This window comes from Magnolia sinica, chromosome 1 (genome assembly GCF_029962835.1).
Source record: "Magnolia sinica isolate HGM2019 chromosome 1, MsV1, whole genome shotgun sequence".
In the NCBI taxonomy this organism is placed as follows: Eukaryota; Viridiplantae; Streptophyta; class Magnoliopsida; order Magnoliales; family Magnoliaceae; genus Magnolia; species Magnolia sinica.
In genome coordinates this window covers 24,517,154-24,589,242 of record NC_080573.1, presented here as the reverse complement: position 1 = coordinate 24,589,242, position 72,089 = coordinate 24,517,154, and the positions used below count along the sequence as shown (strand labels likewise).

Below are 72,089 nucleotides of genomic sequence, written 5' to 3'. Positions count from 1 at the left end.
GTGCACGTGGGGGATAGACAACCACTTGGAAATGGTTGACAACTTCAAATGACAGGCTTTAAAAGAAAAATAGAATAAAATAAAATAAACGAAATTGTTACCTGGAGCAATGTACCCAATAGATCCCTTTACACCAACCGAGCTGCTTTGAGTAACTTGAGATAAGAACCTGGCTAACCCGAAGTCACCCACATGAGCAGTCATGTCATTGTCAAGAAGAATATTACTCGGTTTTAAATCACGGTGGACGATCGGTGTTTGGCACTGGTGATGTAGATAATCCAATGAAGAAGCCACATCGATAGCTATATTTAGCCTTTGAATAAAGTTTAAATTTCTTCTCAACCCGTGGTGCCCATCTCTATGCAAGTACTCGTCCAGATTTCCATTAGGCATATACTCGAAAACTAAAGCCTTGAACTCATCGCCCTTAAAATCAATGCTTGAGCAACAAGTAAAGATTTTAATAAGATTTCGATGCTTAATGTTTCTCAAGGCTTCACATTCGGCCATAAAACTCCTAAGAGCTCCTTGTTGCTGAAAGTTGAAGACTTTAACTGCGATAACAGTTCCATCTCGATCAAGAGTTCCTTTATATACAGAACCAAAATTTCCAGTGCCAATCAAATTTGCAGAAGAGAAGCCATCAGTAGCTCTAAAGAGCTCTATATAAGATATGTTCATGAAAGGATCTCCCACGGAAGGCATAGCAACAGGTTTCCTTGCTGACTTTCGAACCCAATAAAGAGTAATCAAGAAACATGATAATGAAATAAGACCCATGACAACACCAATTACTGTGATTTTTATTTTTGAGGCAAGAGACATCCCCTGTTTCTTAGAAGCTTGGCTGGAGCATGCTGGCAATTGAAATTGGCGAATACCCCCACAAAGCTTACTATTTCCAAGCACTGAAACTTCACTGGCATTTTGAAATATCCCGTTTTCTGGTAATTCACCCTCGAAATTATTGAAAGATAGATTTAGATACTGCAAGGCAGAAAGGTTCTCTACGAATTTTGGAATCTCTCCAGACAAGTTGTTGCGCGAAAGATCGAGGTATTGAAGGCCTCTTAGAGTACCAAATGTTGGAGGAATTGATCCTTGAAAGAAATTACCATCTAAGAAGAGATACTCTAGGCTTAGACAATTGCTTAGCGAGCTTGGAATTTCGCCTGACAATTTGTTATTAGAAACAATAAGTCTTCCAAGAACTTTCAAGTAACCATCTTCATGTGGCAGATAACCAGTAAAAAAGTTGTTTTGAGCTTTGAGTTCAATTAGAGATGGAATGCTGAAAAGTTGTTTGGGTAAGCTACCGCTAAAGCTATTGTTTTCGATGTATATGAATTGCAGGTTTATGCAATTACCAAGAGTTGAAGGTAAGCTCCCTGATAGCTTGTTTCCAAATAAATGGAGTTCGGATAAACTGGTGAGGTTGCCCAATGAAGATGGAATTTGCCCTGATAATTCATTTATACTCAAGTCCAGTTCCACCACCTTGTTAAGATTCCCAATACCGATGGGAATAGAACCCGTTAAAACGTTCTCCCTTATGTCCAATCTTGTTAACCCGACAAGATTCTCAATCCCAGATGGTATGATTCCCGATATCTTGTTCGCTGCGAAAGATAGCCATCTCAGTTGGGTGGAAAGATTAGATATGGAGTTCGGCAATGCACCACCGAGATGATTTCCGCCTAGGTCCATTTCTTGTAAGTTACTGCAATTAGTCAAGGAATCAAGAAAACTCAAGTCATGAGCTTTCCCAAATCCAAGTTCATTAGCACCCATATCTAAGATCGAGAGATCCTTCAGTCTTCCAAAATTCAGCGGCACAGATCCGCTAAAGTTATTGAGACCAAAATCAATAAGTACAAGTCCTGAAGCATTGGTTAATGAAACTGGTATGGGTCCTGTGAAATGGTTTATTGCAGCATAAAGCTGTTGGAGATTAGGAAGAGTGAAACCTAAGTTAGGAGGAAGATTTCCATTCAATCTGTTTGCTGCTACGTCCAAAGTTTCAATAGAGGAGAGATTATATAGCGAAGGCGGGATCGTACCTGACAGTTCATTTTCATCTAGGCTAAGATCCGTTAATCTCACCAATTTAGAAAGGTCATCTGGGATACTGCCCTCCAGATTATTTATCGAGAGATAAAGGATAGTGAGAGATGAAAGGTTTCCAAGTGAAGGTGGAATGCTTCCTGTAAGATTGTTGTGACCAATGCTTAAAATGGTGAGTTTTGATAGAGAGCCAAACTCAACTGGGATTTTCCCTACGAGCTGATTCCCGTAAAGATCGATGCCTGTGAGTTCTGAACAGCGAGTCAGATTTGCTGAAATTTCTCCAGTGAATATGTTGTTGACGAGATCGAGAACGCGCAGACGGGACAAACGGCCAATCTCTTCAGGAACTGTGCCATGGAAGCTGTTGTTTTCAAGATCGATTAACCTGAGGAAGGTGAGGTTTGATATGTAGGGAGATATGGGGCCCACCAAGTTGAGGGCTGTGAGTTCCAGGGCTGTGACCCTTTGAGGATGCCGGCGACCACCACATGTGACTCCTTGCCAGTGGCAGAAGTGGAGAGTATGGTTCCAAGAGCTCAAGGAATTGAGAGGATCGTCGGTTATTAGATGTTTGAAGTGTAGCAAAGCAAGGTGATCGGTTTCGTTGGAGAAGTTAGCGGCAGATCCCAACAACCATGGAACGTCCATGGAAGAGAGAAGGATTATGAGGAGGAAAAATGACCAAAATGGCCATGGGCTCGTAGGAGGAAGCTCCATCGTTCAGTTGGCGAATTTGAGAAAGCTAAGGTGAGGTTAGTGAAACAAGAAGCGGATCCTCCTATTTATAGAGAAAGGCCCACTCAACCGTTGATGACGTGGGGGAAGGCTGATGGCAATTTATCAGATTATTAAAAAAAATAAAAATTTTCTCTTCTTCTTCTTCTTTTATTTTATTTTATTTTATTTATTATTATTATTTTTTAAATCAGAACACCGTTACTATTAAAAATGCACACTTATTACGTATTGAAAACGTTGGCGTGACTCACGTGTACGGGCTAGGTGGAATTTAAGCGGGAATGACGGGGATTACCTGCTGAAGTGACGTCACCCCGTTACGTGGGCTCCACCATGAAGTATGTGTTGTATCCACCCCGTCCATACATTTGGAGAGATCATTTCAGGGAATGATGCAAATAATGAGGCAGATCCAATGCTCGAATAGACCCAGCACAGAAAAAGTGGGGATTAAACGCTTACCATTAAAAACGTACCTTTGGGCTATAGAAGTTTTCGATAAAGCTGATATTTGTGTTTTCTCTTATTCCATGTCTGTTTTAAATTATAAACAGGTTGGATCTCGAATACATATCATTGTGGGCCCAAGCAGGTTTCAATGGTGGCGTCACCGTTCCCACTGTTTTCTGTGGTGGTTCCACTTGAAGTTTGGATCTTACTCTTTTTATAGTACCCTAAAATGATCTCTCCAAATAGATGAATGGTGTGGATAAAACACATACATCATGGTCCCAAACAAGATGATGACGCCACTTCAGTGGCCAACTCGCTACTGTCAGGGCTCAGTAGCTCATCCGCGTCGGACTTTTCTGTGCCATGAAATTTAATTGAGCCAGGTCTTCTGTGCTGACATCAGCACATCAATTTATTAGAATGAATACTTTTTAATAAAATACTGTCTGATTTAACAAAGAATGTCACACTGATTACATTATTCAATGAGGCCTCTTAGGGCCCATTTGGCCGGTCGGATTGGAAGGGACTGGATGGAATTGGAAGGGATTGGAAGTTAAATCCGGGATTGGCCAGGCGTGCCAAACAGAGTCGGTGATCTGATCCCAATCCCATGGATCTTAAGACAATCCACTGACAACACCATAATTACCTTTAAATCTCATCCAATCCACCCTGATCCGTTCAAATTTGCCTGGACGTGTTTGGTCCGAGGGATTGGAAGGGTCGGGAAGGTTTAATCCCGGGATTGGCCGGGCGTGTCAAACAGACTGGATATAGCAATCCGGGGATATAGCAATCCCATGGATCTCAAGACAATCCACTGACAACACCATCATTACCTAGAAATCCATGCCATCCACCCTAATACCATTCAATCCCTTCCAATCCACCCGGCCAAATGGTCTCTTAGCTGCGGAAGCGGATTGGCGCACCACATACCAGCGATCTAGCTCCATTTTTTAGATCCAGTAATCAACCTGTAATTTAAATCCAGTTCAATTTTTTAGCCCATTTACTAAAATGAGCCGGAAAAATGAATATCTCTTTCATAATGGATTTCATCCAGCTAACTCCATTGTCATCACGGTGGCAATGACAATGAGTTCAAATCATCCACTTGCAATAAGCAGGTTTTTCTGCTTGCTGCAATGTGATTAGGTCATGTCATCATTAACTGCATTTAATTTAGTAGTGCTGACAACGCTGATAAAATGATGTTGACCAATCATATTGCAACAAGCAAGAAATCTCTGCTTGTGACAAAAAAGAGCAGCTGGATTCATAGTGTATAGATAGAAGCCCTATAGTCAGGTTAAATCTCTACCTGTGACAAAAAGAGGAACTGGATTCATACCGTATAGATAGAAGCCCTGCAGTTAGGTTCCACCCCACATTGCAGGATCCAGGGTTGCAATAACATCCTTTTCTTTCTTTCTTTCCTTTTTCATGGTATAGCGCATAACATCGGCCAAGTTATGTATTGTATGCTACTAAAAAATTCTTTATGGGCTCCACAACAATGTGCCAAGCATCGTATTCATTGCAATGAGGTGCCACCTTCCGCCACTCACATGCCAAAGCCTAATGGACTGTGAACCTAGTAATCTATGTTATGATTCTAATTTGGCAAAATCAAGCAATGATTCAACTAACTGGCACTGGGGTCCGATCGAATGTAACTTACAGGCTAACCTATGACTGAATATTTGATTTGATGTATTCTAGGATAGATCTTATTGGCTTGGACATCCAAACTAACTGGTGGGAGATCCGGGGAGTTCGGGTTCTACTGGCAATCTAATGTGGTTCATTTAGTAAGGGTATGAGGTTCGATTGAGCCACATGTTTTTAGGTTGAGTTTTGCCTTGCAATTCCTAGGTCCTCGATTATACACATGCTTAAGCACATGCGACTTCCTATCTTAATCGAAATTTCATCGGTAATTCTTGAGGACATCTAATATACAAGTATTAGAGGGTCAAAGTATTACACTTTATTAGGCTAATATAATGGAGTCTAGATGTCTTACCTCCCCTCATTTTAATGAGAACTTTTGACTTTTTGGTAATAAAGTATGTTTACTTTTTTTCATTTCATAATAAAGGCACTTTTATAAGAGTTGGGACATAATTAAGGAGGCGTGATTAGGGTTTGTTTAGCCTTAAGAGAATAGTAATCTCTATGGTTTCATTGTGACATCATCTTAATGCCATCATGATGATGCAAGTGTAAGGATTTTACATGGATATTAGCACATATATAGGTTGGATTATTCTTCACGCATTATCTTGGATTCGAGTGCGCGTATCCGCATGCAAAAGGTATCGTTGGATTTGTATCAGTGGGGCGGTTATCTTGATACAAGTTTTAAATCTTCCCGATGTTGTTTTTTCGAGACGAGCACATAAAGGTTTTTTTGACGTACATCAGGTGACTGTTAAAATGTTGTTTAAGTCGTAACCTAGTCAAGAAGGGGTACAGGTGTTACACAATATATATTAAATCTTAGTCACTAATGTGCCTCTGCATAAGATAGTGGATCAGTTGACCATAAGATCACTATTGTGCTTCATTGAAATCTAACAGAAACTCAAAGTATGATTTTTTAAATATCTCACTCTGAATATGACACTTGCCAAAATCATCCTTTAAGTCATTTAGAAACTAAATAGAGCATTTGAGCAACACTTTCATATTCCTATAATCTATTCAGGTACCAATCCTTCTCAACATTTTTGAATATGCAATGTATGGTAGAGAAAGTATTAACATATATATAAAATAAAAGAATTAATAGTTTTTTTAAAAAAAAGTAATTAAAATAATAAGGGGTCCTGGTTAGCATCCTAAATAGGCCGCGGTTATGATGTAAACGGGTTGTTATTGATAAGTAGTAAGGGTAGTGGTTGATAGGTACTAAGGGTCATACTTGACAAATAGTAAAGGTCATGGTTGATAGGTAGAAGAGTCGCAGTTGTCATCTAGTAAAGGTCGTGTTTGTATGTAGTAAGGGTCGTGATTGTTCAATAAGGGCATGTTGAGTCCCCGGGGTTAAATGGTATGGAATTGCATTAAATGGGATTAACACCGTTACTCCACAATGATAGCATGTTTGGAAATATCATGGTATTTTGACCATCGAATTCCCATGTTTGGAATCAAATTCTTCCTTAGGAAAAAAACACTGGATTAAGCAAAACCTATGTTTGGTGGACCATGGAATTGCAATCAACAGATTGGATTTACAATTGATTTCAGTAACTTACACACATATATAGCTCAGATTGGATTTACAATTGATTTCAGTAACTTACACACATATATAGCTCGAATGTCATCTTTAAAGGATGCATATGGATGGACCACATAAATAAAACACATGCATCAATGTGAGGCCCACAGATGTAGTGGATTTTAAAATCCACCAAAAATCCTTCATGGGACCAAATGCAATTCCATTCCACCTAATCTCATTATTTCCCGTCGTCTCCAAATGTAGAATATAATTTGCACATAACCAAGTGCAACTTCATCCCACTTAATCCTTCTTAAGCCCATGCACCAAATAGGACATAGGCGTTCAGCCAAAATAATACAATAAAAACCAAGAATTGTCTCATTGTGTTTAACATAACAACTCTAACCTTTTCTTATAACCTCAAACCCTTACAAGGATCCTTTCTCCCATAACAAAAATTAACAGATGTCTTCTAAAGTGATCCGGTCTCCCCATGCGCTAACCAAATGGTATCCTAAAAAATTTTATTAAAATATCTTTCTCTTAACATGTGATTGTCATCTCTATGAAGTGTAGTCGTTTGGATAACTAAAAAAAAATGGTGTTTGTTTTCCGTGCCAAAGCGAATGCTAGGTGGTCGTACTGTAGAATGGAATGTTGGAAAATGGAGTTGTCTGAAGAGTGGTGATGAGTACCATAGAGAAAGAAATGTCTCTGAAAAATTATAAAATTCAAAATGGGTCTTCTCAACTATCTTGGGCCCTATTAAACGGTCTTTAGATAACAACTGTAGGGCCTACCGTGAAGTGTGTCATATTCACTACCTTTATCGGATTTAAGATTTTAATTTAAGGGCATCACAAAAAAGGTGGACGACAACATGGGAAAGAATTGAGATTCAACGGCTATTATTATTGGTTGTTGTGGGCCACATAGAGCTTGCGTTAGGCTGGAATTAGTGTTTTCCATTCGTCCATGGCTATATGAAAAGAATGAACTAATCGGATCTCTTCTCGAGTGGGCCCAATCACCACTCTATAGACCGCCGCGTGGCTCAACGTAGGTGCAATTTCATTCTAAGAAAAAAAAAAAAGATGCCATTAGGCAAAAAACATAAAGATAGAAAAAGGCTAGCTAGTCGCACGTGCTGCAATCATACCTTATAGCTACTTTTGGTATAAAAAAAAATCCCCCATCACATGCCTGTCCAATCATCGTAAGAGGTTTTTAAGAGAGAATGACCACTGTAGACAAAACCTTTTACCCAGCGGTTTTTACGAAGGAATACAAACTTAAGTGACCAAGTTAGACTAGCACGTGCGGACAGCGACTTTGAAGACGAAACTACCCCTCCTTTTCACTGCGAAGACGAGCGCTGACGCTCCTCCAACTGAGAGTTCTACGAACGGCTTAAAAGAGAACAAAGTTACATGGCCCACAGCTATGTATTTATTATATCCACAACGTTCATCCATATTTCGAGATCATTTCGGAGCATTATCAACAAAAATAAAATCATATCCAAAGATCAACTGGGCACACCACACAGAGCAGCGGAAAATTGATTTTTATCGTTGAAACCTTTGTAGGGCCCACCATAACATTTATTTTCCATCCAATCTATTCATAAGGTCACAAAGACCTGGATGAAGAGGAAAAACAAATTTCATAACGATCCAAAACTTGTGTGGCCCCTAAAAGGGTTTCAACGGTAGACGTTCAAGCAGAATGGTAATGGTGTATGGACAGGGATACGGATATAGCTACGGTTATAATACGTAGCCATAACAGTAGCTCAGCGATCAATCGTAAATCCCGTGATTCCACCGCAAGTCGCTGTCCCTATCGGCGATTAATCCCAGAATCCGCGATTCCACCCCCGATCTATGGCTACGGATTATAACCGTAGCTATAACCGTATCCCTGTGCACTTTCTTTTTTCTTTTCTTTTCTTTTCTTTTCTTTTTTTCTTTTTTTTTTTTTACATGGAAAACTTTATTCTACCTACATTTTTTTCTAACACATATTTATATAAATATGTAAATATAAGCATATAAAAAAAATTTCTTTCTTTTTTTTTCATTTCTTACTTTATTCATATAAAAAAATATTTTCTAAACTAAATTTAGTTACTCGACGTACCATATATAATTTTAGGGTTGAAAGTTGGGCGGGCTCAACCCGACCAACCTGTGACCGACCCGATATTGGGTTGGGCTTGGTTAGGATGTATCGGGTTTGGTCTTGGGGTTGGGCCATACAAATAGCAACTCGATAAAAGTTGAGTTGGGCTTGGGTTGAGGCCTCGGGAATTGTCAGGAAATGCATGGAAATGACCGTGAAATGAAGAAAAATGATCGTGAAATGCATGGAAATGACCATGAAATGTATGAAAATGACCATGAAATGCATGGAAATGATCGTGAAATGAAATGGAATCGCCGGGATTGACCGTGAAATGCATGGAAATGACCGTGAAGTGAAAGGAAATGACCGTGAAATGAAACGGAATTGCCAGGATTGACCGTGAAATGCATGGAAATGACCGTGAAATGAAACGGAATCGCCGGGATTGCCCGTGAAATGCATGGAAATGACCGTGAAGTGAAGGGAATTGACCGTGAAATGCATGGAGATGACCATGAAATGAAATGGAATCACTGGGATTGATCGTGAAATGCATGGAAATGACCGTGAAGTGAAAGGAAATGACCGTGAAATGAAACGAAATCGCCAGGATTGACCGTGAAATGCATGGAAATGACCGTGAAGTGAAGCGAATTGATCATGAGCGAGGGAAGCTAGAAATTGAGCGAGGCAACGTACAAATTAAACGAGACAACTTAGGAAATGAGCGAGGAAACCCGGTTGACCCTGCAAATGGTATTCACACCCCAAACATTTGAGATCGTTTTTTGTTTCTCTAATAATTGAAACAAGGAGAAACAAGTTTTTAAAATAAAGGCAAAAACCAACTTTGGTGTATGTGAAATCTTTTCGTATTTCAATTTTTGACTCAAGGTTAAGGGCTATTGATAAACATAAACTAGAAATTGAGCGGGCCAAACCGGAAAATGAGCGAGACAAACTAGAATTTGAGCGGGCCAAACTGGAAATTTGAGCGGGCCAAATTGGAAATTGAGAGGGATAAACTGGAAATTGAGTGGGCCAAACTGAAAATTGAGCGGGACAAACTAGAAATTGAGCGGGCCAAACTGGAAAATGAGCGAGACAAACTGAAAATTGAGCGGGCCAAATTGGAAATTGAGCAGGATAAACTGGAAATTGAGCGGGACAAACAGGAAATTGAGCGGGCAAACATGGAAATGAGCGGGACAAACTAGAATTTCAGCGGGACAAACTGGAAATTGAGCGGGCAAACATGGAAATGAGTGGGACGAACTAGAATTTCAGCGGGCCAAACTGGAAATTGAGCGGGAAAAACTAAAATTTCAGCGGGCCAAGCTGGAAATTGAGCGGGCAAACATGGAAATGAGTGGAAAAAACTAGAATTTCAGCAGGCCAAACAGGAAATTAAGCGGGCAAACATGGAAATGAGCAGGACAAATTGAAAATTGAGCTGGACAAACTAGAAATTGAGTGGGCCAAACTGAAAATTGAGTGGGACAAACTAGAAAATGAGTGGGCCATCCACCTCTAGAGCCATGAACAGACCTGAACAAGGAGAGAAGGGCTAGCTTTGTCAACTTCAACTACTCTTGGGTGTAGTTAATAAACTCTAAAAGATTGAAAATCCATTGTCCTTACACAAATGTGCAAGTCCTGAAACATGGCAAATATCAGACTGGTCATAGCATTTTTTTAGGTACGTTAGAATTGTGCTTTGACATAATGAATACCCTGGGAAATAAGCCACTTTCAAAATACCCACCATTATAGCTTCTCCAATTTTACCAATTATAAAGGTAAATCTTTAGAATTTTAAGAAACAAAACTATGTGAGATTACTTCAGGATCATTTGAATTGGGGGCATCTAGATGCATTGGATATTTCAATTACCAGGCATTGCAATGCCTGGATGGCATAACTGCTGGCAATTGAACATAAAACAATGAAAAGCTGAAAAGCTGCAAACATAACATAAAAACAATGACTCTTCGATATAAACCCATAAAACTTGTAGTAGAAGACAGAACATTGTGGGGATGTTCTATGCACAATGAAGCCAAAATGTGAACTATTTAGACCACCTAAGGAGGATCCCACATTTATAGGGCTAGGGTATATCCAAGATTCTTCATCAGTTATAGGGGATGCGCCTAATATAAGTTTCCAACAACCTAGGGTATATCTACCAGATTACTCAATTTTTATGAAAATGTTCCTCAAACGAACATCCTAGCTTATCCTCTTGAGGCTGCATGCCTCTAGAATGCCAAGAATATCACCTGATTGCTGAGAAACCAGTTCTGAATGGTCTCTCAATTTGGTGCTGGATGTCTTGGAGGGACCAAACATACAGCCTTTTCTGATTCAAATCCTTTTGGATGAAAAATTAGAATAATATTGGGATACTCCATTATGAACCAACCCTATTGGTTCATCGATAAATCTGTGACCACTTCTTTGTTAATTATGTAGTGAATTGGTTGTAGCATCACCCGTGGAGGATTATGTTATATACATTGACGATCTCCCATGTCCTAATAAGACTCCTCAGCTCATTTGCCAGTGTTGTTTCCGCCCTTTTCTTAGGATTATACATCATATGTTGTAGGAAGAATTTCAATCTTTCTATGAATAAATTTCATCCTTATTGGGAGTATTTGAAACTTTATTAGGGTGAGAGGTTAGGGTTCTCCATCTTTGAATTGGTTGTGTGAATAATAGTAGAATACCTTGTTTGCTTTTAGTGCTTGTATATAACGATTATGGGTTATCTACAAATGTGATGTGAAGAGTTGATACAAATTACTTGTCTTCCTTTTTTAGCAACTAGCCAAGGAAAACGTACCTAAATAAGACTTTAATTTCACTACTAAACTATGGAGGTGTCCCAAAAGAATACTTTATGGATCTTCTGAGGAATGCTTTGAATGATGCTCAATTTCCAGTTTGTCCCACTCAAATTTTTAATTTCCAGTTTGGCTCGCTCAATTTTCAGTTTGTCCCACTCAACTTCCCTGCCACCAGCCAATGGTGGATGATCGATGGTCTGTGGGCCCCACCATGATGTATTCTTTTCATCCATGCTGTCCATATATTTTTCCACATCATTTTATGATATGAGACCAAAAATAAGGTATATCCAAGTCTCAAGTGTACCACATTACAGGAAAAAGTGTTGAATGAGTGTCGAGCATTAAAAACTTTTTGGGGGCCCACTGTGATGTCTGTGAGAAATCCTCCCCATCTAAGTTCATTCATAGGGTCACAAAAAACTGGGTGAAGAAGAAAAACAAATTTCATAATGATCCAAAACTTCGATAACCCCTAAAAGGGTTTCAATGGTAGACGTTCAATTCCCCAATGCCTTTTACAGTGTGGTCTACTTGATAGTTAGATCTATCTTATTTTTTGTCCCAAGCCTTAATATGAGGTCGCCAAATATATGGACGGTTTGGATATAACACAGACCTCATGATGGGACCCACAAAAGGCGGTGGGGATTACAATAGCAAAAAAAAAAAAAAACTGGGAACTGTAGCTAGGGTTTTCTATAGCTACGGATTACAACCGTAGCTATAGACGTAGCTCCGCGATCAATCGCAGGTCCCGCGATTCCTCCGCAAGTCGCTGTCCCAATCGGCAATCAATCGTGGATCCCGCGATTCCACCCCCGATCTATGGCTACAAATTATAATCGTAGCTATAACCATATCCGTATCCTTTATTTCGTTCTCTTTTTTTTTTTTTTTTTTTTTACATGGAGAATTTTATTCTACCTACATTTTTCTCTAATGCATATTTATATAAATATGTATATATAAGCATATAAAATTTTTTTAATCTCTTTTTTTCATTTCTTTCTTTATTCATATAACAAGAATATCTTCTAAACCAAAATTAGTTACTTGACGTACCATATATGATTTTAGGGCTAGAAGTTGGGCGGGCTCAACCCGACCAACTTGTGGCCGACCCAACATTGGGTTGGGTTTGGGCAGGATGTATCGAGTTTGGTCTTGGGGTTGGGCCATACAAACACCAACCTGATAAAACTTGGGTTGAGCTCGGATTGAGGTCTTAGGTTGCCTGACCCAACACGAACCCGATTAATATATAAGTTTCTTATGAATTAATTATAATTGAGTGCAGATCATCTATGTTGAAGGCAAAGGAAATTCCAATGCCTCCCCTCAAGCTAACAAGATATGCTGGATTTTCCTCTCCCAAATAAATTGCTTGATACAAAATACGACTTGTAATGGAGTAGTCCTATACTTTAGTTTGTTTGTTTAGAAAAAAATGCATGGAAATGATGGTGAAGTGAAGGGAATTGACTGTGAAATGAAACGGAATCACTGGAATTGACCGTGAAAGGCATGGAAATGACCGTGAAGTGAAGGGAAATGACCGTGAAGTGCATGGAAATGACTGTGAATCAACACGGAATTGCCGGGATTGACCGTGAAATGCATGGAAATGACCGTGAATCAACGCGGAATCGCCGGGATTGACCGTGAAATGCATGGAAATGACTGTGAAGTGGAGCGAATTGACCGTGAAATGCATGGAAATGACTGTGAAGTGGAGCGAATTGACCGTGAAATGCGTGGAAATGACCATGAAGTGAAGGGAATTGACTATGAAATGCATGAAAATGATCGTGAATCAACACGGAATCGCTGGGAATGACCGTGAAATGCATGGAAATGACCGTGAAGTGAAGCGAATTGACCGTGAAATGCGTGGAAATGACCGTGAAATGTGTGGAAATGAGCGGGCCAAACTGAAAATTGAGCGGGACAAACTGGAAATTGAGCAGGCCAAACAGGAAAATGAGCTGGCCAAACTGAAAATTGAGTGGGACAAACTGGAAATTGAGCGGGCCAAACTAGGAAATGAGCAGGCCAAACTGAAAATTGAGCGGGCCAAACTAGAAATTAAGCGGGCCAAACTGGAAATTAAGCGGGCCAAACTGGCCTAACTGAAAATTGAGCGGGACAAACTGGAAAATGAGCGGGACAAACTGGAAAATGAGCTGGATAAACTGAAAATTAAGCACGGGAAACATGAAATCAGCAGGGCAAACTAGAAAATCATTATGCCCACTGTTTCCTGTGGTATGATCCACTTGATATTTTGATATGCTTCAATTTGGGGCTCAACCCCTTAATTAGATAGAAAAACAGATCGACGGTGTTGTATACTACATGAAACGGATTGACTACTCCCCCTGCCACCAGCTAATGGCTGGTGCTCGGTGCTCTGTGGGCCCTATCATGATGTATGTGTTTCAACCATGTTGTCCATCTTTTTTTATATATCGTTTTATGATATTATACAAAAAAATGAGGTATATCCTTATCTCAATTGGACCACATTATAGGAAACAATGTTTAATGAACATCGACCATTAAAAACCTTTTGGTGGCCATAAACGTATTGGATCAAGCTGATCTTTGTTTTTAGCCTTCATCTGGGTCTTTATGACGTAATAAACAGATTGGATTTCATATAAATAGTACAGTCGGCCTTAGGAGGATTTAAATGATGGATATCCAATCACTATTGTTTTCTTGTATTGTGGTACATCTAAGATTTATATCCCTCTTATTTTTAGGATGAAGCCCTAAAATGACAATAGGGAAGGATGAAGATTTCCTATTAGGCAGTTTCAGCAACATAGCCATTAGAATGTTGTCTATCTAATGAAGGACTTGGTCCCATGGCTGGCTAGTGATAGACTCAGGACATGATTTAAGGTCCAATTTGAGGCCCACATATCCAATCAAATTCCATTGATTGGACTTGGTACCACATATCCAATCAAATTCCATTGATTGGACTTGGTACCACATATCCAGAACTGGTAGCCTTATTGTTGGGTTTATGCAAAAAACCATAGAGTATGGGAGGGTTTCATACAGCCGTACACATATCCAAGCCCATGCGGTTGTCCTTAGAAGAAGTAGCTGAGTGGGTTTTTGGAGTCATTAAGTTGGGACCTCTTATTAAATTTTCTTTCCTTCATGATGATGGATTAAGTCGAGTTCGACTCGAGTCGAGGTGGGCCAAGCTCGGCTTGACTCGTCCATGCTGAGTTAAGTCGAGTTCGAGTCGAGTCAAGTTGCAATACACCATGGTCGAACTCGGCTTGAACTCCACTTTACTCGCCTCGAGTTGGCCTTTCAATCCGAGCTGTCTTAGGTTTGATGTAAATTTTGTAGGAGCTGTATATTGTTGTGAATGATGTCTTTACTTCACGGTCATTACCATGCATTTCACGGTTAATTCTGGCGATTTCGTTTCATTTCACGATAATTTCTATGCATTGTTCAGGCTATTCATGGCTCTGGAGGTGGATAGCCCGCTTATTTTCCAGTTTGTCCGCTCAATTTCCTGTTTGGCCCACTCAAATTTCAGTTTGTCCTACTCAAATTCTAGTTAGGCCCGCTCAATTTCTATTTGCCCGCTGAAATTCTAGTTTGGCCCACTCAATTTTCAGTTTGTCACTCATTTCCATGTTTGCCGCTCAATTTCATGTTGTTGTACATGTTTTTATCCCACTGTCCATCCGATTTATCCGCTCATTTTCGATTTGTCCCACTCATTTCGATTAGGCGATTTGACCCGCTCAATTTTCGATTTGGCCCGCTCATTTTCGATTTGGCACCTTGCTCAATTCCAATTTGTCGCTCAATTCCCGGTTTGGCCCGCTTAAATTCTGTTTGGCCGCTCGATTTCTGTTTGGCCGCTCATTTTTCAGTTTGTCCCACTCATTTCCATGTTTGCCCGCTCAATTTTGATTTGCCCGCTCAATTTCTAGTTTATCCGCTCAATTTCGTTTGCCTCGCTCAATTTTCGGTTTGTCCGCTCAATTTCAGTTTGGCCCGCTCAATTTCTAGTTTGTCCCACCTAACTTTCGGCCATAAAATCCTATATGATACGTCAAGTAACTAATTTTGGTTTAGAAGATATTCTTGTTATATGGTTAAAGAAAGAAATGGAGAAAAAAGAGATAAAATTTTATTTATATGCTTATATATACATATTGATTATAACTATGTGTAGGTGGAATAAAATGAAAAAGGATGAATACTAAATGTAAGAAAAACATAAAATTCCTCTTATGTAAACTGAATTAATGCTCCAAACAGTGTTCCCACAAACAAATTTTCAGAAAAGACATTCATTTAAACATGCTATGAAATAAAATTTCAGACTAAAAATTTGTTTTCGCTTGGCCTGGGCCTGGCTCATTGACAGTCCTACATGTGACCAGCAGGCAACAAATGAATGTGCGTATTTGAATGCAAAGACCTTTTGGTAATGAATTTGTCTTTTAAAAAAAAATATTCAATTTGTCTGGAGGCTGAATTACTCTCATTAAACCAATGTTTTCTAATTCATGTTTACTTAATGTCATTATTACATTGTAGGGTGCCATGAAGAGACAGGAAGCCTCCAAAGATATTTTCAGGCCACAACAGCAAAAAAAGGCTAGGATCTTCTAGAGTATGAGATTTCAGCAAAGATAATATGACTTCAGCAAGCAAGAAATGTGCCACTTGTGTAGAGAAATAGAATAATCATTCAATCACCTATATCTTGTTTGTGGAATGCCTAGGGATATGGAACTTCTTCAAACGCTTTTTAATTTGTTGGGTTCTCCAAAAAAGTGGCCTTGGTCGTAGGTGGGAGGATGAAATTGTTGTTTAATCAAGTAGGGAGAATTTTGAGGATGCTTTCATTTGACATAATCTGGTAGATCTGGAAGGAAAGGAATAAGAAATTCTTTGAAAACATAGTATTATTAGAAGTGAGTGAGAGACATGCTCAAGAATTTTTTATCAGTTGGTTGAATTTAGTGAAAATGGGTTTTACGTCACTTTGGCATCTGTATGGAAAGAGCTTGAACAGCGACAACATGGACAAAAAAATTTAGTTGATATTATGAGAAGTGACTAGGGAGAAACAATATGGTGTTTCAGACCGGTGAGACTCCAACAAGGCAAGTGAGTCTCATTTATATATAAACACTTCAATAAAAGTGGAACTCATATTTACAATACTTAAAACATACAAGATTCAGTTTATTTAACTTTCTGTAATCCAGTCAGATTGAACGAGATCCCACAACATTAATAAAGATGATTTCAGAGCCCAAATGAGAGTGAAATGGTAAATTAGTCATTGTAGAGAGAGATTTATGATCAGTCATTTCTGAAAGTTTGCATTTTAAAATGGCTTGCTAGTTCTACCAGGAGATAGATACATGTACAGCCAACTCTCAGATTGCCCGCTGATTTGCATGACCATTCCTTCAAAACTAAGAACTGCCTTTGAAAACTACCAAACCTCACCAAGATTATATGACCACGATGCAACCAGTAGTTTAGATAAACCAGATGCAACTGATAACTATTATAGTTTCATTCCTACAACCTACATCACACAATGTTCCTCATATCGAAGCTCCATTCCAAATAAAATCTTTGAAACAATCAGTGTAATGATAAAAAGAATAAACAAAATTTATAATAGAAGCAAAGGAAATAAGCACTACCAAATGATAGAGCAAAGGTTAGTGCATTATCAAACTGATTCAGTCTATGAGATTCTTCTCCTCCTCATATATACTAGCCTGAACAATGAAAACAAGCCCACAAACATGAATGAATTTGTCTCATGACTTGAACTCATTTAACCTAGAGAGCATCCAAGAACCAAGGCCCAGAAGTACATATCAAGTTCAATATTGTGCTAAAAGTGAAATCGATCAATTTCTGGACAAAACTAATAGGAACAAAAAAAAATGGGAGATTTAATATTGTTGCTGCATTTTCTTAATGATCTATATGCAGCTAGCACATCCGTAGCTGGCTCAGATCAATAGCCTAGCTCACCAAACCATGGACTGCTTTTGCATCTTTTTACTGACCAACTATTTTCTTAACTGATGATTTGCAAACAGACGATTAAGAAAAAGCTGAAACAAAAATCAAAATTTGATAGAAAAAAGATAAAGATTGGACCTATTTACAATAGTCACTTGCCCATCAGTTGGGTCAGCTTAGCATCAAATTCCTTCTTCAGTTCCACCTCTTCTTCCAAATACCTCCACTTCAGCTCAGTCTTCTCATCTTCATGCAATCATATCAGCTTCTCTCTCTCTCTCTCTCTCTCTCTCTCTCTCTCTCTCTCTCTCTCTCTCTCTCTCTCTCTCTCTCTGCTTCAAACTCTTTTATCTGATTTGACTGGCTATCAATGAATTGAGCAATCTCCTTAAGCCTACTTTAAGGACTGTTTGGATTTGTGGATTTTTTATTTTTTATTTTTGAAGAAAATGGAGTTTTTTGGGAAACTCCATATCTTGAAAACAATAAGAAATGAAAAATTGTTTCCCATGATTGTCTTTCAGCAAGATTTTCTTGAAAAAATTTCATCGTTTACAAATCTATATTCATGGAAAATTTGTTGCCAGTCTAGGTAAGGAAACTTAAAGGGGGCATTTTTCAGGAAAGAAGCTGATACGAATGGATTGGCATGTTTCATCGTTTACAAATCTATATTCATGGAAAATTTCATCGTTTACAAATCTATGACAATAGTTTTGCAATTTCAAATACCAGCTTTTAGATTGAGCAACTTGGATTGCATAAATGATTGAGTGAACACATAGCATGTAAAATAGGAACTATAGGTATTAGTGAGCAGAAATGAGCAAGAATGAATCAGGCATTTCATCGAACACATGGACTACAATGCATTTCATAAAACATAGCATTTACAAATCATTTCAAATAAACAGCACAACAAGTTCTTAAGCGTAGATCGCAACCCGTGATCATTATCTAGGCCCTCCGGGGTCGATAAAACGGTAACATAGGGTTCAAACTTGTCGGCGGTTTTGAAGTGGGAGTTCGACGCAGAGCGTAAGGATCTTTACAATAGACGTATTCTATTAGTAATTGTGAAAAAAGGACTTCAATAGTCTAGGTTTTTGGGTCGAGGGTCGGATCTCACCTGTTTGTGGTCCTGGTCGCGGCACGAAGTCTTCTCTCATTGTTCAAGTCTGTTCATGGCTCTGGAGGTGAATGGCCCACTCATTTTCGGTTTGTCTCGTTCAATTTGTAGTTTGCGCTCAATTTTCGATTTGTCTCACTCAATTTTTAGTTTATCCCGCTCATTTCCATGTTTGCTGCTCGATTTCTAGTTTGTCTCGCTCAATTTTGAGTTTGTCCCACTCAATTTTCGGTTTGGCCCGCTCATTAGTTTGTCCTGCTCGATTTTCAGTTTGGCCGCTCAATTTCCAGAAGTCTGCTCGATTTTTAGTTTGTGTAAATGGGAATATTTCAAATCATTTTTCAGTTTGTCCGCTCATTTCCATGTCTGTGCTCGATTTCGATTTGGCATGAAATTCTAGTTTGTCCGCTCATTTCCATGTTTGCCGCTCAATTTCGTTTGTCCGCTCATTTTCCAGTTTGGCCCCCTCATTTTCCAGATTTGTCGCTCAATTTTGATTTGGCACCTTTCGATTTCTAGTTTGTCGCTCAATTTTCGATTTGTTCGCTCAATTTGATTTGGCGGCTCAATTTCGATTTGGCCGCTCAATTTCTAGTTTGTCCCGCTCAATTTTCGATTTTTCCTGCTTATTTCCATGTTTGCCGCTCAATTTCATGTTGCCCGCTCAATTTACAATTTGTTACTTCATGGTCATTTTCATGCATTTCACGGGCAATCCCGACGATTCCGTTTCATTTCATGGTCATTTCCATGCATTTCATGGTCAATCCCGGCGATTCCGTTTCATTTCACGGTCATTTCCATACATTTCATGGTCAATCCCGGTGATTCCATTTCATTTCACGGTCATTTCCATGCATTTCATGGTCATTTCCCTTCACTTCACGATCATTTCCATGCATTTCATGATCAATCCCGATGATTCCATTTCATTTCACGGTCAATCCTGGCGATTCCGTTTTGATTCACGGTCATTTCCATGCATTTCACGGTCAATTTCCTTCACTTCACGGTCATTTCCATGCATTTCACGGTCAATCCTGGCGATTCTGTTTTGATTCATGGTCATTTCCATGCATTTCACGGTCAATTTCCTTCACTTCACGGTCATTTCCATGCATTTCACGGGCAATCCCGGCGATTCCGTTTCATTTCACGGTCATTTCCATGCATTTCACGGTCAATCCCGCGATTTCGTTTCATTTCACAGTCATTTCCATGCATTTCACGATCAATCCCGGCGATTTTGTTTCATTTTACGGTCATTTTCATGCATTTCACGGTCATTTCCTTTCACTTCATGGTCATTTCCATGCATTTCACGGTCAATCCTAGAGATTCCATTTCATTTCACGGTCATTTCCATAATTTCATAGTCATTTACATGCATTTCATGGTCATTTTCCTTCATTTCACGGTCATTTCCATGCATTTCCTGGCAATTCCCAAGACTTCAACCCAAGCCCAACCCAAGTTTTATTGAGTTGCTGTTTGTATGGCCCAACCCCAAGACCAAACTCGATACATCTTGACCAAGCCCAACCCAATGTCGGGTCGGTCACAGGTTGGTCGGGTTGAGCCCGCCCAACTTTCAACCCTAAAATTATATATGGTACGTCAGTAACTAATTTTGGTTTAGAAAATATTCTTATTGTATGAATAAAGAAAGAAATGAAAAAAAAGAGATTTTTTTTTATATGCTTATATTTACATATTTATATAAATATGTGTTAGAAAAAAAATGTACGTAGAATAAAATTCTCCATGTAAAAAAAAAAAAGAAAAAAAAAAAAAAGAAAAAGAAAAAGAAAGTGTGTTGGGATATGGCTATAGCTACGGTTATTATCCGTAGCCATAGATCGGGGGTGGAATCGCAAGGTTTACGATTAATCGCCGTGTTGGGATACGGTAATAGCTACGGTTACAATCCGTAGCCATAGATCGGGGGTGGAATCGCGAGGTTCACGATTAATCGTCGATAGGGACAGCAACTTACGGTGGAATCATGGAATCTACGATTGATCGCGTACTTTCTGGTATAGCTACGGATTATAACCGTAGCTATATCCGTATCCCTGTCCACACAGCATTACCATTCTACTTGAACGTCTACCGTTGAAACCCTTTTAGGGCCCCCACAAGTTTTGGATCATTACGAAAATCGTTTTTCCTCTTCATCCAGGTCGTTGTGGCCTTATGAATAGATTGGATGGAAAATAAATGTTATGGTGGGCCCTACAAAAGTTTTAACGATGAAAATCAATTTTCCGCTGCTCTGTGTGGTGTGGCCCAGTTGATCATTGGATATGATTTTCCTTTTTTTGGATAATGCTCCGAAATGATCTCGAAATATGGATGAACGTTGTGGATATAATAAATACATAGCTGTGGGCCATGTAACTTTGATCTCTTTTAAGCCGTTCGTACAGTTGGAGGAGCGTCAGCGCTCGTCTTCGCAGTGAAAAGGAGGGGTAGTTTCGTCCTCAAAGTCGCTGTCCGCACGTGCTAGTCTAAGGTGGTCACTCAAGTTTGTATTCTTTCATAAAAACCGCTGGGTAAAAGGTTTTGTCTACAGTGGTCATTTTCTCGGTTTTTAATGGTGGTTTTTCAATCACCAGTATTTCTCGTGGCGTGCCGTACGGAGTACACAAAACACTTATAACGATTAGGCTGGGTAGCTTTTTCAGCACCCAAGCGTAACCTGCGGTGAAACTACCGAATTCAAGTCCCATGTTGCATGTGTACGCAACTCGCATCAGACTCAAGTTGGTGCTTATCCCTCGGTAATGGTTGGTGTTTTGGGCTTGAAAATGATGTACTTGTTTTATCCATTCCATTTATTCATTTTTCTGGCTCATTTTAAGGCATTAGCCAAAATAATGAGGCAGATCCAAGTCTCCGGTGGACTAGACCACAGGAAAAAGTGGTGATTGAACACCCACCATTAAAATCTTCTTTGGGCCACAAAAGTTTTGGATCAAGCTGATTTGTGTTTTTCCTTCATCCAGGCCTGTATGACCTGATCAATAGGTTGGATGACAAATAAACATTATAGTGGGCCCTTAGAAAGTTTTCAATGGTGGGGTTTAATTGCCACTGTTTACTGTGGTGTAGTCCACCTAAGATTTGGATTGCTTCATTTTTGGTTAATATACTAACATTAGCTGGAAATTTGGATGGATGGCATGGATAAAACTCACATCATGGTGGACCCACGGCACTGACAAGTACCGAAGGGTGGTCAAGTCCACTCGCGTCCCAATTTTTTCTTGGAAATTGAAAGAAAAACGGCGCGTGGGAGACAAAATTAAGTATAGCCAAACAGTCAACGTCCCGCCAGAATCAGTGAACGAAGGAGAAGGAATTGCTTTTCAAGACTTTCAACTTCTTTTCACATTGGATCAAGACCGAGAGTCTCCAATGTTAAAGTCCAGCCAACGGCTAATGTCTAATTATATATATATATAAACTTTTCAACGGAGAGATGATTCGGTGGAGCAGCGGGAACTGGAATCCAGATACATGCTCGCATTGGCTTCTCTCATATGCAGCCCCTCGTATGGATGGTTCATGTTAATTTCAATATCCATGTTTGTTAGACAATCATATGCATCTAAGCTGCGGCCACTAGACGGACAGTGGAAACAAAAATAGTTAAAAGGGTCAAATATGCAGTGGATCAACTCCAGAAAAAATAATGGATAGGATTGTCTCATGAGTTTTATATTTAAAGTGTAAGCCATCCGATTCTGTTGCCAGATCACGTGGACCCATTGAATGCATCACTCTGACATTGGTCCAGTGGAGGTGGTTTTTTTCTCTTTTTTTTTGGTTGTTGTCGTCGTCTAAATGCTATGTTTCTTCCAGCTCTATATGGTGGTCTAGTGCATGACACTCCTCTCCCGTGCCTGCGTGAGTTAAATTAGTATCTTGAATACAATAATGAATTGGTGGTTGGATTGAAACTCGGTCAAGTAATAAACTCTAAAGAAAAGTAGGGAGAAGGAGAGTATTATACCCATTGGTCTATCTAACACATTTTGTAGGCCATCTATATAATTGATTGTAATTCAAGCTCATCTTTAACGGTAGAATAAGAGAAATGATATGACCTTTCTGCTCTTATAGAAGTTAAGATGGACCACTAAACATGTACCTCCATCTTTGGCTTTTGCGAAAGTCCTAGGATCATGTAGACCGTTGGATTCTACAGGCCCACCAATCTAAGCTGTCTCTCGACATCTCCCTTTCCAATGAGGCGTTCCATAGATAAAATTTGTCAAACAATATAAATGCATGCCTGAGTGCTTGGTAGCTAACTTACAAGTGATTATCTAGATATCCAAAACTCAGGTGAGACCGCATTTAGGAAATAGTGTAAACTTTTGCTTAAAACCTCTAAATTCACATTCTGTGGCCCACGTGATTTTTAAAATTGCATTATTTTTGGAGCATACCTTCATCCCAGTGGAGTCTTAAGTGAATGGATCAGGTGGGACATGCACACCACGTTGGATCCCACACACAATATGGAAGGTTTTAAAGGTGCGTGACCCTTCCTAACTTTTTGCTGGGCTGTCTCCCACGTGACTTTAAGATGGGCCTGATTTTTGGGATCACAGCTAAACCCAAAGGTGGCATACCATATAATCGTTTCCTCTACGCTAGCGCAAGTCACGCCTCCCTAATGCCTGCGGGAGCTGCGCTAACATTTCTAGTGCAATAATTATTCTAAGGGTGTTTGGATTATTGCACAAAAAAGAAATGAAAATTTGAAGGAAGCTTCAGTAGCATAAAATTATTTGATCTTCTATCATTAGTAGCCTTCCCAACAATCAACAGTTGAGAAGTGGACCCTTGTCCATAGATATAGAGGATCCACTCCATATTTCTCTGATCATCACTTTAGCTTTCTGAAACTCGCTGACTGAATAATGGAACTCCCACTAGGACTGTACACAAACTGAGTTAGCTCGGTTAGCTTGCCCGACTCGACTCGAAAAAGCTCAATTCGACTCGGTTCAAAACTAGATTCGAGCCAAGCCTAGCTGATTTTTTTAGCTTGAAAATTTTTTTGAACCGAGTTCGAGCTTGCCCGATCTCGACTCGACTCGGATCGAACCCCAACTCAAATCGAACTCGGATCAAACCAGTTCGGTGACTCGGTTACTTTGATATTGATGTTGCTCACCAAGTGTTTGATAAAATGACTCAACGAAGTGTCGGCCGGTCGCAAGGAAGGTATGTATATGAAACAAATAACTTTTTTTTTTCTTGATTTTGATGTTGCCTACAAGGTGTTTGATGAAATACTTGTAAAATCATTGCTGCTGTTTTACATACATTGAGAATTTATAGGTGCAGTCCATGTGTTTGTGAAAATGTTGCACAGGTGAACTCGGCTCGATCTTGGCTTAAATTTGGCTCAAATTGGGCCTGAGCTGCTGACCGAACCGAGCCGAGCTGGCCAGTCAGGCTCGAGGACCAAGTCAAGCCGAGTTCGAGCTGGGTTCAGCTAGTGGCCAAGTCAAGTTGAGTTGTGTCAAGCTTGACTCAGTTCGATTCGTGTACACCTCTAACTCCCACACATGAGCCTGAGTTTTTGGCCATTTCTTCTCCACACCGTTCTCTTCCATGAGCTTTCTATGGTTAGATGAGAAGAATGGGAGAGTCTCCATTCTCCACACCACGAATTCCATTATGAAGAGCTTACATGTCAAGTTATGGTTGGAAAAGGAGATTATGGACCGCACATGATGTTGTTTGGATGTCTTCAATCTGTGTAAAAACAGGGGAGTTTGATCAATCAAACAGGCTGCTCGATCGATCGAGTAAACCCCGAATTAGACAATTTTGGATAGGTTCGATTGATCAACCTTGGAGATTCGAGTGATCTAAGAAATTTGAAAAAATTTATGTTACCTCTTTGGATACTTTTGAGCATGTTCGATTGATCGAACATAGGGCTCAATCGATCAATATTTAAATCGACAACGTACGTTATTTTGCATAATTATATGGATTTATTTCTTATTCTAGATGTAATACTATGTATATGGGTGTAATTGCAGGATTAGGGTAGAACAATGATGATTAAATCGATTTTAGGGTTTGGAAGGGAGAAAACAAGGGTCCTCATATCTATAAGTGATTACATGTACTTTCGTTTTCATATCGGTTTTCCTTGTCGCTTTGTGCCGTGATCTTTTCCCACAATAGTTTTTCATGTAAAATCGTGTGTTCCTATACAGATTTGTTTACGTTTATCTTTCGTTGTATGATTCGAATTCAAAGTTTACTTCAATGGTTCCCCAACAAGTGGTATTAAAGCGATACGTTGAGATTCGAGTTTGAATTTGAAACATGATAATAAAGGGATCTAACGTGAAGTATAAGACAGAGAAGTTCATTAGAAAAAATAACTTTGAACTATAGAAAGTGAAGATGAGAGTCCTTATAGTTCAGCAAGGATTGCAACAAGCACTCCTTAGTATAATGAAGCGTCTTGCAATTATGAGCGATGGAGAGTGGCAAGAACTAGATGAGATGGTAAAAACCTTTATCTAATTATGTTTGGTAGATGGTGTCCTTTATAGTGCCCTTAATTAGAAGACCACTGCAGACGAAGTTAGAAAGCCTTGTACGTGACAAAATTTCTATCAAATCATCTGTATCTAAAGAAGCAATTCTATAATCTTAAAATGGCGGAAGGGTCTGATCTTAATAAACACATCGATGTATTCAATCAGTTACTTTGCAAGTTGACGAGTATGGATATGAAGATCAACGAAGAAGATGAAACCTTGATTTTGTTGAATTCTCTTCTAGAGTTGTACGAGAGTCTTGTTGGCACTATGTGTCATGGTAGGGAGATCATTGATCTCAAAACTGTTATTTCAACCCTTCATTTGAAGTAGCTGAGAAAGAAGGACAATTGCGAGGTTTGTTCACAAATGTGCTGGTAGGTAGGGGAAGAAATTTTGAGCTGAAAAAAAGGAAAATTCGCGATATAGGTCCAAGTTTGAGGGCGAAGTGAAGATGGAGTGCTGAAATTGTGGAAGGTTTAGGCATATGAAGAATGATTGTCAGAATCCTAAAACTTAAAAAGTAGAGAAATCAAAAGATTCACCTAAAGAGGCCTACACAATATAATCTAGTGAGGAGGCAAGTGATTGTGATGTTTTAATCGCATTCAAATCCAGGTATCTCAGCAACGATTGAATTTTGGATTCGAGTGCTTTATGCTATATGATCTCTTATTAGAGTTGGTTTATGAGTATGATGGTGAACAAGTGCTTATGGACAATGAAAAATATAATATATTTGGTTGCTCTCGAGGCACTTCGGTGCAAATTCACTGAGTTTAATCATGTCTTAAAAGTTTTTAAATGGGCATTAATTGTGATGAAGGCACAATAGAGCGGTAACTTTTATAAGTTTCTCAGGAATATCGTATCGAGTGGAGCTACAGTGTCTACAACGGAGTCCACATCGGCACATTTGTGGCATGCACGCCTAGGCTACATGAGCGAGCACATCATGAATATACTATCTGATCGTTGTTTGATTCCTACATTTAAAAGTGTTGATTTTAATATAAATATACAAGACTAAATGTTGATCTGTCGCCTATATGGCACCCTTCTCTCTTTCTCTCCCGGCACATAGCATGTACTTGTACGCAGCCAGACCATCTCTGCTTTAGTGATACAGACCAGGGATTCATTTGGCCATCATGGATGGACCGTATGGTCCGTACCCCTTAATCTGACCCCAGCCACCTATCTTTCGCATTTCTATTGAATGTGGATGGATTCGTTATTTCTCTTTATAACTATCTATCCGCAGCCCAGAAACTGAAAGGCTAGCATTGTTCCATTCGGGAGCTCTTCAGTGCATAGCTTATCGGCAGTGAACCATGCTCTATGCTAAACTTGGATGGTTTGGGACGGAATTTCACAAAGAAAAGAATTGGCATTTACAACAAAACAAACACTCAGATTCATAGCTCAAGTGGTAGACTGAGTGAAAGATACCTCGTTTCAACACTGAGGTCTTGGTATTGATTCCCTGGTGGGCGTGGCTAACAGTGAAGTGTGAACTGACAGTGGGTGTACTAACAAGCTAACACACAAACAAAAAATAATAATAATAATAATAAAATAACAAAACGGCCAGTAATTCTAAAAAGATAGTTAGCCTTTTGATCAGCATCCTCCAAAGAGCAGTGCATGTATCATGATTTTCTTGTCGTAACTCAAATGATCATCTCCTAAATGGAGTTTAATTAGATGTTTGGGGGCATACCATGAGGTGAGTATGGCATTCAAAGTTCAAACCGTGCATCTGAGTGTGCTGCGCCATGTAGATGAGACGGCCCAAAGCTTGCGCAGATCCATGACTTAGGTGGGCCCCACAATTGAAACCGAAGGTAGAAATCCTACACTAAACCTCCAAAATCGAGTGGAGGATTTTTTTTAAAATTTTTTTTTTTAATTTTTGGCATCCCTTCATCTAGGTGAAGTGCAACTGATGAATGGTTTTGACGGAGCACACACCACAGTGGACCCCACACACAGTCACAAATTTGGATGTCATACACCGTCATGCTAGCTCACGTGGCTAAACTTTGTTCCTTTCCCCAATCAATTTAAGGGGAGACTAAAAATCCAGCTGATGAAATCATTAGGTGGCCCACACCATGGGGAATAATGGAAGGAGACCCACCATAAAGAAGTTCTGTATTCAGTGTGGGACCATGTGAAAACGAGCAGATCCGGTTGAAAAGAAAGAAAGAAACGGAGTGACTTTTGGCACCATTGATGTTATAATTCATCATGTGAATAATTCCACCATCCCACCATCACAAAGCCCTATATCCAGTGTTGGCCCATGTGAAATGAGCGCATGTTTTCTGGAAATTAGAGAGAAAGGAAGAAACGAATGCCTTTGCGCACTATTCATTTTATAATACACCATGTTAATAATGGGAGGAGACAAACCATGGAAAGTTCTATTTTCAGTGTGGGCCCATGTGAAATTTTTTACATCTTGTTTCAAAGAAAGAAAGAAAGAAAGAAATTAGTGCTTTTGTGCATTATTCATGTTATAACGCATCATGTCAACGATGGGTAGAGACCCACTATCGAAAAGTCCTGTATTTAGTGTGGGTCTATGTGAAATGAGCCATGTAAAGAAAGGAGTTCCTTTGAGCACAATGCATCCTTCATTTCATCAAATAAGATTAAGTTCAGTTTTTTCAGTTTAGATGTATCATAAACTAGACATTACACATAATTTATCATCTGACCATTGGATTGTAAACATTCATGGGATGGTTTTAAAATGAAAATCACCACAATGTATGTGTTATATCCACACTGTCCATCCATTTTGCTAAATCAGTTTATTGCATGGTTTCAAGAATGAGGGAGATCCAAAGCTACACCCTCATCCATAGCTCAAGTGGTAGACTGAGTGAAAGATACCTCTTTTCAACACTGAGGTCTTGATATCGATCCCTAGTGGGGGTGGCTAACAGTGATGTGTGAACTGACAGTGGGGTGTGCTAACAAGCTAACCAAAACAAAAACTAAAAATAAAAAATAAAAAATAAAAAAAAGAAGACCCACGGCTCAAACCATACCACAAAAAGTAATAAGGATTGAACACCTATCATTGAAAACTTCTTGGGGTCAATAAAAGTTGTGGATTAAGCTGATACCCATGTTTTTCCTTCATTCAGGTCTATGGGACCTTATAAATTGGTTGGATAGCAAATAAACATCATGTTGGGCCATAGGAAGGTTTCAATGGTGGGCATTGTTGTCCCCACTTCTTTATGTGGTGTGGTCCACTTGAGCTTTTGATATGGCTCATTTTTAGGACAATAACCTAAAATGATCTCGATAAATTGATGGACGATGTGGATATAACACATACATCATGGTGGGACCCACTTGGTGACACCGGTGCCACCAAATCCACTTCGCCTGCCACTCTTTAAGTGCAACAAAAGAGGGGGAAGTGGATTAGGTGTTACCTGGGTAACACCTTAATGGGTGTTACCCTTGCCATGTGGGCCGACCCAGTGAATATTTTGTATATCCACTCTGCCCATCCGTTTTTACAGGTCATTTTAGGGTGTGATCTCAAAAATTAAGCAGATCCAAATCTCAGGTGGACCATACCATTGGAAATAGTGGTGAGTGGCCATTAAAAGCTTTTTGTGGGACACAAAAGTTTTGGATCAAGGTTATATTTATATTTTCCCTTCATCCAGGTCTGTTTGACCTTATCAATAGGTTAGTTGGAAAATGAACATTGTGGTACGCATTGCTGTAGACCTTAGGATGTTTTTAATGGTGGCCGTTCAATCACAACTGTTTCCTGTGATGTGGTCCACTTGAGAGTGTTATGTTGTCCTAAAATGGGCTGGAAAAACGGATGGACGGTACGGATATTCAACACATCATTAAGATGGGCGCCTTCAACACCCACTAGGTGTTAGCCCGATAACACCTAATCCACTACCAAAAAACACAGTAGCAAAACTCATAAATAAGGTAGAAACGCAAGTCGCATTCTAAGAGCACCCACATCATACGTCAAAAAAAAAAAAAAAATTTAAATACCACTGACCGTTATAACGGTCGAATTATCAGCAGTGTATTTCAAAATTTTTTTAAAAAAAATCTCTCCTCTGTCCAAAAATCCTCTGCTAAAATAGGGAAGTTTTCTCTGATACTCGCCCCAAAATCCTCCCTACGACTGATAGAAGAGAAATTCATCTCACTCCTGCAATCATGTGGTAAAAATCTCAGACACCTCCAACAGATTCATGGCCAGATAATCGCCCAAGGGTTGGAACAGAATGGGTTCGTCTTGCCAAAAATCGTCGCTGTGTGCTTCGAATCGAAGAAAATGGCGTACGCCCACAAGGTGTTCGATCGAATTACTGAACCCAACGTCTTCGTTTGGAATGCCATGTTAAAAGGGTACTCTGAAAATGGGTTCTACACTGAGACGCTGACCCTGTTCGATCAAATGAGGAAGAGAGAAGTGAGCCCGAACGGTTTCACATTGCCCTTCGTGCTCAAGTCGTGCATGAAGACATCGTCTCTGAGAGAAGGCGAGGAGCTGCATTGTGTTGTTATCAAAGGTGGGTTTGACACAAACCAATATGTTGGGACGACACTGATTGATATGTATTCAGGTGGGGGAACAATTGGGTCTGCTTATCGGGTGTTTTTAGAATTGCCCATGAAGAATGTTGTTGTGTGGACAGCAATCATCACAGGATTCATTTCAGTCGGTGAACTGGAGTCTGCCCATCGCCTCTTTGATCAGGCACCAGAGCGCGACATTATACTGTGGAATACGGTCGTATCTGGGTATGTGGGATCCGGTGACATGGTGATGGCGAGACGGATCTTTGATGAGATGCCAAACCGCGACATTATGGCTTGGAACACTGTCCTAACTGGGTACACGAACAGTGAGGACTTCGAGGCAGGTGAGAGGTTTTTCCAAGAAATGCCCGAGAGGAATGTGTTCTCGTGGAATGGATTGATCGGAGGGTATGCTCGCAATGGTTGTTTCTTCGAGGTATTGTCTGTTTTCAAGCGAATGCTCGCTGAGTCTGAAAGCACACCGAATGACACAACGCTTGTGACAGTGCTGTCTGCATGTGCGAGACTAGGAGCTCTTGACGTGGGCAGATGGGTTCATGTATATGTGAAAACCAATGGGTTTAATGAGAATGTCTATGTGGGGAATGGACTGATAGACATGTATGCCAAATGTGGGAGCATCGAGAATGCAATCGATGTATTTAATGACATGCACTCGAAAGATCTGATTACATGGAATGCCATAATTAATGGCTTAGCAATGCATGGGCGTGGGACCGACGCCTTGAATGTCTTCAACCAGATGAGGGAAGCTGGAGAGAGACCCGATGGGGTCACCTTCATCGGTATCTTGTGTGCTTGCACACATATGGGTCTAGTCGAAGATGGGGCTGCATACTTCCAATCAATGGTTGAGGATTATTCAATCAAACCACAGATTGAGCACTACGGATGTATGGTTGATCTTCTAGGCCGCGCAGGACTGCTCTCCAAGGCAATGGATTTCATTAGGAAGATGCCGATGGAGGCAGACTGCGTTATCTGGAGTGCTTTACTTGGGGCCTGTCGGATTTACAAGAACGTAGACCTGGCTGAATTTGCACTTGAACGGCTTATCCGGATTGAACCGGAGAACGTAGCAAATTATGTGGTACTTTCAAATATATATGGAGCTGTTGGGAGATGGGAAGATGTAGCAAGATTGAAATTGGTGATGAGAGAGATTGGTGTTAGGAAATTGCCAGGCTGTAGTCTGATAGAAGTGAATGATGGGGTAGTCGAATTCCATTCACTAGATCAGCGACATTCGCAAACAGACAATATTTATAGGGTCTTGAGGGGAATGACAGAGATGTTGAAATCAGCAGGATATGAGCCAGATCTTGAAGAACTTGGGGAGGGAAGTTGAAAAAGAAAAGCTATGATCTGAGCGTTTGATAGGAAAACACATGGAAAACTACTTTCCTTGGGATTTAATTTTGTGATTCTCTGTTTTTTTTTTCTTGGATTGTGTACTCGCAACACTCTCAACATCAATTCGACTTGATCGAAATGCGGGTTGAGCTAATTTGATATATAATAATTGATCTCTTTTTTATTCTAAAACTCATATACATCATTATTCAAAGACCCGAAACCTAGACTTGACTCGATGTTCAGCTGGGTCAGTAACCATCTTCCAAATGCCTTCCACCGTAGCCAAGTCATTAGAAGATTTTTCTTTAGGTGGCACCAGATGATAGACGAGTTTAAGATATGCAGCCAGAAATTGGCGGCACTCGGTCGAAGCCGACTTTAGGTGTAGTGGTCTTTCTCTCGTCTACATGGGAGGAAATGAAAGCGAGGATGAACAAGCAGTTTCTACATCTAGGTTATAAGATTGTCTCATTTTGAGGCATTCTTGCATTCCGTCTGGGTAATCTTACTAATGTTATTGCAATAAGCCCAACTTGACTTGATGGGGAGATGAAATTTGAGAAAGACAACCATTTTGTCATTTGCTTGATATTGTAATGGATTCACGGGAGATGGTAGCTTTGAGGCCTAGCAGCGTTGATGAGGTGTATAGAATATGAGAATAAAGATTGGTTATGCACAGATATCTTCCACACATGAGTGATTTATGAAGTAAAGGCCATTAAGGTCATTATGTATAGGGCTGCAACTTGGGTTCTGTTCAATCCGAACCCAACTGACCCAACCAAATTCGGGTCAGGTTGCCATGGTCCTTGGGTTGGATTAGGGCTGGAAAAGTTTGCTCTGATTTGAAATCAGGTTGGGTACGAACTGAGCAAATTCAGGTCGGGCTAGATCAGATTGGGAATAATCACATGTAAATGGATCGGGTGGGTTGGGTTAGGTTTGAGCAATAGAGGAATTCAGGTTGGGCACCTTAGGTTGGAATCCAGGTCGGGGTGTGGGTTGGGTCCTCATGAGGTCGGGTTATGATTGGGTTGATCCTCAACCCAACAAGCTGCACCCCTCATCATGACAGCATTGATAGCTTGAACATTGTCTCACAAAGAATGGTAGATCAGCTTAAAGATTACAGTACAAACACACCTAAAATCCACTAGTCTTGCTTGGTCGAATACTGTAAATCTGCAATGACCATTGTCGTCTGGTGAATTACTCACTGGAACAACATTACACTAATTTTTTTTGTTTAAGATTATTTCAATGGGGGTTTACAACATCCTATTAGGCCATTCATCGGTGTATGTTCTATGCATGCAGTATTATGGTTTCATCAACGCTTGTATTTTATTTATTTATTTTGAACATTGACAATATTATTTCTAAAAGGCTGAAGCTGGATACTTTAAAAGAAATTTACTACTCCCTCCAACAAACTGGAAAGGCATCAATAACCTTTGATGCAAATGCTCATTCCATTGCAAGAGATTTGACCCTACTAAAAATCTCTAAAACCTGACTCTTAATATCTCTGAAACAACAGCCATTCCTTTCTAACCATATTTTCCAAATACCTGCTAACAAACTAAGCTGCCAGATTTTCTTTCTGACTTTCCCAGTAACCCCACCATGCCATATCACAAGAAAGCTATCAACGGAATTCGGCGAGACCCAAGAAACTCCAAACAACTTGAAAAAAAATATCCCACACTCCTGCAAATGTACAACGGATGAATAGGTGATCCACCAATTCCTCGTCTTGAAAGAACAAAAGAAATTCATTCGGAAGAAGACCACCTCTTTTGCGAAGGTTTACTGTTATAATCTTCTTCCTCCCTACGAACCACCCAAACGCCACCACCTTTGTAGGAGAAGGTTTACTGTTATAATCTTCTTCCTCCCTACGAACCACCCGAACGCCACCACCTTTGTAGGAGCATTGTAACGCCAAACAAAGGCTGTTTAATGAATCTTGTCACTTGGGCCAGCTTCACTTCGCAAGAATAGAAGGATTAACTGAAAACTTGCCAAATTTATCCTTTAGCCATAACATAAAATCCGGTTCGAAAGGAGGAAAATCATCCCCAAGCAAATGAGAGAGGACCCACTGCTGGAAACTACTAGAGATGGTGATGTGATGCCATGGACCGAGGTCAAAACCATAGGCCTCTCGGAATCATACTGTTAAGAGTTTTCAAGTTTTAAGTTGCTTTGTTTAACAAATAACAAAATTAGATTAGGTTTCATTTTATTAGTCAGATCCCTTTTATTTCTAAAAGTCCTAGTTGGACTGAATTCTTATTTGGTTATAAAGACAGTTCTAAATACTCATGACTGGAAAATGAAAAATAAAACAATTTTATGGTTACCTGTGACTGAAAATCCACCATGAAGTGAGACTCTTTAAGGGCTCCTGGTGAGACTCTACAACTATTCTCTCATCTCTTTTCCACTCTATTTGTTGTTTTTCTCTTCTGCTCCTGCACATTTAACTGTTGAAGATTTCGAGAGATCCCATAACATCTGCTGTTTATTTCAAAGATCTGATTCCAGAATAGAGGTAAGCTTGCTAACTGATTTTCTACATAAACTGATCTCAAATTTTGATTTTTCAGAATCTGATACCATTATCCGCCAAAGATCCATTCGGTAGCCATTCATTAAAACAAAGGGGTGTGCTGCATTGATACTGGTACCACCATAAGCTACGGTGGAACAAGGAAATTTTCAGCCCATGTGATGCATGCATAAAATACGACCCTTCCATCATATGAGTCGGAGCATGTTATTCCCAGAGCCTTAAAATCAGGCTGATCTGAGAATCAGGTGTGCCACACCACAGGGAGCAAGTTGGGAGGGAACTTCCACCCTTGATTTGGGTGGAGGGCTCACGGTGTGGGTAATTTGATCAAGGGTCAGGCCAACAATGAGGCTGTTTTGAAATTCATGTGAGCTCCTGCATAAATCAAGGGTGGGCATCCCTTACCCCATTATTCACTGTTTTGTTGCCCACTTGAGTGTTGGATCAGGATGATTTTTTGCATCTGGAGGTAATATAGATGATGTGTCTGATGGACAGATTGGATGTCCTTCACACATCATGTTTGTACATCTGCCCGGTTCCACTATAAACTTACGCTGGTACTGCTACCACTCGAGCACGGCCCTGAAACAGAAGGTCAAGAAAAATGAACTTCTATTAGCAGAGTGATGCAAGAACGTGTTTTTTACAAGTACAAAACTTGACTCATACATCATCGGAATCTGTCGTTTCTGAATCATCTGGAGTTAGTGGGTATGAACCATTTACAAGCATTGACTCATCTTGCATTTCTTGAAATGATATGAAATTTTCTTCGCCATCATCATCATCATCGTCATCAAGTTCAGAAGACTGACTAACATTTTCTTCGGTAAGATCAGTAACAGCATTGCCCACAAGCTCTTTCGCTTCCTTTTGTTCATCCGCAGTCTGGGCCAAAGATAGGAGGATGTTCTTTGCTTTTTGGTCGGGGGGAAATCCACTTGATCCCATCTCTTTGAACCAAATAGCAGCACTTCCGAAATCATTGTTCTTTCCATGTGCATCCATGATAGTTGTGAAGATGGTCTGGTTGGCTTCAATGCCCTCCATCCGCATCTCTTCATATATCTCCATCATCTTTTCAAGATTGTTTGCCTTTGCATAACCTTTCATCAGCGTGCCGTAGGTCACAATGTTGGGTTTGAAACCGTCTTGTTTCAGCCGTTTAAAGAACTTTTCAGCTCCTTCCATGTCGCTTGCATTGACGTAAGTGGATAACATTGTGGTGTACGAGCAAAGGTCAGGATTGCACCTGCAAAAAGCAGACAGTAGGCTGAAAGTTGGAACAATACAGCAGAAAAGAAAGGAGACAGCAAAGGCTACTCCATGTGGCAGTATGTGAGATAAACACTGTTCACCATCTATGTTTCATGGCCCGAAAATCAGGCTGATCTAGGTTCACCAGATGTGGACAGTTGGTCAATCCTTTCTGTCCATTTTGTTGGTCAATACTCTCTGCCCATTTTATTCATACACGTAGAGCCCACCTAATGACTCGACCAGCCTAATTTTTGGGACATGACACATACATGAAGGTATCTGCCTGATGAGTGGGCTGGCTTTCACAATCATTTGCACGTTTGCATGTATGGGGAGAAAGAGCTTGGAAAGCCTACTTTCATCAGTAACCTCTGCAAGCCTATGAAATAAATGTTATACCTGTCCCTTCTCATGCTTTTGAAGACGGTCCGGGCTTCCTCCACCATTCCTGATACGGCAAATGCATCGAGTAAGATGTTATAAGCCTTGCGCGTGGGCCTGGGAAACAACATAAGAATGAGAATTTGTAAACTGTCACTGAATGGTCAAGAACCAATCTGAACAGAGCTCTCCATGGGACATTTGGCCATCTTTAATGAAGATGACGAGCTTTCCATTGACTCAGCAGAGTCGAGCTTGAGAATTGAGAGGCATCTCCAGGTTGAGTATTGAGTTTTGAATACATAGTACAGTAAATAAGGTATATGCGTGTGGCAAGTAGTTCAAAGCAAAACTTGGACCCAGTGGGAGACTGAGGCAACGAAATGGAGGATTGTCGATCCAACATACATCTAAAAGAAAAACCATCTAGACACCATCACATGTGCCAAAGCAGCACATGTTGCAAGATCCAAGCCATCCATCAGGTGGGTCCAACCATGATGATGCCCTGGCCTAAAAATCAGGTCAGTCCACTCATCATGCCTGCCACAGTAGATGAAACAATTGAATGGCCAAGAGAAACTTCATCAAGTTATTTTAAGCCATCCATTTGTTTCTAACATCATGGCCTGTGTGGCCGACCAGACTTTTGGGCCAGTGCATCTACACATTGAACCCTCCTGATCAAAGGCTTGAATCTTGCATCTGTGTGCCATGCCATGTTGGCACACGGAATGAACATAGATGAGCTCCCTTATAGATGCATGGAGTGTTAGCTAACCTCTCTCAATAGAGTCATGCTGGAGAAATTGATTGACAGTTAGTCACAAAATAGTAGGAAAAACCATGAAGATAATGGATAGAAAGCACCAATGTGAGGAAAACTTTCACAGGATCCTTCACTAACAACCAAGGTATTCAATAACGGTAATGGTGGCCGTAACAACCAGCCTTATGGCCATGACGACATGGGCCGTAACAGCTATGCATGTCCGTAACAGCTATGTATGGACCTGTAATGGTTTAAAAAAATATTTAAAGGAAGAAAATGTATCAGCCCCATATAGGCCCGTTATGGGCCATTTTTTTCAGAATAGTCACTTCAGCCCCGTATTGCGTAACTGTTTCTCCGTTACCATTACATAACCGTTTTTTAATACCAGGTCAGCGACAATTCAGCAATGGAAGAGCGATCTCCACAGAACTCAACCCTAACTTAATCATAATAAAACATAAATTTCCAAGGGAACACAAGAACCAGAAGCCCATGCAATTGCATTTGTGAGTGTCCTTCAGTGTCCATTAATGAATACATATTTATCTATACTGGTTTTTATAGTTTACACCTGTCCAAACTAAGACTCCACAATAACATTGCTACTAATATTATCAATTAATTATATTTTAGATGTATTGCTTTGTTTGGGTTGTTGGGTCTAAAACCACATATCTGGCTTTATCACTGGCTTACATGCCCATCTCTATATTACAAATTCCTTTTCCCTTAACTGTTTCCAGTGGGGACTGTAAATCTAGTTGAAAGATGCCTTGGCAATTGGATTTTTTTCTTTTTTTCTTTTTTATTTTTTTTTTTTTTCCTTTTGTTTTAATGAGTAAGCTGAGCTTGAACCCGAGACCTCAATATTGAAACACATCCTGTCTGCCATTGAGCTATAGGCTCAAACCCAAGAGCTCAAGCCTCAAATAGAAACTGCATTTGTAGTTTTGGGGAAGACATACAACTTGTGGAACCAATTTCAGGTGACGATATGAAGATTTGATTTTTTTGAGAATATGGCATATACAATATATATATATATATATATAGAGAGTCATGCTACCCTGCGCACCTACGCACGTGCGCACCATCACATATGATGGGTTCCCAAAAAAGTTCGTACGTAGTACGTACGAACTGGTTCGCAGGTGAGTGTTTCCCTATATATATATATATATATATATATATATATAACCTAGCCGATCAACTTGGAACTCAGCTAGTGCAGACTTGATTTGTTGGATTCCAAGTATTAACTGAGGATTTTTATGATCCTTAACACAAAGATATGCATGGTAGCCCCAGAATTTCAGTTTGAACAAGCAGCTCCATGGTTCAGTTTGAAAATGTGGACTTGCTGTGGATGTACCATGCCTTAAAATTCCCCATGATGAGATAATCCAAGCTTTCGATTGGTTGCCTCCAAATAAAACGATTGTTTGCATTCAAATGAAAAATTATAAAGATTGGATGGATGCAATCTGCCAATCTGGGAGCATTTTGGAGCATGGCCCACGCAGTGGGGCCTGTTGGATCAATGGCCCAGATCAATAAAACATTGACCCCACATGAACTCGAGGAACCAAGCATATCCTCATTCAGTGGAATGTATAAATTTCCTCCAGCCCCAGACTACAATTTGATAAAATATTGGCTGGGCTGAACCTGGGAAATGTAAAGTCTGATTGCAGAATCGAGACCAAGTTTTTGAGCATTAGCCACGACTATATTACAATGTTGAAATAAAACCGCAGTTTCTAACACACCTGACACCAGCATCCAGCATCTCCTCAAAAACAGCCAGTGCTTCTTCTTCTCTTCTAGCCTTGCCATAAGCATTGATAAGGAGGGCATAGCTCACGACATCAGGTCGAAGACCAGCTCTTTGCATCTGAATAAATGAAGATTGTGTCAGAACTTCCAATGGAAATCATTCCCGATAAGATTGGAGAAAAAGACAGATTCAAGGAAAGCTATTCTCATCCATCCAGTCGAAAACTGTGCATGGATTTTTTCATGTAGTGATCTTTTAGCATATGAGGAATTTTATCTTCTTTGATTATAATGGGAATTTTACAAAAAGCGACTCATTGGACAACTAACAAAAACAAAGGGAGAAGATGAGAAATCTCAATCCCAATACAAAGGACAATAATTGCCCGACACCCTGCAAATTGATCCCAACTACATCCTGCAAAATACTTGAACTCATACCCAATTAATTACTCTCCCTCTTGCTCTTTGGAACATTACTTCCAAAGACTCTGATCAGTCGGATAGTCAAAGGCGACCAAGGTGCATGCCGAGGCATTTTGGCCATGGTGCTCCTTGCCTGGACTGTAGGCAAGGCATTTATCTCAGGCATGCACTTGGCAAATAGTTGGCATCAAGTGCTTGGGTGCACCTAGGCACCAGGATGATTGTGCCCATTTGATATAAGGTACTGTTATGTTTATGCTTTTGGGGGCATTTTACCACACCCTCAAAGGGTGTAAATACATAAGAGTAGTCTTTTTAAACCCTAGTTCAACAGCTCTCCATCTTTTCTTTTGAGATCAAAAGCTTAAGATTTCTTTTCCCCAAATTTGTTTTGTTTAAGGGAATTAGGGGTTGGGATTTCAGAGTTACGACATAGTTTTTCAATTCTATAATGTACCTAAACCCTAAATGACATTTTGAGCAGCTTTAGCTTTTAATTTCTCGTTATTACTTTAGTAGTTGACTAGTTTCATGGATGGTTTGATTAATGATTATTGATTAGTTGGTTTCTAATACTGTTTTAACAAAGAGATGGTTTGGTGTATAAGTTGATTTTGTTTAATTGTCTTATAGCTCCATTTTACTTTTCGTTGATTGGTGTTGATTTTGATTGATTAAAAAATCAACATATATCAATAAATGTCAATATTAATATTTATCATAAATTTAATGTAATTATTAATATTTATTATATATTTTTAAAAAATTGTGCCTGGAAACTCTAGGCACGACCGCACCTAGGCGTTTCAGGTGCTCCTGGGGCACGAGTGCCTGGGGTGCATCTAGCGCCCTTAACTACACTGTCAATTGGTCAGAAATAGTCAAATATTATTTCACTCCTTCCAAATTGATCAGAGACATGCCTGAAAGGATGCCAAAAACATTGTCACCTTTTGCCTGAGCATTTCCCGTGCCATGGCCAAAGAACAGACCCTATTGTTCCACGCATGACCTCAGTCTGCCCAAAAAGATTGAACTTTGGCCACATTTTCCATGAGAATGTACTATATGCATAAACTAATGTTCCACCGTTTCCTCGTCCTGAGATCAACGATCCGGATAACTGAAGCATGGGCCTTGCTTGTACAAACTGAATATCTGAAGATACTATGCATATTCTCATGTCAGGGATCATGTAGTTCATCTGGCATAAGTCTTTATATCATGCTACACTTATACCTGATCATAGATACTTGAGACCTCCTTGTAATTGGTCTCGAATGACATCAGGCTGTTGAAAGTAACTGTGGATTGTGGGATTCCCCTATCAGCCATCTTTGTGAATAGCTTACGAGCTTGATCATAGCTTCCAGCTTTCCTATACATGTAAATCATCATATGGAACATCTTCTGATCTGGCTTGAAGGGCGATCTCTCATCAGTCAAAAGGCTCTCAAAAATCGCTTCAGCTTCTTCAAATTTGTTTCCCTGCATCCCACTCACCTTTATTAGATTTGATATAAATGCTTGAAAGGAAAATCATGATATAGAAACGACAGTGTGAAGTGATAGAAACTAAATACACATTTAATTTCACTAATCAAATGGGGAAAAGCATGGCTTTAAGGGGAACACTAATTGCAGCTGCGCATCTGCATGCACAGGACACAAATGCTCCACAAGTACCAAAGTGGCATAACCCGCATAGCGGGTGCATGGAGAAAAAAGAACAGATCGGCATCCTCTTCTCAGGAATTGTCATTGAATCCACAAGGGGAGAAAATATCTAAAACAATAAATAAAATTAACATTATTGATGAAAAGTATTGTCTACAATGTAACTGATGAACTTTATATGGGAAAAGAGGCCTAGACTCCTAATTTGACTCAAACTATGAAACTATCCCACAATAGTAAAAGTTAATAAAATAGTAAAAATATGCTTATTACCTATTCAAACTCATAATCAACTCTTAGATGATTAACACAGAATTTGGACCATAAACAGACTCTTAAAACCTTAAAAATCGCAACAAAAAAGGAACTTACTAAAAATTGTTAAGTTTAGAACTAAAACGCGATTTTGACCCAGAAAACAGCCTTTTTTCGAGTACTCCCTCAAGGGTCAAGACCAACGAACTCTGTCATTTACCACATCACAGGGTGCATTGATAGCTTTCCAATGACACATTATATGTGTGAATCCAATTATCCATCGCAAAGTTATGACTGTCAAAAGCTATAGTGCACATTTAGGCCATTTTTACCAATCAAGGCCCTCCTGGCCCAAATTCTCGTGCTCCTAGAACTTCAAGTCGTCCAAGACCCCTCCAACATCACATACTTGTGCCCTAGCTCAAAATTAAGGTTGCTCCGCTCAAGAGGGCAACACATTAATGTAGAAAATTGACAGTTGGTTATCATTCTAGAAATAAATCTTTTTTGCACGTCCCACCAGACACGTTGATCGGCATGACTTTTGGGCCAGGTTATAATTGACTGTAGGGCCCACATGATGAAGGCATGGAGCTGGCTACCATATGCCAGCTGCAAGAAGAAATCCCCTTACTTTAATAGAAAAACCCACAAAGTATTTAAAGCCATCACAAAGACTCCTAGAATTCTTCTAAAACTATATAAGTAGATATTGATAATCCCAATAAACAGGAAATGAGAAAAAATTTTAAGGATTTTTATTTCAATATCTGCACAGACATCTTTTTTATGATAGTTAAGGATGACCTTTTATTTCTAAAAAGACGGAGAGGCCTTATCCACTAAGGTAATGCCGTAATGGATAAGCATCTCCAACATACAAGGAATCCCAATTCCTTCCTTGGCCAAGCAGTCGGCTATGAAATTAGCTTCGAAATGGCATTTGCTCAAAATACAGAGTGATTTTGCTAAATAGAAGAGTTTTCTATAACTGGAGGGAACATGGCTTACCTCAACAAAAGTTTTAAGGATTATTTGGTATGTTAAGGGAGAGGGTTCAGGGCCAGAAGACTGCATCCTTCGGAAAATCGCTTCAGCCTCATTGTACTGGCCTGCTTTCCCATATGCTTCCATCAGGGCTGTGTGGGATATCACGCTTGGTCGATAACCATTCTTGTTCATATATCTTAAAACTCTCTCTGCCTTGTTGAAGTCTCCTTGCTTTCCGTATGCTGTAATTAGCATAAGAAAGTCCATCTCTTTGAAGTCCCACCAGTGCTGACTACGGAGCCATTCGAGGATCTAATAAGGGGGAACAAAAAAGGGGGGAAAAGAGAGAAAAAGATAAGCCAATGGGAAACAAGTCATAAAAAACAAAAGAAATTTTTCGTGCATGACAAGTCAAAAGAAAATCTACCATGCAATTCATATGCTCCACCTTGGACAGCTTTCATCTTTTTTTTCTTTATTTCTTTGTTCTTCTTCTTGAAGAGTAAGATGAGGAAAAAAAAAATATTCCTTTTCAAAAAAGGAAAGCCAATTGCAACAGAAGTAGAGAATCCCCCATCTCTGAGTGAAAAGTTAGACAGCATCTAATATGCAATTCATATGCTCCATCTTGGAAAACTTCCAACATTTTCTTTCTTTCTTTTTCTTTTTCTTTTTTTTTTTTTTCCAAAAGATGAACTTCCACCATTTTCTTCAAAGTGTAAGATGAGAATATTTTATTTAGAAAGGAGGGCCAGTGACAACATAGGGAGGGAATCCCCAATCAAAAGTGAGGGGAGGCTAGCTCCCATTTTTCACCAGAACCTCTGCTGCCTCATTTCCTTCCTTAAGCATATGGGTGAAGGATACTGAAAGCCCCTCAGCACCCTTTCCCCACACCCACCAGTCTAGTCTCCACAGACATCCTCCCACCAATGAAGTCCATTTTTTACCATTAAAGACTTGAAAGATGATTGCCCCTTTAGAAATCTTAATTTCTCTGAACAAGTTACGTGTACAGAAGGCCTGTCTTCTCATGAAAAATCATGTCAGGCATTCAGTGATCTACAAAACCCAGACACTTGTATGTGCTTGGGGCACTAGCATCATAGCATGTTGATAGAAATACTAGTATAGGATGCTCCATGGATACTCATATCATGCTTGGAGCAGTTCTTTTCATGGGATTAAATCATTGGATACGAAAAATGTCTCCATATCTATCCAAGATCTTGGGAAACGGAAAGGTGCACTATATCGGTATCTGTGTTGACAAACTATCTTTGTTGTTTTTACTCTTATATTCACCAATAAAATTTATTTCTTAGTAAGCAGAAAAAGCATGCAATTCACATTCTATTGCAAAGACTTCAAAACATAATCCATGTGCAGCCAAAGGCCGTAATGGTAACTATGGGTGTAACAGTCCCCATTGTTACCTTTATGTGTAATGGCAGTTGCAACTGTTACAACCCCATAATGGTCTCTCTCTTTTTTCCTTTAACCCAAAAAAAAAAAAAAAAAAAGAGTCAAAAGATCTGAAATATTAAGAGGATTCTAAGTATGTGTTCTTTTGTGGTTTTAAACTCGTTTATGATGGTGTAATGGTCCACTCTGTACTGAGAATGTTGTCTCGGCCTGTCTGATGATTTTATCGATCTGACAGGCTTAGATTGACCCAAATTGGCTTGAAATTCATGCAAGCTATATGAAACTCATCTTAGAAATACACATATTTAAGTATTTAACAACATTCCCTCATGTAATTTTAAGAAAATTTTAAAATTAAATTCAGATAAATAGTATCGCTAATTTGGCAAATAGTCCCCCAAATCGACCCAAAATTCATTTAATCGATGGCACTCATCCCACCAATGCATATCACTAAGGAATTGATACCATTCCCTCCAAGTAATTATAAGGAAAAAAAAATTTTGAAATTATATTAGGAAGAATAATGTCACTGATTCAGGGGACCACTCGAATGCCTCCAAATCGGCCCCCATTCATGGAATCTATTGTACTAATCCCACCAATGCATATCCCTAACCAGTGGGCACCATTTGCCCAATAAATTTTAAGAAAAAAGGAAATTTTTATTTAGATGAATAATGTCCCTGATTTGAGAGACCACTTGAATAGTCCTAAATCGATCTGAAATTCATGCAATTTATGACACTCATCCCACTAATGCAATCAACCTCAAATTTTCATCATATGACTATTAGATAGTGGACGTTTGTTGCATGGTGAAAAACTAAAAATATCAAGTGGTCCTATTTCGACAAACAAGCGTCCACAAATCAATAGTTAGGATCATCCAAACAATCTGATTTTGGGATTGTGACTTAACAACAGCAGGTCCCATATCTTAGTTGGCCTAGTTTGATTTAATACATACCAGGTGTAAAATATCTAAGCACAAGTGTATAAAGCATCATACGCCACCAGAGCATAATGTAAAGAAAAAGAGAAGGTCTAAAGTCAAACTAGTTGGAACACAAGGTGCAGTCAACCACGCATGTAACTTCCAAATATGTAAGTGATTGTGAAACCCAACCTTTTCGATCGATTGGTCCCAAAATGAGGGTCACCTAGTGCAAAAATCGTCCATATTTACTCATCAAGTGGGACACACCATAGATAATAATTTTTGGCCATTGATATATAACAAATACATATGTGGTGGCCCTATTGGATGGATTGAACGCCTCACACGCATAAAAGGTTGGAAGTTATCCCCAAGTGGACCGTAAATTAGTCCAACCATTTGACCAAATTTCTTCTTTTTAAAAACTTCGTTGAAAACATTGTTTTAAATATTGACGATATCGGCTGATATATCCCATGATATATCTTGTATCCCACTTGTGCGATATGAAATGCATAGATAGTGCCAATATATCCTACATGTTCAATCTGGGGAGCATTTTCAATTTCCGATCCCTTTTTTTGTTGAAATTTTTCTAAATCAATGTCAAATGATTACAAATCCATTGGTTCTTCATGTTTTGCATGAAAAATCATGGAGTTGGAGCTTTGAATTCGATATCCACTGGTTCTTCATATTCTCTATGTTTTTTTCAAAATTTTCCTTCAACCAAATGTCAATTAAGACTAGTTTCGAAGTATTTGGGAGTCTTTGGTGAAATGATCATTACATACACTCTAATTTCAAATTTTGAATGTACGTGGTCTAATTTGGGGAAAATTGGAGAAAATTCAAAATTTTCTCAATTTCTCCTAAATTGCTTGCAATGTTGCAATCCAAACAAGAAATCAAGCATGTATGAGGGCTGATCTAATGATTTGTTAACTCCTTGTCAATTTTCGGAAAATAAAAAATATTTTTAATTAAAAATTAATAAATATTATTATTTTTACGAAATTTCCCTTCAACCAACTATTAATTGAGACTAATTTCAAAGTATTTTGGAGCGTTTGATGAAATGATCATCGCATACACTTAAATGTTGTGCATTCAATTTGAATATAGTTCCATTAGTTCAATCAGACGATGCATAGCTTATGACCCTATACAAAGGAAACCTATTATGTGCACCTCTTTTTTGAGATCTTATGATTTAAAAAAAATGTGTATTAAGGTCTTTTTTAACAATTCCTGAAGTTTCATTGAAAAATTCAACCATTTTCCCAATGTTTCTCCATGTTTCCTAAAAAGTGTGATAAATTACCCGATACAAACGATATATCCCATGCGATAACCGATACGTATCTATATCCCAAGGATGTAATACGTAACGTGATACCGATATTTCGAACACTGGTTGTGAAGAAGACGTATGCAGAGAGAGAGAGAGAGAGAGAGAGAGAGAGAGAGAGAAGGGTGTTCCCCTTGCAGAGAAGGAAGAAGTTTGTTAGCAGAGAGAGAGAGAGAAAGAAAGAGAGAGAGATGTTCCATTTGTGGCGTCATTATACCGTTATATTGAACCTTAACGGACCATTATGGTGATTTTTTTTTTTTTTGGTGACCAATTATGCCTCATATTGCATAACTAATCAAACCGTTACCATTACTAGTGTTTTAAATATCGACAATATTGACTGATATATCCCACAATATATCTGGTATCCCACATGTGCGATACGAAACGCACAGGTAGTGTCGATATATCCCACATGTTCGATCCGAAGAGCATTTTCAATTTTCGATCCCTTTTTTTGTTGAGATTATGTTAAATCTGTGTCAAATGGTTATAAATTCATTAGTTCTTCATATTTTGCATGAAAAATCATGGAGTTGAGCTTTGATTTCGATATCCATTTGTTCTTCATGTTCTCCTTCTTTTTTTTTTCAAAATTTTCTTTCAACCAGCTGTCAATTGAGACTAATTTTGAAGTATTTCGGAGTATTTGATGAAATAATCATCGCAAACACTTCAATTTCAAAATTTTAGTGTAGGTGGTCTGATTTGGGGAAATTTTGAAATTTCCCCAAATTGCTTGAAATGTTGCACTCCAAACATGAAATCAGGCATGTATGAGGGCTGATATACTGATTTGTCAAGTTCATATCAATTTTTTAAATATAAAAATCATTTTTAATTAAAAATTATTAAAATATTTTTTTTATCAAAATTTCCCTTCAACCAACTTTCAATTGAGACTAATTTCGAAGTATTTACGAGTGTTTGATGAAATGATCATCGCATACACTTTAAATGTTATGCATTCAATTTGAATATAGCTGCATTAATTCAGTCAGACGACGCATAGCTTATGACACTATACAAAGGAAACCTATTATAGGCACTTCTTTTTTGAAATGTTATGATTCAAAAGTGTGTATTAAGGTCTTTTTTAATAATTCTTGAAGTTCCATCGAAAAATTCAACCTAATGTTTCCCCATGTCTCCCAAAAAGTGTGATAAACTACCCGATACAAACGATAAATCCGATGCAATAATTGATACGTATCTATATCCCAAGGATGCGATACATAACGCGATACCGATATTTCGAACATTGACCATTACACAACGACCATTACATAATAGAATTGGCGTACCTTTTTTGTAGCCAAACCTTGGAAGGTACAAAACTGTTGTTAAACTTTATCTATTAATTCAATCAATTTATTGAAGGGTAGATAATCAGAATGGGGCTGCAAAGATTACTAAATTGGCAGAATAGAGTAACTCCCATCAACAATGAATTTTATCCTAACTGAAATTGTCCCTATCTCTCACATAAGGCATATTTCTTCGAAGTGATTTTTAAATTTGGTGCTAAGGTTTTCATTACTTTAGAATTGGAGAAAAACACCTAGAATGACAAATCATAAATGAAATCAGAATAATAGCTTCCAACACATTAAACAATACTTGAGAAATGCTACGATTATATGCTCATTTCATGAAATTCCATAAAGTGTGAACCAAAGCATTTTTTTCTGTACAGGTGGGCACTTTTGGTGGGTCACCACGTGGATGGGCCATGCATCTTTACAGCATATACAGTAAGGAAGGCACTTCACAGAACTTCTATGAAGTGCACATCATGCTTTTCAAGAGTGCTTGTAGTTCTTTGTTGTAACCTCAACCAGATAGGGAAGCAAACAAACACATGTCTCCCTCTCTCCCTACCTCTCTCTCGATCTCGATCTCAAGACACACACAGACAGAAAGAAAACGGAAAAGAAAAAGAAAAAAGAATCATGTACCTCACCAACAAGGTTCCATTTCTTCAGCTGCTTGAATCTCACAAGGGTACCCAAAACGAGGTCTCTAGGAAGAGCCTGGCATTTGGCCCTTTGGGTTCTGAGTATTGAAACTGCAGAACCTGATTCATCAATTTCCTTCATCAACCTCCTCCAATTCTTCTGATCGGCTTCATCAGCAGCATCCTTAAAAACTTCCACTTTCTTTCTCCTCTGCATGAACTTCCTCGGAGCCAACATACCTTGAGAAACAACCTCTAATCTTACCTTGAACATAATTTTGGGAGCACAAGGATTTCCAAGTACCTTTGGTTTACTGAAAATGCACACCAAAGCCCACGTTGAAATAACATTATAACCATAACGAATCCCCATGAAAAAGATTATTTGAAGTGAATTGCCGAAAAATGATGAACATACTCCACCCGAAATTCTTAGGCAGCATGGTTTAAGAATGTTTAAAATGCTGGCATTGAAGGATGACTAGACTAGATCCAAAACTAATACACATTGACATCCATTGTACAATATGCATGCATGATGCATTGTACATTGGGAACTCCAGGTGTATATTTTGGCCTCTTTAGCACATTGAGGCCAGATTGACTACAAAGCTTTGTAGGTTAAGCTTAATGTACAATGCAATGTCAAGAGCCCATCGTGCATTGTCAAAGGAGAGGTATGGAAATAATCTGTATTATCTACTGCATTTACATAGCCCATAAAGGGAATATATACACATGAGGATAACTATAAGATTAACATAATCGCAAATCGCATCCTAATCTGTACAACTTGAATTTGCTAAAAATCATAACAACCTTGCTAACAGACTTTATCCCTATATGCATGACATCCAAACCATCCATCATGTGTGCCCCCTTGTGTTCTTCTTCGCACCCAACCAATCCAAAGCTCAGGTGGGTCACACTGTAAAATCATGCCTAAAATATCTAAAATCATGTGGTGTGGCCCGCCTAAGTTTTGTAATGGCTGCATTTTTAAGCATCTATTCATCTTGGTGGGGCACATCTTCTAAATGGACTGGATGGCATGTATGAAACATGGTGGCCCCACATACACACAATCTGGAACATTCTTAATGGTGGGTGTCCCCATCCCAACAGTTCCCAGTTGTGTGACCCACCTGAATTTTCGATCGGCCTGATTTTTGGCACCAAGAAGAACATGAGGGGACCGCATATGATGGGCAGAGTGGATGCCATGCACATATCATGGTGGTCCCACACATCGTGTTGCAGGTTAAGCTTAACTACAAGGCTTTGTAATGGATCCAGCTTCTCGTACATTACATGCAACACATAAATGTAATATTACTGGAGTAAAAACCCAAAATATGCAACTAGTAGTGTGTGTGTGTGTGTGCGCGCGCGTGCGCATGTGTGTGACATACAAAATGTTCCTATAAGGTAGACCTTACCATAAGTTACAGTAAGATTGAGCTTTGTCGGCCCCTCTGTGATGTACGTCGGACATCTACCCCATCCCCATCAATCAAAAGCATCACCCCTGTTAGACCTAGAGCCCAAAATCTAGCCTGATCCATGAGTTAGGCAGGCTTCATCACAGGAAACAGCTAAGAGTCGACATCTAACCATTAAAATTTTCTTGATTGTTTATGGGGCCCACCAAGATGTGGCTTAGACATCCAACCCATTCATTGTGTGTGTCCCACCTAGATGAGGGGTTTCACCAACTTTCAGGCCATTCCAAAACTCAGATGCACCCCACAGAATGATTTTAGATGTTTTCAAGCATGATTTTGCATTATTCAAGACAGTGTTCAGGGTATTAGTATCGTCACATTATTAATGACCAGGGATACAAAAACATGTATTGACATCACCAATACTCCGAAAAATATTGCTGAGGGAAACATTGGGAAAAAGGTGGGATTTTTCAGTGAAACTTCATGAAATGTTAAGAGACACGTTTACACATTTAGGAATCAAAATATTGCAATATATATATATATATATATAACTATGCATAATAAGTTTTCACTTCATGGGGGCCTAAACCATGTGCTCTCGAAAAAAAAAAAAAAATTAGTGCAATTATAACCAAAATGCATTCATATCATTCAAGTACCATATAGTGCACGTAATAAAATGTACACAATACATCCACAAACTAAAGAGAATGAAAAAGCATACCTTTGACTCAAACCCATATAGTACACAATATATATATATATATATATATATATATATATATATATATATATATATATATATATTTAAAAAATGACAATTTGTAGCCACTTGATTGATCACCCAACAATTGTGAATATGTAAATTTTCCACATTAATTAACAGTGAAAAATATATTTCAAATTAAATAGATTTTTTTAATTAAAAATATTTTTTTTCTAAAAAGGAAATTTAAGGCCAATAAATAGATCAGCCCTCATTGATGAACATATCAAATATGAAACATTCTCAATTTGAGGGGTAATTAGGGAAGGGAAAAAAAGCGAAAGCGGTGGACTCTTTAATTAGGGAAGGGAAGAAGGGGCCTAAATGAAGGAAATTAAGATTACCCCCAATATCCCCCATTCACCTACTCAAGTGTTGATTTATTCCCCACAAATCCATGTCAAAGCATGAGAATGCATAGACATGGATTTCCGTTGCAATCCATGCTAAGATTTGGAAAAAGAAAATAATGAAGTTTCTATGAACTTTTTGTCACCTTTGAGTTCCGGTCCATCTTCGCTTTAAGTCGAGATTTCTACCCTAAGTCCAAGCTTGAAAACCAAAAGCAGTGGTCGAAATCATCTAAGGAACAAAATCCTAAAAATCCCACAAAACAATGACGTTTTGGATTTTTGGATTTTTCCTGATTTTCTCGCAAATTTCCGGCCTTTCATACAAGTATCCCTGGTATTTGCGATATTATTGCTAGTGTCACCAACACAAGGGAACTTTTATACCGTTCAAAGAACAAAATATTGCCAAGTTGTTACTTTCACCAAATATTGCCAATAATATCAAAATTATAGGCAATTTTTGGAACTTTCTATATTACTTGGAATTTCAGTATCATTGAGCCGATGATAACAGCTGATTTTTATAGGAGGGGAGTTGGAAATGCAAAGTTCAAATGCCACATACAAATGACAGTGGGACCTACATAGCTCGACTTTAACATAGCTTACTCTAAGGTCAATCGATTCATATAAATAGGGTAATCTATGGTGCAAAAACCAAACCAATTGGATGATCCCAAACATCTGATCAAAAGCATGGAAAATGGACAATCAAGATTGAGTGGAGAAACTCAGTAGCCCCAATCATCATCTTGAAACATCTATTTGACAGATCCCACATTGTATTGCTTATGAATACAAAGTAGCACTTATGATTCTAAACATGCAATCTATGTCTCATAAAAAATTAGAGGATTACAACAAATCGGCCTTCAAAGGTTAGAATCATCCGATAGGCATGAATCTTGCACCATGACTTCCTCCCAATACTACCATTGAAATCATTGGGATTGATGATTGGCCATCTCATGTGTCCTTTAAAAGCTTTGGGGACATTGATAACCTCTCCATGAAGGTAGGGACGTTAGCATCATAACCCCCCCCCCCCCCCCCAAAAAAAAAAAAGCAGAAATGGCAGTAACCATTACACATAGAGCTGTACACGAGTAGAGTTAGCTTGGTCAGCTCGCTCGAAAAAGCTCAACTGGCCTCGACTTGAAGTTGGATTCGGACTGAGTCGAGCTAGTTTTTGGAGCTTGAAAAAATTTCGAGCCGAGTTTGAGATTACCCGAGCTCGACTCAACTTGGATCAAACCTCAACTCGAACCAACTCGGATCGAATCAAATCGTTGACTAGGTTATTTTGATATGGATGTTGCTCACCAAGTGTTTGATGAAATGACTCAACGAAGCATTGGCGAGGAAAGAATGAATATGCTGGGTGTTTGATTTTGATGTTGCTTGTTGGGTGTTTGATTTTTATGCTACTTGTTAGGTGTTTGATTTTGTTTGATTTCGATGCTACATGCCGGGTGTTTGATGAAATACCTGTAAAGTGTCATTACTGTTTTGCATTCTATGAGAAATTTAAGATGCATTCCAGGTGTTTGATAAAATGCCGCACAGGCTATAACTCAGCTCGAACTGGCCCGAGCTGCTGACTGAACTAAGCCGAGCTGGCCAGATAGGCTCGAGGACCGAGCCGAATTTGAGCCGGGGTTAGCAACTGGCCGAGCCGAGCTGAGCTATGCCAAGCTCAACTCAAATCGACTCGTGTACAGCTCTAGTTACACGTTACCGGGTCATAACGACTGTTATGGAAAATTGACGTGTAACGGTCCCGTAATTGTCCATTATGGGGCCAAAATAGGTTTAAAAAAAGCTATACCAATCATTACAGCCCACTGTTACCATTATGGAATACCTTGACAAACACCTGCACCCATGCTCTATACCATATAAAATGCTACTGGCTTTTTGGACTTTTTTGCCCCTGCATTAGTCTTCACAATATCAGTTACAACTTAAGGCAAAGTAAACGCATAATAAAATTGGACATTTTTTCCCTTGCAATTAGTCTTCACAACATCATTTAAAACTTTAGATGGGGTAAATTCATTAGCATAGAATAGTTGAGAATTACTGCACAAGGGACAACTTAGATTCAACCAGTGTTCGAAATATCAGTATTGCATTACATATCCCATCCTTGGGATAAAGATACGTATCGAATATCTCACGGGATATATCATTTGTATCAGGTAATTTATCGCACTTTTTTAGGAAACATGGGGAAACACTAGGGAAATGGTTGAATTTTTTAATGAAACTTCATGGATTGTTAAAAAAGACCTTAATACACACTTTTAAATTATGACATCTCAAAAAAGAAGTGCAATAATAGGTTTTCTTTGTATAGGATCCTAAGTTATGCATTGTTTGACTAAACTAATGCAACTATATTCAAATTAAATTCATAACATTTAGAGTGTATGTGATGATCTTTTCATCAAACAGTCCTAAATACTTTAAAATTAGTCTCAATTGACAGCTAGTAGAAGGGATATTTTGAAAAAAATAATAATATTTTAATACTTTTTTATTAATTTTTATTTAAAAAATGGTTTTTATTTTCCGAAAATTGACAAGGACTTAACGAATCAATAGATCAATTCTCACACATGCTTAATTTCATGTTTGGAGTGCAACATTACAAGCAATTTGGGAGAAATTAAGGAAATTTTCAATTTGTAGCAAATCAAATCACTTACACTCAAATTTTGAAATTAGAGTATATGTGATGATCATTTCATCAAATACTCCTAAATACTTCGAAATTAGTCTCATTTGACAGCTAGTTGAAAGGAAATTTCTAAAAAAAAAAAAAAAAAAAATGGAGAACATGAAGAACCAATGGATATCGAAACGAAAGCTCCAACTCCATGATTTTTCATGCAAAGCATGAAGAACCAATGGATTTGTAACCATTTAACACTGATTCAACAATATTTCAACCAAAAAAAAAAAAAGATCGGAAATTGAAAATGATCATCAGATCGAACATGTGGGATATATCAGCACTACCTGTACATTTCGTATCACACAGGTGGGATACAAGATATATCGACCGATATCATCAATATTTAAAACATTGGATTCAACGCACTTCCTTCACTTGTTGTAATGTGTGTAACCGAACATGGACTTTTCCTTTTCTCTGCAAGCAACCCGCACGAAGAAGAGACCATGTGACACGGTGGGGTCCACACCATGTTGTATATGTAAAATCCACTCCATCCAGCAGGTGAGAAGCATTATTTGAACCACGCAAAGATAAGCCTAATTAAACACTCACATGGACCACGCCAATGGGAACAATGTAAAATTGCTTCCTAAACCGCTAAGCCCACATAGTTTGACCCACCTGAGTTCTGATTTTTATTTTTATATCTTCTCTTCGTCCTAGTGAGGTAGACCTAATTAACGGGTTTGTTGAAAGATACACCACATGGCATCCCACACAAAAACCTATGATCGGCATCCCATTCCCATTGTTCCATGTGGCATGGCCCATTTGAGTTGTAGATCTAGCTGATTTTTTACGTTAGGACCTAACATCAAGTATAAAACCTAATGGAATGGATTTTACATTTAAAACATAGTGTGCCCTCACAAACTTGGGTGTTTTGCACACCGTGTAAAACGTAAAACAAGGACTCTCTCTCTCTCTCTCTCTCTCTCTCTCTCTCTCTCTCTCTCTCTCTCTCTCTCTCTCTCATAACTAAATTGATAAAATTGTTTGATCCTGAGCTCATCTAAAAGCTAAAAAAATGGCCCACAAAATACATGATGAAAAGATCTAATTTAAGGCCCAATAACTAAATTTAGGTAAATAAGGACTCTCTCTAATACATAACATGTGTAAAACATGGATGCTCTCTCTCTCTCTCTCTCTCTCTCTCTCTCTCTCTCTCTCTCTCTCTCTCTCTCTCTCTCTCTGCACACACACACACATCGTCTCAACGCACACACCCAACCCTCAACTAATTGATTTAGCCTAAGGATGCCAAGGCTTTATCAAAATGGGCTCAACCCAATGACATGTCTTATATCAAATCTTTTTGTGTAATTTGGTAATTTTGGCAGGATTTACTACTCCAAGCTCTATCTGATGTAAATACCCACTTTCTACATGGTAAACATTGTACAAGTTACCAAAGACAAAAACTATTTTAACTAAAATAAAAAATAAAATTACCATTTACGCCTTGTTTGGAAAGAATGCAAACTGAGGAATGCAAACACAAGATATTCTCACCTGTTTGGGAAGCAGTGGATGTTGCAGCAAAGTGCTTCCATTTCCTTTCTTCTATCAACAAGGGATTTTTTTTCAAAAGGTCAAATGGGGGGAAAAGTGTTTGCCTCTGATGTTATGTTTTAAACTACAAATTTGGAGGGAAAAAGGTTTCCCTTTGTAAGTTTGCAATTCAAACAGTTACATATAAAAAGGAAAAGCATTTTCCAGGACTTTTCTTTAGCAAAACAACTGGGGTGCGAAGGGTTTGCTTTCCTAGCGCTGATGTCAGTTTACTTCCAGCTTATGTCAGTTTTTTGCTTTCCCTTGCATTCCCCTATATTACCTTCAATCCAAAGAGGCTCTTAAAGGCAAATGTGACAGAATGTAAACAGTTTACCTAAGAAACTCTTTACAGGTTTACAACTAACAATTTTATGAGCATTCAAAAAACCCCTAGAGCAATTGCAACCCACAACCTGCAACCACCAACACAAAGTTGAAAAAGGTGGGCCCTACCATGAAGTTTACCTGGGGAAGAAAATTAAACTAATCCAAGCATCAGACTGTCTACAGCTGCGTGTTGGGTCGGATCACCAGCCTCTCGACCACCCTCTGATTTTGACGGTGTGGGCTGGCTGATGAGTGGATCAGCCTGATTTTAACAGGTTGGATGTCCTAAACACGCAACATATTATCAGGAAAAATTAAAAGGGTGGAGCATGGTAGCTTAGCATCCAATGGTTGTATGTAATCTCTAGTCAAACTTCAGCAGAAGCCAGGCCAGGCCATCTAATAACAAGTAACCCCAAATCGCAATTCGATGCATTCCAAGTTGGACATGAAAACAATGGAGATTTCAATTTGGGAATTTAGTCCCTCATTGAAATGAATGCAGTCGAGCTCTGTCCTCACTCTGGTCATTTCAATTATTGAAATCCAATTCAATTCATCCAAACGCAACCTAATAAAAGACTATTGAATTTCATAAGAGGAAAAACAAAACCCATCTCAGTTATCAATCAAAAACTACAAATACAAACCTCAAAAAAGGGGAAAATGAAAATTACCTTAGATTGGATGAAAAAGAAAGGAGAGAATGGGATTGGATTGCTTCCATTTTCTCACTCTCTTCGATTCAGCTGCAGATTTCAGGGAGAGGCTTTGACCTGCCTTATCTGCTTTGCTGTAAACCCTCTCAAAAATCCCAGCAGGCCAACACTCTTATCAAATAATACACATGCGGCACATGTAAGAGCCCGATGAACGATCGGCTAACATGAGCAGCAGATAACGGTGCCGCGCATGGGAGCGGATTGGATACTGAACGCTTCAGTAGCCAAAACGCTACTGAAGTGATGTGGCAAAACGCCATTGGTTAGATGCAAACGGCATGTTCCTTCGTATAAATGCTACGCCGTTAGATCCGTTAACGGATCTTTCTCCCTTTCCGCCGTGCACCACTCGGCCATGAAATCGGATGGTCATTCTGAGAAAATTCAGTTGGGCCCACTGTGAATTTATGTGATTTATCCACACCTTCCATCTGTTTTTCCATCTAATTTTAGGCGTTGAGCCCAAAATTGAAGCTTGTAAAAATCTCAAGTGGACCATAGTGGAAATAATGATTTCCACCGTTGAAACCTTTCCAGCCCCACAGTAATGTTTATTTTTTATCCAAACTGTTCAGAGGATCAAAAAGCATGGATGAAGGTTAAAAACAAATATAATCTTGATCCAAAACTTTGTGACCCCCAAAAAATTTTCAACGGTATAAATTCAATTCACACGGTTTCCTTTGGTGTGGTCGATTTTAGCTTTTTATATGCTTAGGATTTGAGCTAAGACCTTAAAATTATCTTATAAAATGGATGGACAGATTAGATAAAATATACAAATTACGGTAGACCCCACAGAGTTTACTTACGTAATCCGCTTCCCTTGGCCACGTACCGTTAAACTCCACATTGCATTTTTTTCTGGACGCAGATTTCTTCCTGGGCTGGGAACCCAGGCCCACTGTGATGTTTGTGAGAAATCATCCCCCTCCATCCGTTTTTTTTAGTTCATTTAATGACATGATGCAAAAAAAGATCCGTATCCAAAGCTCAAGCGAGCCGTACTAAAGGAAATGTGGTCAGGGAAATTCCTACCGTTAAAATCTACCTGGGTTTGACAGTGATGTTTACAATCCATCCATACCGTTAATAACTTCATTCCTACTGGGATGAACCGAATTAAAAAAATATTAGCATGACTCAAAACTTCTATGGCCTACGAATATTTCAACTGTGAAAGTTCAATTATCACTTTTTTGACCCACTTGAGCTCTACAAACTGTACATTTTTGGCTTCAAGTCTGACTTGAACTCAAAAAACAGATGGACGGGTAGGATTTCTCACAAACATCATGGTGGGCCCCACCTGGTTCCCAGCACCAAGAACTTCTTGGAATGTCTTTTGGTAGGAAATCCACGTCGGTGCGTGGCCGAGTGCATTCACGGCCTAAACGGAAAAACATCCGCTAACAGATCTGCATTGGAAGAGTATTTATTGAAAGGAAACAGCCGCTTGGCATCCAGCAATGGCATTTTGCCACATCACTTCAGTAGCGTTTCAAAGCATACAGTATCCAATCGCTCCCGCCGTGGATGTTCGGACCCGTATGATAATCGTTTTATTTATATTTGAGAGTTTTCCATATGGCCGCCTATCTTTTCAGCTATGGACAATAAACCTCCTTCCTTTAAACTATTTCTTAAAACCCACTTATCAACTTCATATACTTTCTACTAGGGCTGTACACGAGTCAAGCTAGCTCTATTAGCTCACTCAGCTCGAGTTAGCTTGAATTGACTCGGCTTGAAAGGTCAACTCAAGGCGAGTCAAGCTTGTTTACGAAAGCTCGAGTTGAGTTCAAGTCGAGTTCGACCATGGTGTATTTCAACTTGACTTGACTCAAACTCGACTCGAAGTTTGAGCTCGAATTAAGTAATATATTTTAATAATATATATTATATATATCAAATATATAATATATATTTAAGTTTTTTAAAAAAAAAATTAAAACTTAAAGTTTTAATTAAATAACCCTACTCAACTTTATCAGTCTCCCTTCTTTCTTTTGTTTCCCTTACCTTATCACTAGCTCAACCCGGCTCGAACCACTAGTTTGGCTCGAACTTGACTTGAAAGATTTGACAAACAAGTCAAGCTTCAATGTTGAGCTCGAGGAAAATTACAGTATAGGCAAGTCAAGTCGAGCTTGGCCCACCTGGACTGGATTGGGCTCGATGTGCCTGCCCGAGTTCCTACAACTGCCTGCACTGGTGGGCATTAAATGTACGTAGCCATTTAAGTGCAGAAAAGACAATTTTATCCCTGATTGGCTGCACATATTTGTACTTGACATCTTCTCTTACTTTTACCTTTCCCAAGTTACGGTTCTACCCTCCTATTTTGCCACCGTTGCAATCGGTTTATGCGTGAAGCTCGTTACAAATTACATGTGGGGGTCGACTTGGATTGCATACTCATACCGCAAGTCTGAAGAGCGGTGTGTGGGCCCGTCATGATTTATGTATTTTATACACGTTTCCATTCATTTTTCTAGTTGTGTGATCTCAAAATGAGGCAGATCCAAATCTCTCTTGGACTACACCGCAAGCAACAGCATTGATTAAACGCTCACAGTTAAAAACTTCTTGGAGCCACAAAAAATTTGCATCAAGCTGATATTTGTGTTTTCCATCATCAGTGTCCGCTAACAAATAGGCTAGATGTCAAACAAACATTACAGTGGGCATTAGGAAGATTTTAATGATGGGTGCTCAATCACCATTATTTTCCTGTGATGTGGTCCATTTGAGAGTTGGATATACCTCATTTTTTTAGCTCATGTCCTAAAATAATGATCTAAAACGATGGATGGTGTTGATAAGAAATACAGTTAGGATTGTATGCCACGTATATCATTTCCTGCTTACCAAGGGCCACATGCAACATTATGTAACTCTCCATGCCATGCATCCGTCTTTCGTATTTTAAAAGACGGGCGACAAGGATTCGGTGAGAAATCTATCTATTTTTTAGAGCATGGCAAAAAAATGAAAATATTTCAATGCTTAAGTTGGCAATGCAAGCAAGAAAAATTGAAGATTGAATGTCATTCATTGAAACATTGTGAGGGGCCACAGCTTGTTTGTGAGAAATCCATCCCATCCATCTATTTCTCTACCTCAATTTTGGGCAGATCTTAAGCTCAAGTGAGCCACACAATAGGATAGTGGGAAATTATGTGCACCATTGAAATATCTTAAGCCATCATGTGCCTATTTAAGCCTGGGATCTGCCTCATTTTTGGAACCGCTCTTTTAAATGAGCTGGTAAAACAGATGACAGGAGAGGATTTCTCATGAACATCAAGGTGGGCTGATGTAAGCGGAGGTAAGGGTTGCACAAAAACGACATATTGGGCACTTAGGTGCAGGGGAGAGGGTTGCTTGACCGTAGGTGCAGCCCACCATAATGTTTGAGACAAATCTACCCAGTCCATCTATTTTCCAGCTCATTTTAGGACATGGCCCAAAAATGAAGCAGATACATATCTCACGTGGGCCAAGTGAATGAAAGATTGAGGATTCAACGCCCATCATTGAAACATTAGTAGTGCCACAGATTATTTATGACAAATTCACTGGTCCATCGTTTTAAGAGCTCATTTTTTAGCATTGGGTAAAAAATGAGCCAATTCTTGGCCCAAAAATGAGGAATTTGAAGCTCAAATGAACCACTTGATAGGAAATGGTGGGAAAGAATGGCCAATGTTAAAATATCTTGGGCTCATTGTGGGGCCATTTTGAGCCTTGGATCTGCCTCATTTTTGGGGGTCATGCCCTAAAATGAGCAGAAATAACAAATGGATGGAGTGGATTTCTCATAAACACCAAAGTGGGCCCCCATTTTTAGCATTGGCTCTACCTCATTTTTGGGGGCCATTCCCTTAAATGAGCTGAAAAAATAAATGGATGGAGTGGATTTCTCATAAACACTAGAGAACCGTCTATCGATCGATTGATAGATCCACCGATCGATCGGCCAATTGACAAACATGGCCGATCGATTGAAAATTACTGAATTTCTCAAAAAACTCATTGGACAATTTTTGGACCTATCGATGTATCGATGGGCAGAGTTCAATCAATCGACGGTTAATAAATTTTTGAATTCTAGTTGCTGGAAGTTATTAGAGTATCAATCGATGCATTGATCGACATTGGTGGTAAGTATGAAACTTCACAAATTTTCAAGGGCAGTGTGAAAGTGCGGAATTCCCATCTATTTAGGAAGTTATTTTAGACGTTCCAAAGCATCTCTAGGGTGTTGGAGAGCGAGAGAAGGCTTGGGTGAAGTGCCGACAATGCCTTTTTGTCTTAAATTTCTTCCGGGTTATAGTAGATTCTCTTTTTTTTTTTTTCTTTTTTTTTTTGTTCTAGAGTTAGCTATGACTAACTAATATCTTAGCTAAAGCTAAAGGGTGGAGCTTTCTAATTTTATTGGAATATTTTAATTTATTGATTCATATTTTTGGAATTTCATGATGATAATTAATTAGAATATATTTGAATTTTACTTTAAAGCTTTTGTGTTATTTTATCTTTGATTTATTGTCAACTCTGGTTATATCAGATGCTTGAAGGTGCAACAACAATGCTTTATTAGAGAATGAATCAATCTATAAAATTTATTGATCTATTGTAAATTCCAGGCACAATAAATACTTTAAATTCTCTACGATTAATGTCCCAGTGTTTCATGAGAGAATCGTTCTATCGATATCATACTTTGTTGGATGTTGAGATTGGTTTAACTATTTGATCTTCTAATTAGAATGAATCAAAATTCAATTTTTAGTTGAATTATAGAAGATAAATCAATAAATTAGGCATTGTAATTACTAGAAGTGAATCCCTGGACTCTTAGTCATTTTTATTCGTTTTCATCCTATCTCAATTGGATTAAAAATTCAGACAAATTATTTACTAGTTTAAACTAGTTCTAGTTGTGTTTCACACTCCCTATAATTTGACATCGGTCTCACCGAGAATATATTACTTTAGTCTTGTACTAGGAGTTGTGCGATCCCTATGTTGTATCACTCACCTTTGTTACAAAATTTTCCATTTTATCTCTCCCATCCTCTTTATATGTGTGTTACATGTGCCACTTCCCCTAATATTTAATAGGATCACATGCAGCATATTCTGCCAAATGGATCATTAAACACATACACTAATGAAGTTGGCATACTATAGCCCAGTGTTCAAGTGAAATTTTTAAGCAATACAAACAAAGGAAATTGGTATACTTTCTGCATACTAAATTCCCTTCACTCTCTCCCTTTCTCTATCTCTGTCTCAATACAACATGAATTCACATATTGATTATAGTTCTAAGCCATGTTACAATGTAGATTACAAACATACCAAACATCCAAGAATCTAAGGGAAAACAAATATTTTTCCCATGTTCTTTGGACAATGGTGAAAACATGGATATTTTTTTTTTAGGGGGTACTATCTCAACAATCTTTTACATGCATCAGAGTAGCCGATGGGAATGACATACGGGAAATGTGAAGGGGGGCAGACTCAGACGTGAATTCTTCCCCCATGACTGTCTGAAACATATTCAAGTCGCCATACCGTTCCAAAACATGCATTTTGCAATCTTCCGTGACCATCAGGCCGGTTGAGAAAGCTCCATGTACGGTTCCCGGGTAGCTTGTGCTGGTCGCCTCCCCTGCAAAGAAGAGATTATCGACGGGGGTTCTTAGTTGTTCATAAAGTTCGTGGGACTTCCCCAAAGAGTTATAGCTATAGGAGCCAAGCGAATTCACGTCTGTTCCCCAGTGGGAGACGAGATGCTGAAGCTACAAGGGCCACAAGGAAAAGATATTGGACACCGCCAGTGTTCAATATATGTATGAATGTATTTATAAACCGATTGATGTATATGTATATATTAATGTTTCAGTTTCATGTGTTCTTCATGGACAATCACTAGGCTCAAGGCATACAACTTATAAAGAAACTGTGCAGATGATGTAAGACTCTTATAAGGTGGGTCACACGTGGTCATTGGTTTATATTTGACAGTTGGATTATTCAGATTGAGCGATTCAGTGGACCCCACTGCAGTTGTGATCATTGTAAATAGGTTTGGGGGCGGGACGCTTGAACTGTGGTCCCTATTCACGGTTATTAAGTCAGATATGGAAACCTACAATGTGGAGATGCTATAGAAAAAAAGTGTGATGGGTACGCTTCTCTTGCTCTCTTTCTTATAAATACATGTCTTAGTCCCTTCACCAACACAAGAGATAAAATACTAGTCTCATTAAAGGTTATACTAAATGTGTGAGGTGTGGAAAATTAAGATTTCCGTCGGTGATATTGAGGCATCTAGAATGTCTTTCATATCAAGTACGCCTTAAGATTATTATGTTATATCTCCATTATTGATGCATTAGCCATCAATTCCGCAATATCATGTATAATATATAGATGAATGCATCAAGATTTTTCCCTACCATGGGTCCAATGTGGATAGATCATATACTGAAAATCACACCGAGCGATCCAAACACTCCAACAGTATCCATCGAATAGATTGCTATGAAAAATGTCAAACGATGAGCACAATCACACAGTTAAGATCATCCGATCCTCATGATTTCTAGGATCTCCACCATTCAGAACGCGGCCAGTTTCGTTGGTCTGGATGTGTAGTGGTTGAGGCATCACCATTTGAAAATGGTGGCAAATGAAGTAGTATCATATCCTTTAATTCAGTTCTTGAAAAGTCAGAGCCTAAACTAGAATGCAAAGAAAAGAAAATATATATACCGGTTCAGAAGCATCCGGTAGGATTTGCTTGAGTCGCTGAAATGTGAAATTAGCTACTTCTTCATCAGACATCTTTTCTATGTCGTCTGCCACCCGCCCGCTGGGCATGTACACAAGAACGGGATGGCTAGTTGCCTTGTGAAGATTGAGAAAATAGTTGCATTCATGAGAAGTTGGCGCTGTGATACCCAAGAGCTCTACATCTGGCCAAAAGACCTTGTCGAAGTGCAACGCGATCTTGTTCTTGTTCCTACTTCGAGGTCCTTAATGGCTTCTTCTTTCCACTCTGGAAGCCTTGGCTCAAACTTCATGGACTTGGACTTGAGAACTCCGATTGGGACTGCAACGATAGCCGCATCGGCTACGAACGTTCTACCATTTTCGACTATGACTCTTACTCCATTGTAGCGTCGAGTGATTCTTGTCACCCTGAAAGACATAATGTGGATAAGAGATTGCTCATGCATGAGAATGCAACAAATGGATGGCACAATAATTCTACTATGAGAAGTATGAGAGCAACATCCAAAAACACAAAGAGCGGACCCACTTTCAATGGGGTATAGCCCAAAAGCCTGATTTTAATTAGATGGTCTTCACTTCTGATTAATGGACATCAGTTCATTGAGTTTGCAAAGTTTCAATATTATAATTGTCCATTAGATTTCCACCAGTCGTTCAATTAGGTCAATAGGGTCATTTTGATCTTACTATCATGGTTAATTTAAAGAGGGGCCAACGATTTGGACGGTTTAATCCGAGCCATGTATAATATCTTGTGCATGTAAGTAGAACATCACTCTATGCAGAGTATTGAAATAAAAAATAAAAAAATCTTGTCCTATCAAATACAAATTTTATTCATACCTATGACAGAGACGGATGTCGAGCCCTTTGGCAAGATTATTTATAACAGGTCGGTATCCCCGGACCATGAGACAATGTCCACCGGAGAGCAGTTCTTCCTGCATTTTACACAAAAGAAACATATAATTAGCAATGCAGGACATTGACATGTTTTGAATTTCATCAAGAGTATTTACTATCAGGAAGAATGTGTTAATGTTATTATATCATCAGATGGGCATGTTCATTGCTGTCATGTCACAACTGCTTGGTACTGTTGTGTGTGTGTGTGTTTTCTCCTGACCCAATCAAGGGATGGGCCATGTCTCAACATATCCCCAATTAGATCATCACAGCCATTTGATGAAAGACCAATGGCCAACGTAATTAGCAGCAAGAAATACTTGCCTGACCCCAACATTTTAGTGAGATGGATTCTGCATCTGCAGCAAACCAACCTTCCATTCTACACAAGTACCATTGCAATACGTTGTGGGCAAGCCTTTCCAACCTGCAACTAAGCTCATGCTTCAAATTACAGAATCTCAAAATTAAGAAAACTACAATAGCAACATTACATAAAAGAAAATAAATAAATAAAGAAAAGAAAATATGGTATCTTGAAAACCTTAAATCGGGATGCCTCTCTAAAACAACAGAGAAGGCCTGAAGTATGGATATGTCTTCACTACATTCCTCCCTTTCCTGCCTTATTTTCTCTACCTGCAATCATTAAAGTCACAACAATTTTAGCAATTACCCGAAAGAGAAAGCTTAATAATGTTTAAGACATATGAGCAGTCCGTCCTTAAGATGGTAAGGAAAGAAGACGTGCCTCTTTTAGAATACTCTCATATGCCTTGGCAACCTTTGTAACTACTTCATGAGGGACTTCCTTCCCATCGACATCAAACAGTGCAAAACTGCAAAAGCAAACAATGTATCTTCCTAATCAGTTCAAATTATATCGTTTGTGTTATTTGGTGCTCGATTGCAAGAAACGGTTTTTCCATATGAATGATTCAGATAACCAGAAGGTGGGCCATCAAGCAAGAACTGCTAAATTGTAAGTCCCGTATCCTATACCGTACCGTTCCATAGGCTTCCGCGGTCTTTCCGGTCGAATTCCGGCAACCTTCGACCCTTAACCGGTATTTGCGCGTGACCTGGATTCTCGTGCCAACAACCTGAGTCAACTCAACCCAGGACTTATACCTTAGCGACCGCGTCGTCGCCGCGGTTCCGATGCCGCGACTTGCGCACCGAGGTGATACCCTGGTCGGGAGTTGTGGGCCAGCGTTCGGTGCGAGGAAACGCCGCGCGTGCGAATTCTGAAAAAATCTCTACAAGGTGTCACATCAATCAATCAATCCCATCATGTCAAGTACACATCACCTTTCACCTTTTCCCAAGCAAGCCCCAAAGTTAAAAAGCTCTTACACAACCCATGCTTTTCTTACACCATTAGCCACAAAAGTCAAAAATCTCTTACACTCCCATCCCTCTCTCCCATCCATCACTCCATCACCCATCACTCCCTCTCTCTCTCTCCCTTACAAGTCTCTCTCTCTCATTTTCAACTTTTCCAAGCAACAAAAATCTCATACGTAAGACCTCTCCAAGCCCTCCCATGGTGAGAAAAATGCTCATGTGTGGCCCACCTTTCCATCCTTAGATCTCTCATCTCAACCATCCATTTCTTATCTTCCTCCATCAAAAGGAAGCACAAGGAGCTAAGGAAGCCAAGGGAGTAAAAAGATCAAGTGGTGGGTGTTTTGATAGGGTAGATTTTGATGTTTTTAAGATGGGCCAAGTGAGGCCAACTGATCAATGGTTTGGATCTCACTTTGGACCCTAAGATGTGGCCGATGGGCCACTTGGATCATCATGATCATTCCATGATGGGGCCATTCTCCATGGACCCCATCATGATGTTTATTTCCTTGCTTGCTTAGGGTCATCTAGACCGTCTCTTTTAGTGGAGAAGGGATCTCCACCGTTGGATTTCGATTTCATGGACCCACATATAATGGGACCCACTTGATGTATGATTTAGTGCAAGGGAGGGCCCATAGTGCCGGGGTCCCTCCATCACGTGGGTCCCACTCTCTCTCTCTCTCTATCTCTCTCTCTCCCTCTCTATTTCATTTTTTTTATGTGTGATCATAACATGCTTGTATGGCCCACTTGGATGGATCCCACCCTGAAGCATACATCCTACCCAAGCCATCTACAAGTGGGGCCCACTTTGTGCATAGTATCCACACCATCCTCCATGAGGTGGCCCACCTAAGCAGGGCCCACCTCTAATGTGTTTACAAAGGTCCAGCGTCCAGGGACGCTGGACGTTTTGTTGAAAAAAAATGCAAATATTAGCTTAGTTTCAAGTGAAAGGGGGTGGTCCACTTGTGTAGGCTCCATCTTGATGCATGTCTTCAATCCACGTCGCCCATTCCGTTCCCATCCTTTTTTTAGGCGTTGAACCAAAAGATGGTGTCAACCAGAGGTCTTGGCGGGCCATACCATACCAAATGGCGGTTTTCACCATTGAAACCTCCCCTGATTTCCTATACGCCAAAATATGTCCGATATTGGACTTATTTTGCTCGTGCTGAGCCATGGGATGGCATTGGACGGTGTGGATTGTCAAAATATGGACCCCACCTGCAAAATCCTCAGAAAAACAGAAATAAAAAATAAATAAATAAATAAAAGATAACACAGCAGCTGCTGCTGCTGTGTCAGACGCAGCAGGCAGCGCCTGCGCACGGCGTCCGGGCGGACGGACGTACGTACAGCCACCCACGGCTGTAGCCGTGGGCCCCACCTTGATGTTTATTTACCATCTAATCCGTTCATAGGGTGGGCCACTACCTGACGTGGGCCCACCCCAAAAATCAGCCTGATCCAAGACTCAGGTGGCCCACACCATAGGAAACAGTGGGATTGAACCTCTATCATTGAAATCCCATTTTGGGCCCACAGAAGTTTAGGATCAGCATGAAATTTGTTTTTGCCCTTCACCTAGGTCCAAGCGACCTTATCAACGGTCTGGATGGAAAATAAATGTTATGGTGGGCCCCACATGGAGCCCACAGTGATGTATGTGTTATGTGGCCACCGTCCAGGCGGACGGTGGGGCCAGGCAATGATGTAAGTGTTTTATCCCCACCGTCCAGGGACGGTGGGCCTGTGGAGTGCGTGCGTGTGTGAGTGTGTGCGTGTGTGTGTATATATATGTACATATATATAATATTATTTAATATTATATGTATTGTATATTATATTATATATATATATATATATTTATTATATATAAATTATTGATGGTTGAGGCCCACTTTGATATGTATGTAAGGCCCATGGGTCGAGGCCCATTTGAGGTATTAGGGGCCCATGGTTTAAGGCCCATTAAGACGTATTGGGGCCTATGGGTTGAGGCCCATTTGATGTGCATTTGGGGCCCCATTGGTGTGGCCCATTTGATACACATAAGGCCCATAAGATTAGGCCCATTTGATCTATTCTAGGGCCCACGGGTTATGGCCCATTGCAATGCACATAAGGCCCATTGGTGTGGCCCATTGATGTGGCCCACTTGATGAATATGAGGCCCATATGATAGGGCCCATTTGATATATTGAAGGCCCAATGGGATATACCTAAGGTCCATTGCAATGTGTAATCCCAATATGATTTATGTAATGATATTTGTGGCAGTCGTGCCTTGGGAGCAATGTTGGTTTGACGTCCACATTGCAAGTGTAGTGTGGTTAAATGTCCGCATTATGACTTTTCCTAGGGCCCATTGTTAGGCTCGTACGTCTAATGTGTAGGCCGTCTAGGCCCATCTTTGTTATGATTATCATCCATCCCATATAACATGTTTAATTCCATGATCCATAATCATATGCATCATATGTATGCTTGATATGAGAAATGATTGATCATAGCATATGCCTTCGGGCAGATGGTTTAGGGGCTCCCGTATAGGGGGTGTTGCCCTACATGAGCGCACGATACGCACAGGATTGCTGCATGACTAGATAGCTGTATGACTGGATAGTGTGATTCATGCATTCGCATTGTGTGATATAATTACTGTACGCCCTAGCGACATCAGGGCCGTAGCCTCCACAGACGTGTCGTGGTTGGCAGTTTTGGATATCGGAAATATTGTTCTACATGGGGTGCGATAGATATCCCTGGGTGAAAGTCCCTAAACCCTTATGGTACCAAGAGGTTGCTCCAACGTCTAGACCGAGTGGGTGCATGAGCGCTGAGTGCCGATTACCAAACGGTTGCGCTTTCCACTGTGTCGTGGTCGGTTGGAAGGGGGTGCAACCTTACCCGCCCGAGAGTAGGGGGCAATGCTAGGCTGAGTCTGACCAGCTCGAGGAATGGGTCCACTATTGACGAGCCGATCCCGATATTGGCAGGCGAATAGTGAGGTCTTTTCCACTCACCTTATTGCGTTCGATGGGGCGGCAATTTGGCTTGGAGTGTACTAGACCCCGGGTATATTCCAGATTTTGAGCTATATTGATATGTGGAGTTAGATGAGGATTTGCATGCTTGAGTTGCATTTCGCATTGCATGGCCTTGGTATGGCCGACATCATTCTTTACACCGCATGGCCTTGGTACGACTATGGTATTCTTAGCCTTCATCAGCATGTTCCACATTACTCTGATACTGCATGGCTGCATTGCCACCTTGAGCATACACTTTCACCACCCTCTAAGCTTTCTATAAGCTTATGCACGACCGTTGCGTGCAGGTGACGTGGGATCGCAGCAGCGCTGAGGCTTGGGCACGTAGCAGATCTTTTTGGAACTTTTGGTCTATCACCATTGTATTTCCCTTTATGCGCATTGTACTTGTAAAGTTTTTTATCATAGTGGAAATGTGATGGAGTTTTTGGTTGTTGTTTATGGGTTATGCCTTTAGTTATGCTGATTACGAATTAAACTGATGTTGAAAATCCTCCTTGTAGCATCCCAAGATCGGAACCTGGCGAATGGGGGCTGGGAGCCGAGAATGGGGTTCTACGGAGGCTGTCGGCGCCGGATTCGGCGATCGAAAATTTTGTGAGCCCGGTTTCCGAGTTTGGGGCGTGACAGAAATGGTGAATAGAGATTTAAGAAAATGATAAAAGGAAGATTCCTATGAATGCAGTAGAGATGAGAATTACCTTTCCAAATCATGATCATATAACGGAGAGTTGTCGCCGCTAGTACGATACAACGGCAATCCAAGCTTTCCAATCAATGGTGCCAAGGGATTCTCTTTACTGGCCCCATGCAACCCGAAGCATGATCAATGACATACATGACATCCATTTAGGCATGTTGGGCAGTTTTCACATTTTACTATAAAACAAGGCGACGGAACGGTGAATAAAACCAAGCACTTATAGAGAGAATTTTACCATGAGGCACCCATGTCGACGGGAAAACCAAATGAATAGTCAGTGTCCACACGGCCACCGAGTCGATCGCGTGATTCTAACAAAACAACCTGAAATGAGAAGTTTTATTTGGATCAGAGACAATTTTGATGGATAGTACTAGATAAGAACATGTGTGAAATCTCTTATTTTACTTGAAAAGCAGCGTCATGAAGAGCACGAGCAGCAGCAAGGCCAGCAAATCCAGCACCAATGACGATGACAGACGGAGAGAGTGATCGTCTTCTATCCATGTTTGAATAGGCAGGAGCTATAAATTGGAAATTTGAAGTCAGCAATCTTAGGAACGTCAGGCCAAAGAGTATTGAATTCATACATACATGTAGGGGTGCACATGGAATCGGTAAATTGGACCGGAACTGACTAAACCGGATGGTTTGGTCCGGTTCTGAAGTGCACCGATTCCAGTTCCAAAAATCAAAGACCTGATTAGTTTATTTCAGTTCTTGGTTTTGGGTTATGTAGAACCGAACCGGACTATGAACCAGATTGTAGAACCAAATTTGAAACCAAACCTAGAACCAGACTGTAGAACCAAACTTGGAACCGAATCTGGAACCAGACAGTGATTATCATGTTATCAGCGTGCTTAATTGGACTCATCTATTTTATGAGTTTATAATGTATTTTAGTTGTCTATTTGACTCATGATTTATGGTTTACAATGCACCCTTTAATTGTTTCCGTAAATGTCTTTTTGTACACCTCACATAGTATCTATATCATTCATTAAATGGGCATGGGCTGGATTATAAAAAAAAAAACATGCAATTGGGCTGGATTATAAAAAGCCCAGAGCCGTAGAAACAAACTAGTTTTTACAGTCCGGTTCTGATTCGGTTCTAGGGTGTAAACGATCCGATTCCTGTTCCAATTTTCTTGGAACCATTAGGAATGGTTCGGTTTCGGTTTCACCCCATAACCGGACCGAACCGAACCGTGTGCACGCCTACATATATAGTTTAAAACATAACTAAGTCAACTCAGCCTGACCGAGTTTGACTGAGTCACTCTGTTTAAGGCTCTAAGTCCAATATGAGCTCTACTCAGAAAATGGTACGACATATTACCAAGCATTACAAAGCCCACATGTGTGTGTGTGGGCCAGCATTGCCAATAGGTGTTATATCCACCTTTGTCCTTCAGGTGGGTATGACTATCCAGATTTTCTCGCCCAAAAATAATTTGGTCCACCGAGCAAGTGGATCACATTGTTACTAATGGTCAGATGGTAAGTTGACTCAATCCATGCTCTGCCTACTGATCTGAGTCACCAAAACAAAGCTGACAAAATGCCGAAGCAGCATATTCCTACAAGGTTGAGCCAGAATCAAGTCCGAGTCTAACTGAGTAAGACCCGAGTCCTAGTACCAAGGACCTCCCTATGCGCAACCTTCTAGCCATTGAGTGAAAATGTAGGCCGAGGCTCGGGCCCACTACACAGACAAGCATGGGTGGAAGTTGTTGGGCCAGATGTGCGAAGTCCCCACCCCATTGGCTTAGAACAATGTCAAGGCCTAATATCTAAATGGGACGACTTGCCCACTGATTAAGGTTGTCCACGAGCAAAGCTGGCTCAAAAAGCTATCTCGGCTTGGCACGATCTAACTCGACTTAAACGATAACTCAAGGCAAGCCAAGTTTTGTATGACCTAGCTCATTTTGAAAATGAGCTGAGTTTGATAATAGTGGATCTTGACTCAACTCGAAATCGGTTTAAATCGAAGCTCGAGCTCGAATTGACTCGAATATATATATATATATATATATATATATATATATATATATATATATATATATATATATATATATATCACAATATTTATGTGTGTGTGTGTGTATATATATATTATTAATTATTTTTTTTTAAAAAAAGTTAAAACTTAAATATTATCCTACCTATCCATCCCTTTATTACTCTTTTCCTTTCTTATTGAACCTGTCATGCCCGAGCTCTAAAGTCTCTATCTCTCTCTCAGCACTAACAACAAGGTACCTCTATGGCTCTATCTAATATTATATATATATAATATTTGAATATTTGATTTGGGAATTGGGTCGGGTGCCGGTTGGATCGGATGGCTAGGTTGACTCGGGTGTTGGTTGGGTCGTGTTGTGGGATTGAGTCGGGTGTTGATTGAATCACGTTGTTGGGTTGAGTCGGTGTGGATTGGGTGTTAGGTTGGGCCAAGTTTGGAGGAGGCTTAACATAACTCAAGATATGCTCACCTCTAATCGATCTACTAGCTAACCTCGAATTCAATTCCAAAGGTTTAGCAAACAATCTAAATATCTGGTGGTAATCTCTAGGCCTGCTCAAGCCCGAAGACAGCTTGGACGAGCCAAGCCAAGCTTGGCTCACCTCGACCCGACTCAGCTTGATGTACAGCCGTACCACTGATATGTCAGCATCACGGTACCACTGATAGGTCAGCATCGCAGGAAATACGTGCATGTAGTGCATATGCACGTCAGCACGTAATTTACGTATGCACGTATGGCTGTTACTCATTTTGATGGATGTCGCCCACCGAGGCTGATTGCCTGCTGAGTAAACTCTGTGGGATCTATCGTAATGAATTTATCTTATCCACGCCATCCATCTGTTTTTCCATTTCATTTTAGGCCCTGAACTTAAAATCGAAGCGTATCGAAAACTGTGTACCACACCACATAAAATAGTCTGAATTAAATGTCTACTGGTAACAACTTCTTTAGGGCCACAGAATTTTTGGATAAAGCTGATATTTGGCCTCTGTGTGAACATATGAACAGGTTGGATGACAAATAAACAACAATATGGGCCTTAGGAAGTTTTCAACGGTGGACGTCATTATTCCCATGGTGTGGTCCACTTGCGTCTTTGGATATGTTCAATTTTAAAAAATAGAAAAATATGAGCTCATAAAACGAATAGACGGCGTGGATCAGTACACAATCCGCGTCGGCATCATACATTTGACTGTCCTGCATCCTTGTGTGGATGCACGAAGCAGAAAAGCTCAGAAAGAGAGATCACAGCCGTCTATTGCACCACAGATCCGAGCACGATTTTTATTACACCAACACAGCCAAACGGCAGAAGTTACCGTTTAAAAACAAAAAAAAAAAAAAGAAACCTCAAAATATGGAGTATTTACATACCCATCCTCAACCGACAACTCATCAGATTTCCAGATTCCATGTCGTGGCTTCTTTTTTTTCGTTCGGAATTCGGAGATGGGAGCCCATATGAATGGGCCAGATCACCCCTATACGTAAATGGACGGACGGACGGACGGATCGATGTTGTGAAATTCCCGCTAGGAGATAGACTTGTCTAGATGGAAAGATCTGATCCTCACTGTTGAAAGGGAAGGAAGGGGAGAGAATTTGAGGAGAGGAAGATAACTGCTGCTCTGGTATTTAAAATCCTGCTGGTTCGGATGGTTTTATAGATGCAGATTGCGTCCGACGCGTCTATGCTCGCACTCGGTCCGGCGCTAGTGCAGAGCGTCACGTATCTTGTAATTTTGTCGTGAGGCGTAGTGTGAAGACTGGGGCCCACTGTGATATATGTGTTTTGTCCGGAAATGGATGGGCTACTGACCCCGCCACTAGCCAGTGGCTAGTGGTCGGTGCTCTGTGGCCCCATCTTGATGTTTATGTTTCATCTATGCCGTCCACCCATTCTTCCAGATAGTTTTATGGTTTGATCTCAAAAATGAGGTTGATCCAAATCTCGAGTGGACTGCACAATATTAATTGAATGCCCATCATTAAAAATTTCTTCGGTCCACGAAAGTTTTGGATCAAGCTCATATATATATCTTCCCTTCATCCGTATGACCTAATCAATAGGTTATATGTCAAATAACTATTACAGTTGGCCTTAAGAGATTTTTAATGGTGGAAATTCAATCAATACTGTTTTCCATGGTGTGGTTCACCTGAGATTCATATCTACCTAATTTTTGGCACCAGGCAGTAAAATTATCTTCCAAAATGGATGGACAGCATGGATAAAGCACATACACCATGGTGGGTCCACATAGCAACGACCACTAGCCACT

General features: G+C 39.6%; 3 protein-coding genes and 1 pseudogene across 4 annotated transcripts in view; 1 reads left to right on the top strand and 3 right to left on the bottom strand.

The window, feature by feature from the left end:
- The window catches only part of LOC131243237 (putative receptor-like protein kinase At3g47110), a 5,774-nt gene extending 2,675 nt beyond the window's left edge, over window positions 1–3,099 (bottom strand). Inside the window, exon 1 of the mRNA XM_058242436.1 lies at window positions 102–3,099. Coding sequence (XP_058098419.1) covers window positions 102–2,787 — 2,686 coding nt within the window. The 5' untranslated portion in view covers window positions 2,788–3,099. The remainder of the gene's footprint in view (window positions 1–101) is intronic.
- A 26,016-nt stretch (window positions 3,100–29,115) lies between these two features.
- On the top strand, window positions 29,116–31,273 carry LOC131243229 (pentatricopeptide repeat-containing protein At1g08070, chloroplastic-like). The gene has a single exon (XM_058242427.1). The coding sequence runs from the start codon at window positions 29,580–29,582 to the stop codon at window positions 31,194–31,196; it is 1,617 nt and encodes a 538-aa protein (XP_058098410.1). The 5' UTR covers window positions 29,116–29,579; the 3' UTR covers window positions 31,197–31,273.
- A 3,110-nt stretch (window positions 31,274–34,383) lies between these two features.
- LOC131243217 (pentatricopeptide repeat-containing protein At3g59040) lies at window positions 34,384–55,054 on the bottom strand. 2 transcript variants are annotated; one of them, XM_058242406.1, is made up of 7 exons: window positions 54,885–55,054; window positions 47,012–47,324; window positions 41,353–41,643; window positions 39,646–39,894; window positions 37,974–38,098; window positions 35,448–35,546; window positions 34,384–35,040 (listed from the first exon to the last, which is right to left on the bottom strand). In XM_058242406.1, the coding sequence occupies exons 1-7, from the start codon at window positions 54,932–54,934 to the stop codon at window positions 34,452–34,454; spliced, it is 1,716 nt and encodes a 571-aa protein (XP_058098389.1). In that variant the 5' UTR covers window positions 54,935–55,054; the 3' UTR covers window positions 34,384–34,451. The 2 variants fall into 2 exon arrangements, with proteins under 2 accessions (XP_058098389.1, XP_058098398.1); XM_058242415.1 differs by lacking the exon at window positions 54,885–55,054 and adding an exon at window positions 53,839–54,202.
- A 5,176-nt stretch (window positions 55,055–60,230) lies between these two features.
- Window positions 60,231–71,424, bottom strand: LOC131243215 (polyamine oxidase 2-like; annotated as a pseudogene).
- Between the last annotated feature and the right edge of the window lie 665 nt (window positions 71,425–72,089).

Coding starts and splice junctions, on each gene's coding strand:
- LOC131243217 (XM_058242406.1), bottom strand. CDS start 54,934: ATGGAAGCAATCCAATCCCATTCTCTCCTTTCTTTTTCATCCAATCTA. Junction 47,325..54,884: donor TCTTTTTCATCCAATCTAAG/GTAATTTTCATT, acceptor GTGCATTTTCAG/TAAACCAAAGGTACTTGGAA. Junction 39,895..41,352: donor TCCTTAAAACTTTTGTTGAG/GTAAGCCATGTT, acceptor AGTGGGATGCAG/GGAAACAAATTTGAAGAAGC.
- LOC131243229 (XM_058242427.1), top strand. CDS start 29,580: ATGGCGTACGCCCACAAGGTGTTCGATCGAATTACTGAACCCAACGTC.